This window comes from Oncorhynchus gorbuscha, linkage group LG20, assembly GCF_021184085.1.
Source record: "Oncorhynchus gorbuscha isolate QuinsamMale2020 ecotype Even-year linkage group LG20, OgorEven_v1.0, whole genome shotgun sequence".
NCBI lineage: Eukaryota > Metazoa > Chordata > Actinopteri > Salmoniformes > Salmonidae > Oncorhynchus > Oncorhynchus gorbuscha.
Window position 1 is genome coordinate 27,291,854 of NC_060192.1, and position 70,207 is coordinate 27,362,060.

Consider the following 70,207-nt stretch of genomic DNA (forward strand, 5'->3'; position numbering starts at 1 on the left):
ACGTGGTACCTTCAGCCGTTTGGAAATTTCTCCCAATGATGAACCAGACTTGTGGAGGTCTACACTTTTTTTTCTGAGGGTCTTGGCTAATTTATTTTGATTTTGCCATGATGTCAAGCAAAGAGGCACGGAGTTTGAAGGTAGGCCATGAAATACATCCACAGGTACACCTCCAATTGACTCAAATGATGTCAATTAGCCTATCAGAAGCTTCTAAAGCCATGACATCATTTTCTGGAATTTTCCAAGCTGTTTAAAGGCACAGTCAACTTAGTGTATATAAACTTCTGACCCACTGGAATTGTGACAGTGAATTATAAGTGAAATAATCTGTCAGTAAACAATTGTTTGAAAAAGTACTTGTCATGCACAAAGTAGATGTCCTAACCGACTTGCCAAAACTCTAGTTTGTTAGCAAGACATTTGTGGAGGGGTTGAAAAACACGTTTTAATTACTCCAACCTAAGTGTATGTAAACTTCTGACTTCAACTGTATATATAGCAAAGAAAAATGAAAAATCAACAAAGATAGTCGTCCTCCAATGAGGGGGGTGGTGGAGGGGTTAAAAATAGTAATAATAATAATACATTAAAAAATAAACACACCCAAGCCCCCACCCTGCCACTGATTGGATCCTTTGAACCATCTGTATATATCCTTAAAAACAAATAAAACCTATTCTCTCTCCACACCTCATCTCACGTCCTCACCCCCTCTCTCCTGCCCTCAATCATGTCCACATCTACACTTGGTTTCGGAAACAGCCACGGAGGAAAATTCCCCGGTGCAATTGCTGGCCCTCTCTCTCTCTCCCCCAGTCCATATTCTTGTTAGAGGTGCACACCGTCACCTACTGTACGGGTTGTAAACTACATGCGTATGTATATACAGTGGGACAAAAAAGTATTTAGTCAGCCACCAATTGTTCAAGTTCTCCCACTTAAAAAGATCAGAGAGGCCTATATTTTTCATCATAGGTACACTTCAACTATGACACACATTTAGAAAAAAAAATCCAGAAAATCACATTGTAGGATTTTTAATTTATTTATTTGCAAATTGGTGGAAAATAAGTATTTGGTCACCTACAAACAAGCAAGATTTCTGGCTCTCACAGACCTGTAACTTCTTCTTTAAGAGGCTTCTTTGTCCTCCACTTGTTACCTGTATTAATGGCATCTGTTTGAACTTGTTATCAGTATAAAACACATGTCCACAACCTCAAACAGTCACACTCCAAACTCCACTATGGCCAAGACCAAAGAGCTGTCAAAGGACACCAGAAACAAAATTGTAGACCTGCACCAGGCTGGGAAGACTGAATCTGCAATAGGTAAGCAGCTTGGTTTGAAGAAATCAACTGTGGGAGCAATCATTAGGAAATGGAAGACATACGGAAGACCACTGATAATCTCCATCGATCTGGGGCTCCATGCAAGATCTCACCCCATGGGGTCAAAATGATCACAAGAACGGTGAGCAAAGATCCCAGAACCACACGGGGGGACCTAGTGAATGACCTGCAGAGAACTGGGACCAAAGTAACAAAGCCTACCATCAGCAAGGGCATTGAAGATGAAACGTGGATGGGTCTTTCAACATGACAATGATCCCAAACACACTGCCCGGGCAACGAAGGAGTGGCTTCGTAAGAAGCATTTCAAGGTCCTGGAGTGGCCTAGCCAGTCTACAGATCTCAACCCCATAAAAAATCTATGGAGGGTGTTGAAAGTCCGTTTTGCCCAGGAACAGCACCAGAACATCACTGCTCTAGAGGAGATCTGCATGGAGGAATGGACCAAAATACCAGCAACAGTGTGTGAAAACCTTGTGAAGACTTACAGAAAACGTTTGACCTCTGTCATTGCCAACAAAGGGTATATAACAAAGTATTGAGATAAACTTTTGTTATTGACCAAATACTTATTTTCCACCATAATTTGCAAATAAATTCATTAAAAATCCTACAATGTGATTTTCTGGATTTTCTTCCCTCATTTTGTCTGTCATAGTTGAAGTGTACCTATGATGAAAATTAGAGGCCTCTCTCATCTTTTTAAGTGGGAGAACTTGCAAAATTGGTGGCTGACTAAATACTTTTTTGCCCCACTGTACAGTGCATTCGGGAAGTATTCAGACCCCTTAACTTTTTCCACATTTTGTTACATTACAGCCTTATTCTAAAATTGTTTAAATTGTTTGTTCTTATCAATCTACACACTATACCCCATAATGACAAAGCAAAAACAGTTATTTAGAAATGTTTGCAAATTTATTACAAATACAAAACTGAAATATGACATTTCCAAGTGTTCAGACCCTTTATTCAGTACAACGCTCCCCATCCAACCTGACAGTGCTTGAGAAGACCCGCAGAAAAGAATGGGAGAAACTCCCCAAATACAGATGTGCCAAACTTGTAGCGTCATACCCAAGAAGACTCAAGGCTGTAATCCCTGCCAAAGGTGCTTCCACAAAGTACTGAGTAAAGGGTCTGAATACTTATGTAAGTGTAAATAATATTTCCGTTTTTTATTTTGAATACATTTGCAAAAATATCTACAAACCTATTTTACTTTGTCATTATGGGGTATTGTATGTAGATAGATGATTGGGGGGAAAAAAAACAATTTAATCAATTTTAGAATAAGGCTTTAACATAACAAAATGTGGAAATAGTCAAGGGGCCTGAATACATTTTGAAGGCACTGCATTGACCACAAGAGGTCCCTGTTGGATTATACATTAGTCTTCAATAGACAAGGATGGCAAACTGAGAAAGTTTAATTCAGCAGAGGGAAATTCACAATGATGCTGTACACTCAACAGTACTCATATTGGGTCACCACTCACTGTACTGTTTAGAGCTAGCAAGAAAGACATTTCACTGTACTGTTTGGAGCTAGCAAGAAAGACATTTCACTGTACTGTTTAGAGCTAGCAAGAAAGACATTTCACTGTACTGTTTAGAGCTAGCAAGAAAGACATTTCACTGTACTGTTTAGAGCTAGCAAGAAAGACATTTCACTGTACTGTTTAGAGCTAGCAAGAAAGACATTTCACTGTACTGTTTAGAGCTAGCAAGAAAGACATTTCACTATACTGTTTAGAGCTAGCAAGAAAGACATTTCACTGTACTGTTTAGAGCTAGCAAGAAAGACATTTCACTGTACTGTTTAGAGCTAGCAAGAAAGACATTTCACTGTACTGTTTAGAGCTAGCAAGAAAGACATTTCACTGTACTTGTGTACGTATCATTAAAACTTGAAATTTGATATTGGGTCACTGTACTACTGCACTATTTTGCTTGATTAATATCCTATGTATTTTCAAACATGGAATTCAAACATTACATCTGTGCACTTTCCGATGCTAAAATAGGCTACATTTTGTGATATTTGGTAACTGTTCTGTATCAGGCTACCACAATATGAGTGCTGAAAGGAAAACACTGGCTGAGTAGTACTTGCAAAACTTTTGATATTGATAAGAGTTTATTAAATATCAGGCAACACAATGCAGTAGGTCAGCATGTCGAGTTATTATAGGCAGTGATTGTAGGGTTCTGGAGAGACATGGTTTTGTGTTAGATCGTCACTCAGTGTCAGATCCTGAACATGCCAAGGAAGGTGGAGTGAGGCTTGAGGACAAGCCCAGCAGATTTCCTGGGAATGGAGAGTTCCAGAGTGGATCCTGGCTCCAGGTAATGGACACCTGGGAGAGAAACACCAGTAACTTCAGCACTGGGTGTAGTAGTGCTGTAATTGTGTTCCGTATTCTAAGTAATTAATTTGAATGTCGTTTGTAACACACGCAGGCCGGGGTTGAGTCGACTCACCGGCTGTGTAGCAGGTGTTTTGGGCCACAGTGATGTTGCTGGGCATACTCTGTATGCACTTCATCAAGATGGTCTCAATACCATGTAGACGCTTCTTGATCACATGACCCATAGTCCATGTGGTGTCTTTATACAGCACCTGTACACAAACATAGTGATGGTGTAGAGGGACCTTGGCTTGACCGCCTCTCAAGAGATGACAACGCCTAGTTTTAATAGGCTACCTGACTGTAGATGAAGTAAGTCCCTTCGGTTACCACGGTGACCTTTTCTCCAAACACCTGCAGCCCCTCCCCTAGACGACTCAGTCCTAGAGCCCATTCTACCAGAGTGTAGTCATCTTCAACTGAGACAACATAGTGGTTAAAAACATGGAGTATGTGTATGTTGGAGACAAAATCATGTTTGAGAGTATTGTAGTTAATGCAAAGCGCTGTTTATACCGGGTTCTAACATGCGTCCTTTTTCCAGATGTTGTCCACATTCCAATTGTGCCCACATTTTTTGCCAGGTGTAGACAATTAAAAGACGCATAGTGATCTAATTTTGAAAATATCTTATAAGTTCAAACGGGCATGATCAGGACAAGATAGGGACGCATGTTAGTGGCAGGTATAAACAGGGCTATAGCGTGTGTGTGTGTGTGTGAGAGAGAGAGAGAGAGAGAGAGAGAGAGAGAGAGAGAGAGAGAGAGAGAGAGAGAGAGAGAGAGAGAGAGAGAGAGAGAGAGAGAGAGAGAGAGAGAGAGAGAGAGAGAGAGAGAGAGAGAGAGAGAGAGAGAGAGAGAGGGAGAAAGAAAGAGAATGTACAGTATAGATGTGAATTCATTGCCCATTCGACTCACCATATGAGTGTGATGACAGAGGAACAAGATGAAGAAAGGCACTACTCCCTGCTGGATGACATGGAAATTATAAATGATTAAGTAAATTGTGTGTATGTGTGTGCGCGTCGGAAGGGACTGACCAGTGCGCCGCTGTCTCCGTCTCCCATGTCTTGAAATCTCCCTCTTTCCTCGAATTCCATTCCATTGTGTATGTCTGTGAGAGTCAGATATCTGTGTCAAATGCCAGATGACATCAGATGTGAACCTCATAGCGTGACAAGAATCCGTTGTTTCAGATATGTGGTAAACAATCACGTAATTGTCATCCTTTCCCAGACTTCAACTCCATTGAGAAGTGTGGTGGATAATAAACCTTATTGCTCGAACTCCAAAGCATTAATAACTTAAAAATAGAATATTCATTGATGTCTCATAAATTCTCAAATCATACTTTACACATCAGCTGATAGCGTGATATGAGTCAAATGTTTCAGATATGTAGTAAATAGGGTTGGTGTAGGTTACTTTCTAAATGTAAACTGTTCCAGTTATTAGTTACCTGTCCAAAATTGTAATCAGCAACGTAACTTTAGGGTTACTCAAAATCAGTAACGTAATCAGATTACTTTGTTACTTTTGGATTACTTTCCCCTTATGGGGCATGAGGTGGGGTCCTCCAGTCATCGCGCATGATTGTCACACTTTCTCTCCATCCCTAGAAAACACAGCTGATTAATCAAATTGTATTCTGAACTGAAGATCAGGATTAGATGATTATTGGAGTCAGGTGTGTTAGCTGGACCTGGGGAAAAACTGTGACACCAATCAGGCTCTCGAGGACTGGAATTGCCCACCCCTGCAAGACTAAAAGGAACCATCAAATGCATTTGGTGTGTCATCATAGTGGTCTCTGGCTTGTGGTCAGGCTGAACAAAGTTAAACTTGCAACTATTTTAGATTCTGAATTGAATGTCATTGAGGGAACCGAAATGTATGATCATGTATTTTTTCACAAACATCCTTTCTGGCTTTAAAAGTAATCCAATAAATAATCATCTAGTTTTTCAAAAGCATGTCATCTGATTTAAATATTGTTCCAGGTTATTTTGTAATCACATTACATGTAGCAACTACCCAACCCTGGTGGCAAACAATTAAGTCATTGTCATCATTTTCTAGACTTCAACTCCATTTATAATTGTGGTGAAATATGCCTTATTGTTCTAAACATTAACAAGCATCTTGATTCCTTACTTCAAAATCTGACATCTCCTAGTGGGTAGGCCTAGCCTACGAATATTTATTGACTTCTTATAAATTCTCAAAAACATAGACCTACTTCACACATCAAGCAAAGTTTCACAATAGTGTTTTCTTTTTCGTGTAGCCTATAACCTATTAGTAAATGTATGAACTCACCTACCCCGCAGCGCGAGATATCAGTAGACGATTCCTTTATGTCCCCGCACACCAGACTGGTCCACTGACGCAGCTCCCGCAGTTCGACCTGCATCTCTCTGACCCGGTTGGACTGCAGGACCATCAAGCAGGCCAAGAACAGCGACACAGCGTACAGCAGATATGAGCCATGAAAATGTACTGTATAACGGTTTGTCATTATGTCACACAGGCGATACCAACTGTTACGAGGACGAGGGGATGGCGTCCTTTTTCAATGAAGGCTTTGTCAGGGCCGTAATGATCCTGTTACAATGTGCACTTTCACTTTCTTCATGTCATCATCCCATCATTTGGAAAACGATGACTCATGCAGTCTCGGATTACAAAACTGCTATGAAGACCTGGAGGACGTGTGAAAACAAAGTGATAGGCTACAGTAGGCCTACAGAAGTCTGAAGCTAAAGTTAATGTCTTTATTAAATGTTTGTACTACAATTTGTTTTAAGAAAGGCAGTGACCAAGACAGGCAAGTGGTTCATAAAAATAACTGATTCTAATAACTGAATGAAAAGGGAATCCAGTTCAGTAGGTTTGAAGCACTATAGACTACATTATAATTAATGAATGTATATATGCTTGGCTCTCGAGGGAAAAGGAGTACTTGATAGCCAAAAATGAATACATGTGCTTCTAGTCAGGCCTGTGTGCTTGTCTGGCTATTACAGAACAGGTCAAAGGGTCCTTTGAGAGATGGACTCAGTTGAAGGCGGATGCCACCAGTTTCGCACTCCACTACCTCAAAGACTGCCTCGCCAGAACTTCTGAGAGGAGAGGGATGGGCTCTGTCTGTCAAAACAGGAACAGGCCAGTCAAATCCTTTTTTTTCTCCAATTCATTTCTTCATATAAGGCTCCCCAGTTCAAGACCATACTAGTCACACTGGAATGCAATGTTATGTATTTATTTACTTTTTTTTCATTGCTTGGCTATCCAGTATAAAATTAACTGACCAAATGTTGTACATCATTTTTAAGTAGTAAAATCTGAACAAATGAATTGTAACATTGCAAAACATATCCCTTAAACTCTGAATCTGATCAATATAAACTACGAGCCCTTATACAATGTGAACTCCACAAGTGCTTTGGAGAAATGTAACAAAAATGCAATTATTCCTCTGGAGTGTGCCCAATACCCCAAAATTCATTGTGGGACAAACGAGGGCTTTGCCAACCCCCCTTGGCTTGTCTATCAGCAGTTGCCAGGACAAATGACAGCATCGGATTTCCTCCAGGAGCAAGATGGGATGCTTGTTCAAATCCTCCAAACAGACCCTGCAAAGACATCACAGTCAAATAAGGGATATCCACATTTGCTTCCTCAATTCCAGTTACTCTTAAATATAATATCAGTCAGTGAGAGTTGAGTCCATGCCTCCTTCTGGGTGTAAGGACGAGTGAGGGTTGGACTGAGGTAGTCCGTAGCTTCATCCTGCTTCTCCACTGTGGTGCTGATAGTCATGCTGCTGTCCTCTGCTTGCCTCTGGGAACGGCCCTTTTCTGCCTTACACCTGGGTTTGGAGCCCCACCAACTCCCCTGCTTCAACCTGGGACATGATCGTGTTTGGGTTCATTTGAAGAACTACTGTTCTATATTTAATGCTTATCGTCCAAAGGCAACCAACAATGGTATAAGTAGGAATAATATGAGTTTCTGTTTTATTTAGTCACCTATGATATTCTACTATGACTCAACAGCCTTTCAGAGTTGCCTTTTTAGATTTCTATCCCTGTGTAGCACATGGGGATGTGTGAAACTTAATCCTCAGCCTGAAGTGTCCCCACTTGCACCAGCGAATAGCTACAGTAGCTTTTTGCGTGGAGCTGACTGGTAAGACGGTTCAGGAGGGCGGTCACGTGTCCTAGCAAGGCAGAGTTCCTGCGTTCATGCCAGGTATGGGCCGAATCGGTAAGAAGTGGTATTCGCTAAGCAAGCAGCATGATGTCCTTTACACCTGCACTGAATGTATAACCACATCTCTGCCCCCATGGCATCTAATTAAAATCAGTTTCCCCTCATTCTACCCTGAGAGCACAGTAAAACCAAAAGTAATACCAACGAGCCACAGGCCATCCATCTCCAATGTCCCCTCTGCACTATCTAGCATCAGAAACCTTTCACTTACTGGTCAATAGAGCTCTGTCTCCTGCGGAGGTCCCCAATGTGCTGCAGCACTGCTGCCACCCTGGGTTGCACCACCTGGCTGCTCTGTGCTGCACCCCCTGTCCTCCCCTTCTTCTTCCGGCCCATCAGTTCCACTGGAGAAGGTAGCTTTCCTAGACCCAGCCTTCCCCCTTTTTTAACTCTCTGTCCTGCTGGAGGTGATCCTGCCATGTCCACGCCAACCTGCGTGTAAACGTAATGGCAAAATAAAATCTGAAAACATTTGACCTCAATCGTAGGATGTGCCAATTTAAAAATGACAGCCACAGTGAAACATGTTTGCCAAGTCTTAGGGTACTCACTAGTCCTTCAGGTTTATTTGAAAACATCTGCATCTGAAATGGGCCGTAGGATGGGGTGGGCTCAGGAGACACTTCACTAAGAAACAGCATACAGACCTCTATCAGTAAGAGTGAATTTGACTGCAGAATTTCTAAACCTTGTGTTTATAAAAAAAAAAGTGAGATTGTCGGTGGTGAAAGTGAAGAGGACATCCACCTTGGCTGACATAGAATCCTGTGCCAGAAATGGTCTCTACTCTGAGACAAGGAGCTAGACTGTGGGGGAGGGCTAGGCTCAGTCTCCATCTCTGAACACTGACGCTGCACAACCTTGGACCTCCTGAGGGTGTGAAGAATACAACACAAAGCAAGCCTCATATTACCTGAAATAATGGCTTAACTTTCAAAAATAATACGTTCTGAACTCTTGCAACATAAGCAACTCACTTGGCAAACGAGAGGAACTGATCACCATCTTCTGCCTCTGGTTGTTCTACCGGAGTAAAATGCCCAGCATTATTAACAACTCTGTCTGCTAGGTGCCACATTGTTACCCTGGGAGGGAAGAGCAGCTGAAATACGAATACTAATGTAGAACGTGACCTTTAATCAACTAATAATAGTCTTGAAATAAAACTACTGCCTGGTATCCTAGCCAATACCAGAACGGCCCTACAATAAAAACATATTTTAATAGGCTAACGTTAGCCAGCCGGTTTCCAATCCAGCCTGCATTTAAGGCCAACAAACGATATCAAAGTCCCGCGCAAAACGTGAGCGCGTGCCATAAAGTCAGCAGCACGCGAGGAAAATACACAGCAGATCAACGTAATAGATCTACTCCTTGGCGTCACCTCTTCAAGTCCGTATTGCTTGGCATGCAACATTTCTCGGGGTAGTTTTTGTTAAAAGTCCTACCCATGATGTCTGTCTGCATTCCTCACTATACATTTTGGAAATGGCGTTGTGCTTTAGTCTACTTCCAACTCACTGCAAAGAAGGTGAGATCACCTCTGAAAATGTTATGCCAATTGTCTCTTCCAGTAATCCTTTATAGTCTTGTGTGCAGTTTCACTCAATTTCCAAGAAATAATAGCTAATGCAAAACAGGCCTGAGAGACAGGAACACAAATGTATCTAAGGTTCAGTATTTTTTATTGCATGACAAATCTTAGTTTGCAAAACAAAAATAAATGAGACACATTCACACGGCTTTCCAAAGTCCTAGACTGCACAGGACTAGGTATAGCGCTTAAGTGGATGGACTTGACAGGGGGTGCGTTGTCTGCACAGCAAAGGAATTTCCCCTCTGCTCCTTGTCTAGGCGTTGGAGAATTTGGGCAGCTGGTTCCCCAGAACAACCCGTCTCTCCAGGCCCTCCTCTGTGATGGCTGCCAGACGAGCCACTCCTCCACTAGAACCGTCCCGCTCCATGGCCAGTGCCAAGGCTGTATGGAGAGAGAGAGAGACATTAACAACACCTAGATGTGACCCGACAACCAACATATTACAGATCCAACTATCAAGTATTTTCAGTTCAGTTGTCATGACATATGGTGGAAGAGAGATTAGAAAAGCTACAGCTGCAGATATTTGAAACAGCCTAATGACAGTGTAAAGAGCATAGGTGGGCTACAGGGTCCGCTGTGCTTGTGCAGGCAAATGTTCCTTCCCAACAGATTCAAATCATCTACTTATCAAGGTCTTACATTTTAAACAATGCTATTAGGTATATTTCAATCAGCTTTGTTAGTACAGGGCTCAAAAACCCACCACTGTGCTAGACTGTCAACCTCTGGTCCAACTCACCCTGGGTACAGAAGTGAAGACACTCCTCCTTGGTCATCCCAGGCTTGTAGTTAGAATCCATGAAGCCATATATGTAGGAGCTGCCAGAACCACCTACTGACACTGGCTGCCTCACTATCATACCTCCCATTGGGACTGTGTACACCTGTGTAAGAGGGAAGGGTCACTGGAGAGTCAATCCATGTAATCTCAGCAAGCCATGACACCCACCACCAGGGCTTAAAATGACATTTTTGGTCACCAGCCACTGTGGCAGGTAGATATAAAAAAATACATCTAGCAGCTACTAGGATTTTTTTACCAGCCAAAAAATATGTTTTCACCCTAATTACATCAAAAACACAAAACGGATGACCATGCTTTGTAATGTTTCTAAAACAAGAAATGTATTAGTAAGAAGTAATGTGGTATATTGCTCAATTTCCATTTATTTTTGGTGACCTGAGTCTTTTAATCAAAATATCCGAGACAAAATGTTTGGCTGCCCCTTTAATGATGTGAGTTTACCATGGTAACGACACCACTTGATTCCTGTCACGATTTGAGATCTGACTAGTGTGTGTCTTCACTATCAGTTGAAGCAGAAAATGCAAACTACCATTGAAAAACAACTGAGCTTGAGGGCTAAATGTAAATTGCCAAAAAAAACACAAGGACAAAGTCTTACATAGTAGACTTGAGTAAATTAGACCAACTTTTATGCCTGTGGGCAATGCTTTCAAAAAGGAATCCATCAGATCTTCATTCATTGCACACAGCGGCTCCCCTGTCAGACAGTGTTCCTGTGTGAGGTGGGATATAGTATTCCTATTTCTTTGTGTATTTAATTTCTAATGAATCAAAACAGCTACTTCAGAATTTCTTCTAACCCTAACTCGTACGTGCTCATACTTTACTAATTTTTTTTATTTTGCGAATGTAATGCTCTCACTGTAGAGCCCTGCAAATTGACTAACATGGCTGGTGAAACAGACATTCTTACCCGCCAATACCCAAATCGTCCCACATTTGGCAGGTGCTCATTTTATACCCTGCCCACCACCATCCCAGATTGTTCTGAAATCCTTTCTTTGCTTTTTGCGGTGGAATGACCCTACACATTTCTCTGAGACAGTGGGGGAAAAGTGGTTGGAGTGTATGATCAAAATACAGATGCTGATAACTCACCTGTCCACCCCTTCTTTTGTCCCAGCCAGCCACAATGATGCCAGCCATCAGCTCCTCTCTGTATCTGTAGCATGTCTGTTTGAAGAGATTGGCTGCCGTTTGCACAAGTGGAGGCTCATCCAGCTCAATACTGCAGCAGGCACAGAGGGAGAGATATTTCACAGTGAATAAATATAGAATGACACTCAAGAAAGGCATTTCACTGTGCTTGTACATTACAACTTGAATCAGACACTCAAGACAATATTTTAATAGTTCTCAAGGCACTTATTTTATCCTGGGAGTGGTATGAAGATAGCCACTAACTATATAGCTGTGCTGAAGAGTTTTTGATCTTTGTGTAGAGGTATAGCCGGTGTGTTACCTGTGAAAGCCCAGCTGATAGGTGACTATATCAGCAACAGCCTGTGTGTCAGCTGCAGAACCAGAGCGGCAGCAGAAGATGCGGTCGTGAATGGGAGTCAACTTGTCAGTAACTCGGTTGGCAATGTAAGCACTACAACCAGTTGGGGAAAAAATAACGATTGGGAGTATTAGGCAGGTCTAGCTATAATGTTTTTAAAACACAAAAATTTCAATGGAATAGAGGCCGACTTAACCAGCAAGCTATTTCTATTAGGTCAGGAAGCCGGTAAGACACAGTTGCTTGATTTAAAGTAACTTAACTTACCCTGTTGTTGTTCTGGAGTCCGCGCCAATCACAACCCCTCCATCAAACTCCACTGCCATAATGGTAGTCTGCGATTAGACATGAAGAATCAGAACAACATTTTTGCTTTATTTATGAGAAAATAATCCCAAAGACATTATGTAGAAAGAAACGGTAATGGCTAGCTGGCTACCAACAAAATCAGCTGTAAAATGCTATAGCTAGGTACATACATGGCGAGCGCTTCTGCAGTCTCATTGTTAGCTAGCTAGCTAGCTAGCTAGCTGAAGTGGCATCTAAATGCCTGTGTTCAGTTTGGGCAACGCAATCAAACCTATGTAAAGTGAACGGTGCTATACTACATTTCCTCACCCCAGTGCTAACTTCTTCTTGTGCCCACTCTGGCACCAAATCAACTGTACTAAAAGCATTTTCGGACCGGTTCGCTGACATGTACACAGCAGCCATCTTGACAGTTGATGAAATAATGTTCTTCTTCGCTGGTCTGGTTTAACAAATTATGTTGTGCTGACTATCGCCACCTGTTGGATTGCATGAGAATAACAACTTCAAAAATCAAATCAAATTGTATTTGTCATATGCGCCGACTACAACAGGTGTAGTAGACCTTACAGTGAAATGCTTACAAGCCCTTAACCAACAATGCCGTTTTAAGAAAAATACAAACAAAAATAAGAAATATAAGTAACAAATAATTAAAGAGCAGCTGTAAAACACCAATATCAAGGCTATATACACGCAGTACCGGTATAGAGTCAATGTGCGGGGAACCAGTTAGTCGAGGTAATTGAGGTAATATGTACATGTGGGTAGAGCTATTAAAGTTACTTATACATAGATAATAACAGAGAGTAGCAGTAGCATAAAAGGGCGGGGGGGGGCAATGCAAATAGTCTGAGTAGCCATTTGATTAGATTTTCAGTAGTCTTATGACTTGGGGGTAGAAGTTGTTTGGAAGCCTCTTGTACCTAGACTTGGTGCTCCAATAGCGCTTGCCGTGCGGTAGCAGAGAGAACAGTCTATGACTAGGGTGGCTGGAGTCTTTGACAAGTTTTAGGACCTTCCTCTGACACCGCCTGGTATAGAGGTCCTGGATGGCAGGAAGTTAGGCCCCAGTGATGTACTGGGCCGTACGCACTACCCTCTGTAGTGCCTTGCGTCGGAGGCCGAGCAGTTGCCATACCAGGCAGTGATGCAACCAGTCAGGATGCTCTCAATGGTGCAGCTGTAGAAACTTTTGAGGATCTGAAGACCCATGACAAATATTTTCAGTGTCCTGAGGGGTAATAGGTTTTGTCGTGCCCTCTTCATGATAAAGGTGGGAGTGCCAGTTCTAGATGATAGTCAAATCATGAATTTAGAAAATTCTTGATTTTCAGTATATATGAGCAAGCCTAATGCCAGACTTTCTTTAATTATTATTGTATGCTTTGATAACAGGATATGAAGGGGATTCTCAAATATTCTCAGTAAGATTATTTGTGAAACACTGAACCACTCTCTGGTATTGGATCTGCTACAACTATTTCTTAAGGCGAGATTGAATTTTGCTCCAGGGATTTTGCTATTGATTGAGATGATGGTTAAAACATGTAGTGTGATTCATGGGGAACTGAGGAAAAGCTTTGCAAGAGTACTGTATAGATGGGAGTACTATGAAAGAGCAGAAGATTTGATTTGATTTAGCTGCAGAAGATGGAAGTGACCATTAGTGTTCTGGCCATTCATTCAAACCATTAATTTTTTTTAAAGTAAAAACTTGAATACATTACTTTTACTTTTTTCAGAAAAAAAGAAGGTCTGCACAAGGTTGAATGCAACTCTAAACTACCATTTCTAAAGACTTCTGGTGTGAATGCACTGATTGTGTTACAAGGACTATGACGCAAATCGCCATTTTTAGGAAAAAACACCCGATATTGTAAGCTGTGAGAGAGCCTCAGGATACCCACAGATGTGATGGTGGTGGTACTCTCGCTGCATTGCAGATGTAGTCACCATGTCCTCTGGCTGTTCCTGTGCCCTTCTAGGTCCATCCTGTCTCAAACAATCACATCCGCTTTCTTATTGTGTGTGTGTGTTTCTATTTGCGGGCATCTGTAGGATTATCAAAGTGCCAGGTTCTTACATCTCGATACAGTTATGCCGCAGATAATAATACTAATAACCGGCACTGCAGTGGAGGCTGCTGAGGGGAGGACGGCTCATAATAATGGCTGGAATGGAGTAAATGGGATCGTATCAAACACATGGAAACCACATCTTTGATGTGTTTGACACCATTCCATTGACTCCATTCCAGACATTATTATGAGCCGTCCTTCCCTCGGCAGCTTCCACTGCTGCACTGGATTAGCCTAGATAATTATTTGAGGGCATCAAATTGGGGATGAAGCACACAGACGCACGCTATATGTGCACACTCATTTTGTTTGCAAAAGAAAATGCCTTAATCGTCCAGACTGACCTCTTCTTCTGTGCCTTGAGGCGCAGGTCAATATAGGCAGACGGCGAATAAAATGTGTTTTAGGTCAAACTCGTGTAATGTGAGTATGAAACATAACCTGAAATGTACTCCATTGCAGTCCTGGAGGCACTGAAGGAGAATAAAGGCCAACCCATTATTTCTGTTTAAAACAGCCTAGATCCTAGTAATGCATACACACTGGCTCTCTCCCTCGCTATTAGTAACCATGGTTTCCTAAGCTCTAAGGTGCCTAGTTGTTAGAGAACCTTGGGGTCTGTAATGTTCAACGGGAAAAGAGAGATTGGCCTTAGCCAGCTGCCAGTGTGATTTGAGTCAATCAAAAGAGCGCTTAGAGAAGCTTAATCTCAGATAATCGCCACTGCAGCATTGACCAGGACTAACACAGTATTGAAATAGTCCCTACTGCCATCTCTACCAGGCTAACCGATGGCCCTGCACAAGACAGACATATCAAAAATAGACCTAATGATAAATCCACTCAAACATCAATGAGTTTTGATGGAATCACTGAGTTGTTCTGTAGTAATGCTCACTCATTCATTCATGCATTCAAAAGCTGTCATCAGTCAGACCTCACATTGTATCCAAACAGAGTTCCAGATTCCGTTAGGCGTAATCATATTCTCCTTAGTTTAGAATAGTAACCTATACCTATATCTATCTGTTTCATAAAACATGAGATTTCTATGAGGGCTCAGGGCTATTGATCCACAATGTCTCCCCAAGTGTGTGTGTGTGACAGGTTCATTACTTTCCATCATTACTAAAGCCATGTTTACATTGGCAGTCTGAAGTGACCAAAATTCTATTTATTTGCATATCCAATTCAAAACTGTTATTTTTCATGCAGTCTGAACAGCCAAAAAGCACATGGAATCGGATATTTCAAGACACATTTAAAGTCAGATACAAATCTGATTCCTGGCCATGTGACTTGTGTCTGAATGGTCAAATCTGTTTTATTTGCCCTCAAGTGGTTTTAAGACTGTTATTTTACATATTTTGTTGCTTGATAGCTACTCTCTTGACAGTTTGACAAGAACATGTGGTAGCTAACTAGCTTGTTAATTGTTTACAAACAAATGAGTGAATGTGCTAGAAAGCTAAACAGCTACCAAGCTATCTAGTTGAGTGATGTGGCTAGCTAAACAGCTACCTAGCTATCTAGTTGACTGCTGTGGCTAGCTAAACAGCTACCTAGCTATCTAGTTGACTGCTGTGACTAGCCAAAATGGACTTGTTTTGAAAGTTGGATAATTGTATCCTATGAGGCATTAACAGTGTTTTTACCCAATGGTTTTGAATATTCAAAGCAACTGGGAAAGTCCACCTTACCTTGCTACATAACTTCTGAGTGATAGGAAGCACAATCACCACCACCAATCAACCTACATCACTGCACATACACCTGTCATTACTATGACAACTAGCATGGCCTTGTCTGCTGTCTGAATACACACAAATCCATTTAGTCACTTGTAACTTGCTGTTTGGACAGTCAGTTGTCCAAAACGGATTTGAAAAACAAAGTTGATTTGAGCATTAAGGCCTGCAGTTAAACAGGACATAACAGTCTGGTTTCTCAGAAACAAATTTGGTTGAGGCATTATTCTTAGGCCACATGTGTCTTGCTCTAAATGTTCATGAGGGCAACATGCCTCTCTCACTCTTTATACTTCATTCCATCTGCTCTTTCTTGTATCTTCTTCCTCTTTTCTCTCACTTGCTTCCCCAACAGTCTCTGGGAGATGGACTGACAGAGGAGCCCACTGCATTACATAGCAGATGCACCCAGATGATCCTGTCCTGTACTGTCCTACATAATCAGTGAGAGATGGAATGGTGGCTTTTCTCCGATGAGGAGAGGAGATGTTCTCTCATTAAGTACTGGGGCTCAGCCAGAACACCAGCCCAGCACCTGCCAATTACACTCACCGCTGGCCAGATGCCTGTGCCAGCTGCCGGCTGGACGCCACCCTCTCACTTTAGTAGCCAATGGAAACTGGCGAACATGAGCTTCAGTTGTTACATCCAAATCCATTATTCACGAGGAAGATAATATCTGAATAGATTTTTGGATCAGTAAGATTGTTTTTTTTCCAATAATGAAAGAGTATGGGGTTGTAAGTGCCCCAGGAAAACGTCAGAGAACAGATCTTTGGACATCTTCACTGAGCTGGTGTTACGTGCCTCCTTGAAGGAGGGAGGTGCACAAATCAGGAGCAGGAGAGCAAGGAAATCCCAGTGGCACAATAGTTTATTTAGAAGTCCCAACTCAACAACAACATGGAGGGGAATAAGCCCAAACGAGGTCGCCACACAGGGAAATAAACGTCGCACATGGAGGAGAAACCTCTACTCCTAAACACATATCAAACTGGTACAACTGCCGTGTGAAAGAAAACCCTGTGGTGCAGACACGCACCCCTAACAAAGCGACCACAGCGAACAATCCAAAAAGACTAGCAGGCAGCGGAGGTAAATAAACCCACCGAAATCAACTAATAGGACACAGGTGTAAACAATACAGACAGACACAAACGAAAAGGAAAAATGGATCGGTGGCAGCTAGTAAGCCGGGCCATGAAGGCCGACGAGCACCACCCAAACAGGAAGAGGAGCCACCTTCGGTGGAAGTCGGGACAGCTGGCTCCTATTGGCATGGCTATAATCCCCGTGGAGTGGGAGATAAAGACCATTAGGGGGGTTCAATGTGGTGTGGACCCGCATAATGTTTAGCTGGTGGATAGGTTTGGTCTCACTGTCTTCTGTTCCTATCTTATTTTTCTTTCATCTAGGCCTCGTGCTAATCTGGGTAAATGTAAACTGGTAGGGCTTCAACATAAACCCCCCTCTGTCCCTCATCTCAGAGGGACATAAAGAGAGAGAGAGATGCAGATTGTTGTTTCTGTCCATCTTCAGTAAAAGAAGCAATGCTCATAAATCCATCCCCGTGTTTGAATGTTGTTGTCACTTTAGGATTGATTTAGATTCATTCTGGATTAAGACATCAGAAAAGAGCAATCAAGACTTGTTGACGTTTAACAGGTGTTTTGAATCAGTGGGACCAGTGAAGAGTTTTTTCTGCTTTCAAGATGGATTTTTTAACTCTTCATCTCAGCCATATCCTACCTGCATAAACATGTAGATCTGTAACAGTGATACTGGTTTGCATAACATTTTTGGTGGGCATATTTTTTGCTACTTTTTGGTCACATAAATGCAAAAGAAAGAGGACTTGTAGGCAACAAGTAAGAGCAGAGGAGTGAGTCAGAGCTGGCCTCCCAAATCCTGGAGGCCACCCACAGGCTGGTGGTGTCAGGATTTGGCCAGGGTTGTTTCGGTTTTTGGTCACTAGATGCCCCCATTGTGCCTTTTGACCTTTTGTTTTCCCTTGATCCCCATTATTATTTGCACCTGTGCCTCGTTTCCCCTGATTGTATTTAAATCCTTTGTTTTCCTCTGTTCTTTGCTCTTTGTTTGTATGTTAGCACCCAGCCCTAGTACTCTGAGAACTCTTGTTGATCCCGGTGGACGCTCTTGTGGAATTCTGTTTTTTGTTCTTGTTTGTTTGTTTTTTGAGTATCTTTTGAGGCTTTTTGTGCTTTACCTTCCACCTTGTGGATTTACCTTTTTTTGTCTTGGAGGATTACCTTTGTTCTGGTAGGATTCCTTTTGAGGTTGTGGAGTTACATGTTTTCCTGAAGAACTTCACTTTTTACTTCATTAAATACACTGTCTCAAGTACTGCTGTGTCTGCCTCATCTTCTGGGTTCTGCCGACTATTCGTGGCTCAGTTGGTTAAGTGACTGTTTCTCACTCCGGAGACCCGGGTTCGTAACCGGGCCCTGACAGGTGGAGAAACGCAGACTGATGCTGTACCTCAGAGAATGTGCAATCTCCCTGACTGACTATGAGGCTGAATGCACTTCCATGATAGACAGGTGAGAGAGAGAGGTAGATGGAGAGCACTGCCATGATATTCAGGTAGGAGAGAGGTAGACGGAGACCACTGCCATAACATACAGGTAGGAAAGAGGTAGACGGAGAGCTCTGCCATGATATACAGGTAGGAAAGAGGTAGACTGAGAGCACTGCCATGATATACAGGCAGAAGAGAGGTAGACAGAAAGCACTGCCATTAATATACAGGTAGGAGAGTGAGGTAGACTGAGAGCCCTGCCATGATATACAGGTAGGAGAGAGGTAGACAGAGAAAAAATGACATTAATATACAGGTAGGAGAGAGGTAGACGGAGGACACTGCCATGATATACAGGTAGGAGAGGTAGACAGAGAGCACTGCCATGTTATACAGGTAGGAGAGAGGTAGACTGAGAGCACTGCCATGTTATACAGGTAGGAGAGAGGTAGACTGAGAGCACTGCCATGATAACAGGTAGGAGAGGTAGACTGAGAGCACTGCCATGTTATACAGGTAGGAGAGGTATACGGAGAGCACTGCCATGTTATACAGGTAGGAGAGGTAGACAGAGAGCACTGCCATGTTATACAGGTAGGAGAGAGGTAGACAGAGGGCACTGCCATAATATACAGGTAGGAGAGGTAGACAGAGAGCACTGCCATGATAACAGGTAGGACAGGTAGACGGAGAGCACTGCCATGATAACAGGTAGGAGAAGTAGACAGAGAGCACTGCCATGATAACAGGTAGGAGAGAGGTAGATGGAGAACACTGCCATGATATACAGTTGAGAGAGAGGGAGACAGAGAGCACTGCCATGATAACAGGTAGGAGAGGTAGACAGAGAGCACTGCCATGATAACAGGTAGGAGAGGTAGACAGAGAGCACTGCCATGTTATACAGGTAGGAGAGGTAGACTGAGAGCACTGCCATGATAACAGGTAGGAGAGGTAGACAGAGAGCACTGCCATGATATACAGGTAGGAGAGGTAGACAGAGAGCACTGCCATGATAACAGGTAGGAGAGGTAGACAGAGAGCACTGCCATGTTATACAGGTAGGAGAGAGGTAGACAGAGAGCACTGCCATGTTATACAGGTAGGAGAGGTAGACTGAGAGCACTGCCATGTTATACAGGTAGGAGAGGTAGACTGAGAGCACTGCCATGTTATACAGGTAGGAGAGGTAGACTGAGAGCACTGCCATGTTATACAGGTAGGAGAGGTAGACAGAGAGCACTGCCATGTTATACAGGTAGGAGAGGTAGACTGAGAGCACTGCCATGTTATACAGGTAGGAGAGGTAGACTGAGAGCACTGCCATGTTATACAGGTAGGAGAGGTAGACAGAGAGCACTGCCATGTTATACAGGTAGGAGAGGTAGACAGAGAGACAGAGAGAGTGAAGATAAAGATGAAAGAGAGAGTGTAGCCCCACTCTCTCTAAAAATTAGTGATACATAGTATTCAAATGTTTAATGGTAAAAAACATAATCATCTCCTTTTAACACCTTGTATGTCCTGTCCTATTATCAGTGGTAGTACACTCTTTAAAAAAAAGTGCCATCTAGAATCTAAAACGGATCTTTGGCTGTCCCTATAGGAGAACCCTTTGAAGAACCCTTTTTGGTTCGGGGTATAACCCTTTTGGTTCTGGATAGAACGCTTTTGAGTTACATGTAAAAACCCTTTCCACAGAGAGTTCTACCTGGAACCACAAAAGGGTCCTCCTATGGGTACAGCCAAAGAACCCCTTTGGAACCTTTTTTTCTAAGATTGTAGCCTAAAAGAGGAATGTATGTTCTCATCACTTTCACATTGATTCCATCAATCTGTAAATGATAATAGGTTTATATTCCAATGTGTTTTAAATCGGATTTCCTAGTGTAGTGGAGGTAAGCCTCCTGATTTCACACACACACACAGAATCAAATGAATTCTGAGAAAGAGAGAGAGGATGGGATTATGTTCCTATAAGAGGAAGGGAGGGAGGGCGTAGGGTGTGGGTTGTGACAAATCAAACATCAGTCTTTGGCAGAGCAACAGACAGGGGCACAGCCTGCTCTCATTACTTCTGCTATCTGTGGCTAATACACTGGCAAACTGTTTTAAAAATACATTTTTGGTATGGAGTTGTCACTTTGAATGGCCTGTTGTTGGTGTGTGTGTTGTTTTCTACTCCAGAACCCAGGTGAAAGCCCCTGGCTTGTTTATCATCACTAAGAGATGATGGTGATATGACCTAAAAGAAAGTGACAGATGTGCATGCTGCTTGGGAAAAATGTTCACCTTGCAGTTATACATTTCCCCCACTAGAGACCAACAGAATGCCAGTGTGTCCCTATAGCCCAGCACCGGATAACAGGATTTCAACACACAGATGGTGTAAAATATGGTTGTGTGAACCATTTTTCTGACTAATCATGTCAGTGTTAGTAGGATGTGAGCCGCTTGTCACACTCTTACCCTCAGTTTGACAGGGTTATGGTTAAGGTTAAAGGTCAATGTTAGATACATGATTTTACAGCAGAAGGTTAAGGTTTGGACTAATGCTAGGTTTAGGGGTCAAAGGTTGTGGTTGAGGTCAGGATTATGTATTTTCAGTATCATCAGTTGGATAGGGACCTGGCCATGGTTCTGCAATTATTCCAGGTATGATTTCCCAGTTTAGGCCCAATGTAGTCAAAATGCTTTTAAAAATATCTGTGTTTTATATCATATGGTACCACAGCTGATGAAACTGACACCTTAAAAGTGTGAAAACATTTGATCAGTGTTATTTCCTGATAGTTGCTGGTTGAAAATACAATCTACACAGGACCTTCTAATCAGCAGGTTTTCACGGGCGGGAGTTTTGGCTTTCCATGGTGTAAACCATGCTGTAAATTGGTTAATAGACCAAACCTCTCTGTCTGTAACAGCTATACTGAACAAAAATTGAATTGCAACATGCAACAATTTCAAAGATTTTACTGAGTTACAGTTCATATGAGGAAATCATTCAATTGAAATAAATTCATTAGGCCCTAATCTATGGAATTCACATGACTGGGAATACAGATATGCATCTGTTGGTCAAAGATTCCTCCCCAAAAATGGTTCTCACAATAGGCCTCAGGATCTTGTCGCGGTATTTCTGTGCATTCAAATTGCCATTCATAAAATGCAATTGTGTGTTATGCCTGCCCATACCATAACCCCACCTCCACCATGGGGCACTCTGTTCACAACGTTGAAATCAGCAAACCGCTTGCCCACACGCTATATATATGGTCTGTGGTTATGAGGCCGGTTGGATGTACTGACTCTCTAAAACAACGTTGGAAGCGGCTTATGGTAGATAAATTAACATTAAATTAACATTAAATTATCTGGCAACAGCTCTGGAGGACATTCCTGCAGTCAGCTAAGCTAATTGCACACTCCCGCAAAACTTGAGACGCCTCTCGAATGGCGCGGCAGTTTGGCGCGGCAGTTTAAGGCACTGCATCGCTAGCTGCGTCACTACAGATCCTGATTTGATACCAGGCTGTGTCACAAACAGCCACGACTGGGAGACCCATGCGGCGGCGAACAATTGGCCCAGCGTCGTTCGGGTTTAGGGGAGCGTTTGGCCAGCTGGGTTGTTCTTGTCCCATCGCACTCTAGCGACTCCTCTGGTGGGCCAGGCGCAATGCACACTGACACGGTCGCCAGGTGTCCTTTGTTTCCTCCGATACATTGGTGCGACTGGCTTCCGGGTTAAGCGACCATTGTGTCAAGAAGCAGTGCGGCTTGGCTGGGTCGCCTCTCCCGAGGCTGTATGGGAGTTGCAGAGATGGGACCAGACTGTAACTACCAATTGAATATCATGAAATTGGGGAGAAAAAGGGAAAAAAAATTTTTTATTAAACTTTGAGACATCCGTGGTATTGTGATGTGTGACAAAACTGCACATTTTAGAGTGGCCTTTTATTGTCCCCAGCACAAGGTGCACCTGTGTAATGATCATGTTCTTTTATCAGCCTCTTGATATGCCACACCTGTCAAAGGATAAATGTCCACTAACAGGGATGTAAACAAATTTGTGCACAAAATATGAGAGAAATCAGCTTTTTGTGCGTATGAAACATTTCTGGTATCTTTTATTTCAGCTCATCAAACATGGGACCAACGCTTTCAGCTCATGGAACATGGGACCAACGCTTTCAGCTCATGGAACATGGGTCCAATGTTCTGTTTATTATTTTTTGTTCAGTGTAGTTTTCCCCTACCCACTTATTTTTGTTGCTAAAAATCTATTTACGCCAATTTTAATGGAAATCTTTTACAGTAAGGGATTTGATATTGATATAAACATGTCTGCATTGGGTCTTTAACCCTCACATCATCACTGGTGCTGAAATAGCAAATACATACATCAGAAACTCTGCACGCCAATGAAAAAGCAAGTGTATTCGTATTTCACACAGCTGAAATGATCTTATCTACTGTATATGAATGTCCGTTTTACATGGGATATTATGATGACACATTTGATTTAATCATAAGGTAAATGTCAGTAAATGTTACAGGTAAACAGGTAACTGTAGATGTATCGTTTTGACATAGACATTTATTAATATAGTCTGTGTATGTAATCCTAGTTGGATGAGTTTGTTGGGCACTCAGATTCCCAACAAAAAGATCAATGCTTAGTTTTGCTTTTAGGATCATTGATTTGTTTTGGTCTCACTCAGTACACTAGCCAACCATCTGGCACCAATACTGTAGACTGCCTGATAACTTATGTCATGGTTCCCTCAAAAGCCAATTGAATAAGAGCTGTCTCAACCATTGTCTCCTATCCACATGTATCCCTGTCCCCACCATTCACTCTGAACTGCCAACAGTACTAGGCTGTATAATACTAACACTACCTCACAGACTGTAGAGTTAATCAAGCGATTGATCAACTGTATGCCTGTGTTTCAATACAGGGGGAGAGCGAGGGTGACAGAGACAGAGACAGAGAGATGGAATGAAACATAGGGGGAGGGGGAATCATCATCCATATGCTTGAGTATTTATTGAAAAGGGAGTGGTCATTAAGGGTTTATTGAAAAAAGTGAGGTTGCTTTTAACAGACATGCGTCTGCGTGTCTACAATGTATTGCATTTAAGGCTGGCAGTGCAGTCCCGGTTTATCGATGTGTATGCCTGTGCACCAGTGAAAGGGAAGAATGAGATTCTTTATTTGTGAAATGTCAGACTGGTCTTATATACTAGACGTAACATAGTACATGTAAATCCGGGCCACTGAAGTTAGTTTAATATGTTATGTTTGGTATGGTTACATAAGATAGAAGGTTACGTAAGGCAAACATGAAAGGAAGGTCGTTGGGTAGGCGTGTAAACGAGAACTTCTAGCAACCCGAAGATTCTATGTTCAGATCTCATCAAGAACAGCATAGTATTTGAGCTAATTAGCAACTTAGCATGTAAGCTAACCCTAACCTTAACCCTTTAAACTAACTCCTAAATGTAATCCTAACCCCTAACCCCTAGAGCTAGCTAACTAGTGGTGCAGCGGTTTAAGGCACTGTATTGCAGTGCTAGAGGCGTCACTACAGAGCCTGGTTCCATCCCGGGCTGTAATCACAACCGGCAGTGATCAGGAGTCCCATAGAGGTGCGCACAATTGGTCCAGCGTCGTCCTGGTTAGGGTTTGGCCAGTGTCGGCCGTCATTGTAAATAACAATTTGTTCTTAACTGCCGAATTAAAGTAAAGGTGAAAAAAAATTGCCACAATAAATTGGAATTCGTATCATATCATACGAATTGGTAGCGGATGATAGACGATGATGATGGACGTCCACAAATTGACACATACCATACAAAATGTAACATATCATACTTCGAGTGTCTCTGATTTGCTTACAGAATAATATGAAATGCCCTAAAACCACGTTGGAATTGTGTTATTAGAATAGATTGTTATTTTCTGTTAGAAAGCACCCGTTTTGTTTAATTTGTACAGAGTGTGTGTGAGAGAGAGGAGGGGGGGGGTCGCCTTTCGCAATCATCGACTTTGAATGTTTCGTGATTAACACGTTGGGACCCGCTGCAAGGAGAACCAGGGATTGGAATGATACCTCCGAAGAGAATTGCCACCATCATCAGCATCTCAAATGAAACAGATGGGACACAGGGTAACTGTGGCATCGATTTATGCATTTGATTAAATCATCACATTTTTGCCGATCATGCCAATTATGCTGTGAAATGGTTACTGTGTGCCAGGATCCTTTTTGATTGGGGAAATGTATAGCCTGACTGATATCCGAAATAGATTATTACAGCAGTTATGCTATTGACAATATTCAACAAAGTGGATACAATTACCACACGATTTGGCGCTGCTGATGCTGCCTTTTGCATCAGTTCGATGTTGCATGAGTTTGGGCACTGTGCCAGATAGGGGAAATACACTGGATGTGTGCATTAGAAGACTATGGTGTTTTAGCGCGTGTTGAATTCTGTTAGCATATACATTTAAGGGAATGTGCGAAAAAATGTCTGAAGCTCATCTACAGTGTGGTTGCGAAGTACTCCGGGGCTCAAGCTGGGCTCGACACTGATAGACTAACCTACGTTTGTAGCTGAAGAGGAGACAAGCAAGCTGATTAATGCTTTACCACCCTGCCTATCAATCAAGCTGTATCAAAAACATATAGCAAGCGTCTTCCTCGCCACCACGATCTTTCCGGATGTCTCTGCAAGACTAGGCAAGTCAGTCAAGTGAGGAATCTGTTGCGCTCGCCGTCCGTGGAGAGCGCGGTTCGAGAGGTAGCCTACCCGAGCCCGTGGAGCTGCGCCCCTTGATCAGCCTACGAGGACGACACTATGTACCAGCTCCCCGCTGATGATGATGGGAGGAATCAATGTTCTCGCTAGAAACCTCTTGAGACTAAGCGAACTCTGAGGAGCTCTGCCTGGGCTGCAACAGGACCAGACAGGAGAGAAGAGATCGAGACAGAGCAGACGCTGACTGCGTGCGCCAGGTTGGGCCTGGGTTCTTGCCTGCGCCTGTGGCTCTGGACAGATAAGACAAACCTTCCCTCTTTGGGCATTTGTCTGGACAGGTACATCTTAGCTCTATCCCATCTACACTCTACCAAAGCAACTTTAAGTTGTAGCATCAATTTAGCAGACCATAGTATTTTGGGGTCTGACCCTAAGCCACATCCCAAAGAGCCTCTCCAGGGGCCAGTTTTGTTTACCAGACTAGGCAGTGGTCACCATGCAGGTCTCTTTTGCCTGCACGGAGCACAACCTGAAGAGCCGCAGTGAGGACCGGCTTTGTGGTCTTCGCACTGCGCCACCCCCTGGGGGAAGCAGTGGGGAAGTGGTGGAGGGAGCAGCCAAGGGGGTAATGGCAACTACAACACCCAGGGCTCAGCCAAGTCCAGGGAGCAGTCAGGGTCCCGCCCGGTCCCCCAGGGCCATGCCCACATGAAGGAGGCAATAGGGCGCCACAGCAGTATGAAATACAGGTGAGCGGGGGGAGGGAGGGATACGGAGAGAAGTGCTGATTATTTGGGGTGGAGAGTCAAAGGGCATGCCAACAGAGTTGGCACAAACAGGTTGGGAGTGTATCTGATTCAATTAGTGTTTTTTTTAATGTTGTTCCTGAAGAGTAATGAAGGCTCATGAACCTCTACCTAAACGATGGATGATTATGATGAAGGACTCAGACACTGCCCTCTCTCTCCCTGGAACATGATGGCAGCTCAGGTTACCCCAGAGCACTTCCACTTACCATGAAGGGCCTCTCAGACAGCACCGGCTGCCAGGGGTAACTTCATTGTATTTCAGTTAACACCTGAGTTGTTGTGGACAGTGAGCAGCTGCATGAGGATGACATCATTTATGGGGCTGGGAGTTTTGGTGTTTGTGTCTCTCATGTCTGTTCTTGCATGTATGTGTAAGCTTCGGTGAAAATCACAACAGCTTCGTCATATTTAGATGGTTTCCCGAGCATTTATAATTCATCCAGCTGTGAACGTTATAGTGGGAAGTACAGTACGTACTATGAGCTCCTTTGATAGAATTAGCATCACCAGATAAAAACAATAATGGTCTGTTTCTATTGCCCATATTGTGATATTGAAATACAGCAGACAGACAACTCTAATCCCTTTTATTCATTCCAGAATCAGATGGAATGTGATAGAATTGAACAGTCTTTATCAGATTGAAAGCTGCCTATACCAGATGATGTCGGAAGGCAGCTATATTCTGGATGGGTAAAGGAAAATGCCCCTTAGCTCAATCCTGACACCATTCTCTTCACTCAATTATGTTTTCATTTAAGAGGCAGTTTAAGTAGGGAATGAGGCTCAGGAGAAAATGCCAGGACATAGTGGTTTATGTCATTTATGCATATATTGATTTAATTGGATGGGGAGTACTTCCCCTAAAGGGGTGACAGGTAGCCTCGCGGTTAAGTGCGTTGGGCCGATAATCAAAGGTCACTGGTTTGAATCCCTGTGCTGACTAGGTGAAAGATCTGTCAATGTGCCCTTGAACAAGGCACTTAACCCTAATTGCTTCTGTAAGTCGCTCTGGATAAGAGCGTCTGCTAAAATGTAAATGGTTCTGTCATAGTTCTTTTGTTGTTTTTATGAGGTTGCAGCCAATAGGTGGTGGAATAGTGACAGCCGCTCCAGTTGCCAACGGTAACACCCCTGTGGTGCCTAGTGCCCACAGTTTGTGTTATTTCCAAAAGCAGAAGACTTATTAGTCTGCCTCTACTGGAGCACTCATTTCAAAATGCACCCTGCTGCCACCACCAGGGAACAGTGTCACTAAGCCCCATGTGCAAGGACGATTATCAGAGAGCACTTTATATACATTTATATAATTATTATTAATCTGAAACATTCTTTTGACCCAAACATTTTGGACACGTTACACCAAAATGTTATGCATGAGAATCAGTTTGAAAATGATCATAGAATATGAAGTCCTTTTCCCACGCTAACTTAAATGGCCAGCGAAGACTAGGCCTTCTCTCCTAAAACAAGCTTAATCAGCATCACTATCACTGTCCCCACCATCATAAAGTGACTTTACCTCACACACGTATCTACTATAAGACATGCTCATTTCACTTCTCGTAAGGAGAACAGCAGACAGTGATGATACTGATTGTAGTGAGCCCCGCTGTGTTGACTGTGTGAGTCTTCTCCTTCTGAGGGAAACTGAGAAAACTGAGAAAGAGGAGGAGAGGTGGAGGTTGGGGAACTCACAACCTCTCTCCGCCTCCCTTTTCTCTAATTGTTCCTTAACTGCATATTTGAACTCATTAGCCAGAGTATTCATCAGAGCTGAGAGGGACTCCTCTTTGGCAGGTTGCAAAATAGAGGAGAAAAACACATGTACAAGTGTGTATATTATACACGGGTGGAAATGTTTATTTATTTTTAATGATCTATTTCAAACATGCACATAATACACACTTGTACATGTGTAAAACAGGACAAATTTAAGCTCCCACCCGTTCGTCTGTCTGTCTGTCTGTCTGTCTGTCTGTCTGTCTGTCTGTCTGTCTGTCTGTCTGTCTGTCTGTCTGTCTGTCTGTCTGTCTGTCTGTCTGTCTGTCTGTCTGTCTGTCTGTCTGTCTGTCTGTCTGTCTGTCTGTCTGTCTGTCTGTCTGTCTGTCTGTCTGTCTGCCTGCCTGCCTGCCTGCCTGCCTGCCTGCCTGCCTGCCTGCCTGCCTGCCTGCCTGCCTGCCTGTCTGCCTGCCTACCTACCTGCCTGCCTGCCTGCCTCTATATTGTTGTCTCTCTCTCTCACTCCTGTCTCCTTTCTAATTCTCTAAATGTTCTCTCTCCCTGTAATCTCTCTTCACCATTCTACCCCTCTCTCTTTTTCCCTGTTACACTCCCTTCCTCTCCTCTTCTCAGTCAACACTTGCGGTGCATTGCAGCATTCTCTGCACGGTAGTCTTGAGAATCTGTTGTGTGTATGTGTGTGTCTTTGTATAAATGTGTGTGTTTTATATTAGTTTTCATATAGAACGTCAGTAGGTATAGATGTTGTATGAGAGTATGCAGGCATTAGTATGTATGAACATAAGGGCTTGTTTGTAGTGTGTGTGTGTGTGTGTGTGTGTGTGTGTGTGTGTGTGTGTGTGTGTGTGTGTGTGTGTGTGTGTGTGTGTGTGTGTGTGTGTGTGTGTGTGTGTGTGTGTGTGTGTGTGTGTGTGTGTGTGTGTGTGTGTGTGTGTGTGTGTGTGTGTGTGTGTGTGTGCGACACATCTTCATGTGTTAAACCACTCCTTTGGGTGATGTTTAATCAATGCAGTGTACATGTATATTTGCATACTCTGCCTATCCAGTTTGAGATGAAACTCCCCTGTCTTGTTGCATGTTCTAGTTCTCTGAGTCTTGGTGTGAGTTGGAGCAAAATGGTTCTTCGGCTGTCACCATAGGAGAACCGTTTTTGATTCCAGGTAGAACCATTTTGGTTCCAGGTAGAACCCTCTGTGGAAAGTGTTCTACATGGAACCCAAAAGGGTTCTAACTGGAACCAAAAGGGTTCTACCTTGAACCAAAAAGGGTTCTGCAAAGGGTCCTCCTATGGGGACAGCTGAAGAACCCTTTTAGGTTTTAGATAGCTCCTTTTTTTCGGGGTGTAATTTGAGGGAAGCCTCCAGGACCTGGTTTCCCCATAGCGATGGAACTGAGGCTTACTAGTGTCTTTAACAATGCATCTTACTAGTGTCTTTAACAATGCATCTTACTAGTGTCTTTAAAAATGCATCTTACCAGTGTCTTTAACCATGCATCTTACCAGTGTCTTTAACAATAGTCTTTAACAATGCATCCCAAAACACCACACAGAGAGAACAGTGTGTCGTTGGAGCATGTGTCGATACTGATAGGATCAGAAGAAAGACAGCGCTGTTCTCGGATCAGCTTTCTCAATTTAAATCTTACCTTGACATTAGAATTATTTCACAATACTGAAGACGAATCAGCAAGAGATGTTACCACATATGGCTTCAACAATTGAGGCAGCTTTTTCTAATAAATTCTTACCCAATTAAAATGCACTAAATCACAGATTGGGCGCGTCATTGTGCATGTTAGGCTACACATCATGAAATATATTGAGACAAATTACAGACGTTAGCCCACAAGTAGCAAAATAGAATTGATTGAACATTCCATTTATTTCAATATGAATGAAATGGGCCTATAGCTTTTACTGTAGACTATATTTTGAATCATCTCGGTTTTCATTTGAACCGCCTTTTTATATGTGGCTTGTTTGTATCAATTGCAAAGACAATGGCAACTTTGTTCTGAAGTTATTGGTGGTCACAGAGAGACAGATAAACCATATGATTCTATGTTTAGCGGAGATCTTCTGTGTATAAAGTGACGCGGGAGGGCATAAATGCATCTAACGAAGCACTTAGCTGTTCTACGAGTGGTCTGAGGCAGGCTGCTGAATGTTTTCAAGAGCAACGTTAATAATGATGGTTTCAGCTCGGAGAGTTAACAATGCTCCTACAAAGGTTCTAAGAAGTGCTAAGCATTAAGATGCTTTCAGGAAACCGGGCCCAGGATTAGAAGAACAAGGTCAGGGTAGGGTTGTTAGGAGAAGGTTGTGTGGAGACCAGCTCACAGTCCAGCTCACAGACCAGCTCACAGACCAACACACAGACCAACACACAGACCAGCTCACAGACCAACACACAGAGCAGCTCACAGACCAGCTCACAGACCAACGCACAGACCAGCTCACAGACAAGCTCACAGACCAGCCCACAGACAAGCTCACAGAACAACACACAGACCAGCTCACAACCATCTCAGACCAGCTCACAGACAAACACACAGACCAGCTCAGTCACGAGCTCACAGACCAACACACAGACCAGCTCACAGACCAGCTCACAGACCAACACAAAGACCAGCTCAGACACCAGCTCACATACCAGCTCACAGTCCAGCTCACAGACCAACACACAGACCAGCTCACAGACCAACATACAGACCAGCCCACAGATAAGCTCACAGAACAACACACAGACCAGCTCAGACACCAGCTCAGACCAGCTCACAGACCAGCACAGACACCAGCTCATAGAACAACATACAGACCAGCTCAGAGACCAGCCCACAGACCAGCCCACAGACCAGCCCACAGACCAGCTCAGAGACCAACACACAGACCAGCTCAGAGACCAGCTCACAGACCAACACACAGACCAACAAACAGACCAACACACAGACCAACACACCGACCAGCTCACAGACCAACACACAGACCAGCTCACAGACCAACACACAGACCAGCTCACAGACCAGCTCACAGACCAGCCCACAGACAAGCTCACAGAACAACACACAGACCAGCTCACAGACCATCTCAGACCAGCTCACAGACCTGCTCACAGACCAACACACAGACCAGCTCAGACACCAGCTCACAGACCAGCTCACAGTCCAGCTCACAGACCAACACACAGACCAGCTCACAGACAAGCTCACAGAACAACACACAGACCAGCTCAGACACCAGCTCAGACCAGCTCACAGACCAGCTCACAGACCAGCTCAGACACCAGCTCACAGACCAACACACAGACCAGCTCAGAGACCAGCTCACAGACCAGCTCACAGACCAACACGCAGACCAGCTCACAGACCAGCTCACAGCATATGTACTGTAGTATGTACTGTATGCTATATACTGTAGTGTATACTGTAGTATGTGCTGTAGTATGTACTGTAGGGTATATACTGTAGTATGTACTGTAGGCTATATACTGTAGTGTATACTGTAGTATGTGCTGTAGTATGTACTGTAGGGTATATACTGTAGTATGTACTGTAGGCTATATACTGTAGTGTATACTGTAGTATGTGCTGTAGTATGTACTGTAGGGTATATACTGTAGTATGTACTGTAGGCTATATACTGTATTATATACTGTAGGCTATATACTGTAGTATATACTGTAGGCTATATACTGTAGTATGTTCTGTAGGCTATATACTGTAGTATGTACTGTAGGCTATATACTGTAGTATGTACTGTAGGGTATATACTGTAGTATGTACTGTAGGCTATATACTGTAGGCTATACTGTAGGCTATACACTGTAGTATGTTCTGCTGTACGTACTGCAGGCTATGTGCGTTTATGTGTGTACTGTATGTTTATTTGTGTATGTTTTGTTTCTCCTTATGCTTTTTTCTTTGTGTGTGTGTGTGTATGTGTGTGTCTATAGTCCTCCACAGACTGACAGACAGCAGCTTTGTGGATCACAACACTGCAGAGGGAGGGGGGGGGTAGTTGTCACACGTACTGACAATGACAGTGACACTCCATCACCCTGAACCCAATATAATAATAAGAATAATATTAATAATATGAATATGAACAATGTATATGAATATTGATAATAAGTGTGTTTTGCATATCTAGCAGTGGCAGCTCTAATTCATACATGCCCCTCTGTTTGTGTGTTTGTCTCTCTGACTGTCTCAGGGCCAGATATTAACTTGATTTCAACTCTCAAAGTGACATTGATGCATGATATACGCTAAAGGCTCCAGCATCAGTTTGGGTTCTCCAAAGAAATTTGAGGATATAATTAAGCAAGCATATCAATCTCCTTGTACCACGCCTTGAGCTACACTTTTTGAAAAAAAGGTGCTTTCTATAGCCTAAAAGGGTTCTTCGGCTGTCCCCATAGGAGAACCCTTTGAAGAACCCTTTTGGGTTCCATTTAGAACCCTTTCCACGGAGGATTCTACTGTACATGAAACCCAAAAGGGTTCAACCTGGAATCCAAAAGGGTTCTCCTATGAGGACAGCGGAATTACACTTTTTTCTAAGAGTGTAGGTACATGGGAGCTGTAAAAACATAAGCTTTCAGGAAAGGCTTGAGATTTTGTGTAGATATCAGCTAAATTGTAATATATCTGTGTTGATGTGGTCAGTATGTTGTGATTTGAATCCCTGTCAGCGTTGAAAGTGAGAGCTAGACTGTTGCCCAGAGGCTGGATTCTTTTTGGGAAATAGAATGACTAATGTAATTTACAAAAAAGTACTCCATCCTCTCCTTGCAGATACATCTACATTGGATCAATTACACATGCGTTATTTCTTGAGAGTACATGTGACAGGCACACAAACACACAACATGCCTATATGTACACACACAAGGGCACACAAAAGAACAATTCTAAAAATAGCTGGCCAGGCAAATAACAATAGAGCAGGGGAAATAAAGCAGCTCTCGTCTGCCTCGATCTAAACGCTCTGACAGTCTGTCTCTTTCAATAGAGCTATTTGTAGCGGACGCAGACAGACAGACAGACAGACAGACAGACAGACAGACAGACAGACAGACAGACAGACAGACAGACAGACAGACAGACAGACAGACAGACAGACAGACAGACAGACAGACAGACAGACAGACAGACAGACAGGCAGGCAGGCAGGCAGGCAGATAGACAGGTGTACAGACAGGCAGACAGGCATGGAGGTAGACAGGTATACAGGCAGACAGACAGGCAGGCGGGCTGGCAGATAGACAGGCAGATAGATAGACAGGCAGATTGGTAGACAGGCAGGTAGACAGACAGGCAGGCAGGTAGACAGACAGACAGACAGACAGTTTGACAGGCAGGTAGATAGGCAGGCAGATAGACAGACAGACAGCAAAGTAGACAGGCAGGTAGACAGGCAAACAGGCAGGTAAACAGAAAGACAGGCAGATAGCCAGGCAGGTAGACAGGCAGACAGGTAGACAGACAGTCAGATAGAGAGGCAGGTAAACAGGCAGGTAAACAGGCAGGTATACAGGCAGGCAGGTATACAGGCAGACAGGTAGACAGACAGTCAGATAGAGAGGCAGGTAAACAGGCAGGCAAACAGGCAGGTAGACAGGCAGGCAGGTATACAGGCAGACAGGTAGACAGACAGTCAGATAGAGAGGCAGGTATACAGGCAGACAGGTATACAGGCAGACAGGTAGACAGACAGTCAGATAGAGAGGCAGGTAAACAGGCAGGTATACAGGCAGACAGGTATACAGGCAGACAGGTAGACAGACAGTCAGATAGAGAGGCAGGTAAACAGGCAGGTAAACAGGCAGACAGGTATACAGGCAGACAGGTAAACAGGCAGGTATACAGGCAGACAGGTATACAGGCAGGTATACAGGCAGACAGGTAAACAGGCAGGTATACAGGCAGACAGGTATACAGGCAGACAGGTATACAGGCAGACAGGTAGACAGACAGTCAGATAGAGAGGCATGTAAACAGGCAGGTATACAGGCAGACAGGTATACAGGCAGGCAGACAGGTATACAGGCAGACAGGTAAACAGGCAGGTATACAGGCAGACAGGTAAACAGGCAGACAGGTAAACAGGCAGGTATACAGGCAGACAGGTATACAGGCAGACAGGTATACAGGCAGACAGGTAGACAGACAGTCAGATAGAGAGGCAGGTAAACAGGCAGGTAGGCAGGCAGGCAGGTATACAGGCAGACAGGTAGACAGACAGTCAGATAGAGAGGCAGGTAAACAGGCAGGTAGACAGGCAGGCAGGTATACAGGCAGACAGGTAGACAGACAGTCAGATAGAGAGGCAGGTAGACAGGCAGGCAGGTATACAGGCAGACAGGTAGACAGACAGTCAGATAGAGAGGCAGGTAAACAGGCAGGTATACAGGCAGACAGGTATACAGGCAGACAGGTAGACAGGCAGGTAGACAGGCAGACAGGTAGACAGGCAGACAGGTAGACAGGCAGGTATACATGCAGACAGGTATACAGGCAGACAGGTAGACAGGCAGACAGGTAGACAGGCAGGTATACAGGCAGACAGGTATACAGGCAAACAGGTAGACAGGCAGGTATACAGGCAGACAGGCAGACAGGTAGAGAGGCAGGTAAACAGGCAGACGGGTAGAGAGGCAGACAGGTATACAGGCAGACAGGTATACAGGCAGACAGGTATACAGGCAGACAGGTAGACAGACAGTCAGATAGAGAGGCAGGTAAACAGGCAGGTATACAGGCAGGCAGGTATACAGGCAGACAGGTAGAGAGGCGAGGCGCTGGAGATGAAGACAGTGAGCAGCATTGAGTTCTGCTGCCGTCCCAGCTGGCTCCTCGGCTAATTAGAATGGAGGAGAGCGCCAGCAAAGGAGGGGAGTGGGAGGAGGAGGGCAGGGATGAAGCCCGCAGAATTTCAGTGGCACATGCTTGCATGACCAGGGCTCACTGCAGCTCTCTGATTCCAGTTCTATCCTTCCCTTCAACAATCAGCTTTCTGGTAATCAGATGTGGCATGCCCAGCACTGGACTCCAGCCATATAAACAATTTCAGTCAACCCATCTGGAAAGGAGAATGTTATTATGGATATACAAGTATATACTGTACAACTTTATCCGGTGTAGGGGTTAAACCACCCAGTGCTCTATTGTTATAGCCAAGTACACTATATTACACTGAACTGTTGACGTGAGAAGAGTAGAGGTCACCTGTTCAACAGGGGCCGTCTGGGTACTCAGGCGATAATCACTGCCAGAAATACACTCACTTATCCAGATTGATAAAGCAGTGTTATTCAGAATGCGTATCTGCAGATTGTGTTGTAAAATTTAGTTGAGATGTGTAGGCGTTGAACCTAGTTATTTAGGAACCTCATTCTGTGACTGTGCGTACTATGCTAGAAAGCACAAGAAGTGCAAACGTAGGTAGATTTTGGGGTAATGGTATACTGTACATCTTTGTCATGTCCCTAAGAAAGTGTCCATAACTCTCATTGTCATCGGGGAGGGAACTGTGGATCTGTCTCCGTTCAGTCGTACGTTAGTCACACGCGATATCTCACAAAGCACTGGGATGATTTTGATGAAACTTGATGGTGAATGATGCGTCTTGCCATAGAGATCGGGCATTTACAAAGTTACACTGATTACACACGCGATATCTGAATTGGCCCATGGGGGGGAGGGGGGCTGCATCATTTGTGGGGGACGACATGTTTACTGTTGCCTTGTTTTCTCTTCCCTGACCCCTGTCTTTCTCTTCCCTGACCCCTGTCTTTCTCTTCCCTGACCCCTTGTTTTCTCTTCCCTGACCCCTGTCTTTCTCTTCCCTGACCCCTTGTTTTCTCTTCCCTGACCCCTGTCTTTCTCAGGAACCTGGGGAAGTCTGGTCTGCGTGTGTCCTGCTTAGGGCTGGGTGGGTACAAAATAAATGGACCAGAAAAATATGCATTAGAGACTCCCTGAGCAATGTAACAGAACTGATAACAATATGCATTAGACTCCCTGAGCAATGTAACAGAACTGATAACAATATGCATTAGACTCCCTGAGCAATGTAACAGAACTGTCTCTCACCATCTGTCTACCTGTCTGTCTGTCTGTCTGTCTGTCTGACGTAGGCACCTGGGTGACATTTGGATCACAGATATCTGACGAGGTGAGTTTTGTAACAATGTTTTGGGACACCATGTTTAATTACTGCAGTGTGCTAAACCAGTGTCACACAGAGTGTTTCTTGGTAGTCTTAAACAAATCTACTTTGAAACAAAAGTACACACCTCACACACATGGTTATGGGCTTAACAAAAAGAGGACACCTCTACCATGTCAGATATTTTGAGTTTGCATCCCAATATTACACTTTATATACATTACTGAAATATAACAAAACTGTTTGACTTTGTTTTTTTCTAATAATCTTTATGAATTATGTAATTATAAAAAATACTAATAACATTCCACCCATGAGGCCAAAGAGAGCGTGTTTGGTCATTGACTGCAGGAAAGGACGACCCCATTCTGAGGCTGCACCTTTTTGACCTCTCAGTCTCTCTATCACAATGTTAGTGTCTATGTCTGTCTCACTCTGTCTCTCTCTCAGTCCGTCTCTCTCTCTGTCTCTCTCTGTCCACTGTCTGTCCCTCAGTCTCTCTATCACAATGTTAGTGTCTATGTCTGTCTCACTCTGTCTCTCTCTCAGTCCGTCTCTCTCTCTGTCTCTCTCTGTCCACTGTCTGTCCCTCAGTCTCTCTATCACAATGTTAGTGTCTATGTCAGTCTCACTCTGTCTCTCTCTCAGTCCGTCTCTCTCTCTCTGTCTCTCTCTGTCCACTGTCTGTCCCTCAGTCTCTCTATCACAATGTTAGTGTCTATGTCTGTCTCACTCTGTCTCTCTCTCAGTCCGTCTCTCTCTCTCTGTCTCTCTCTGTCCACTGTCTGTCCCTCAGTCTCTCTATCACAATGTTAGTGTCTATGTCTGTCTCACTCTGTCTCTCTCTCAGTCCGTCTCTCTCTCTGTCTCTCTCTGTCCACTGTCTGTCCCTCAGTCTCTCTATCACAATGTTAGTGTCTATGTCTGTCTCACTCTGTCTCTCTCTCAGTCCGTCTCTCTCTCTGTCGACTGTCTGTCCCTCAGTCTCTCTATCACAATGTTAGTGTCTATGTCTGTCTCACTCTGTCTCTCGCTCAGTCCGTCTCTCTCTCTGTCCACTGTCTGTCCCTCAGTCTCTCTATCACAATGTTAGTGTCTATGTCTGTCTCACTCTGTCTCTCTCTCAGTCCGTCTCTCTCTCTGTCTCTCTCTGTCGACTGTCTGTCCCTCAGTCTCTCTATCACAATGTTAATGCCTATGTCTGTCTCACTCTGTCTCTCTCTCAGTCCCAGTCTCTCTCTGTCCACTGTCTGTCCCTCAGTCTCTCTATCACAATGTTAGTGTCTATGTCCGTCTCTCTCCGTCTCTCTCTCAGTCCGTCTCTCTCTCTGTCTCTCTCTGTCTCTCTCAGTCCCACTCTCTCTCTGTCCACTGTCTGTCCCTCAGTCTCTCTATCACAATGTTAGTGTCTATGTCTTGTCTCACTCTGTCTCTTTCTCTCTCTCTCAGGCCGTCTCTCTCTCTTTCTCTCTCAGTCTCTCTCAGTCCCAGTCTCTCTCTCACTCTCTCTCTCTCTCAGTCCATCTCTCTCTCTTTCTCTCTCAGTCTCTCTCAGTCCCAGTCTCTCTCTGTCCACTGTCTGTCCCTCAGTTTCTCTCTCTCAGTGTCTGTCTCTTTGTCCCCTCAGATGGCTGAGAACCTGATGACCATTGCCTATGAGGCCGGGGTGAACCTCTTTGACACAGCAGAGGTGTATGCCTCCGGCAGGTCAGCTTTTCACACCTCCTTTCACTGCTCTCTTCTATTCCTTCTCTTTGTCTGTATACACTTCCTGCCTCTGTCTATCACTCCATCTCTTTCTGTCAATCTTTCTGTCTCCCCACTGATTTTTATTCCATCACGTCTTCTCTCCACAGGGCTGAAATCACCCTAGGGAACATCGTCAAGAAGAAAAGATGGAGGTGATATTACTCATATTTCTAATGTGACTCATGTGGATATTAATAGCTGTCTGTCTAACTATATTACATCATAAATATTTTTCTGTGAACTTTGCTTTTCACATTTATTAAGAACAGACAGACCTTTTTTTAAATATGATAGATTGTTTGAATAAATAGATTGTTTATTTTCATACTTGTTTTATTATTGCTGGCACTTTTTCAAATGCTTTTAGTTTCTCTGTGGTTGACATCAAATTACTATGTGATGAAAAGATTTAGTCTATTTCCTTGTCCCCTCTAACCTCTCCTCCCATTTCTTTGGCAGGCGTTCTAGTTATGTTGTGACAACCAAGATCTATTGGGGAGGGCAGTAAGTATCCTGGGAAAAAGATGCCAGATATAACAGTCATAAGTTCTTCATTGTTCTGACAAAGTGACTCTGTATTGTTGCTGTCACTCAGGGCAGAGACAGAAAGGGGACTCTCCAGAAAGCACATCATTGAAGGTAGAGTCAAATGGACTTATAATAGGATACAGTGGCAATAGTGATTATGAAGATGATGACGATAATGATGAAGATGATGTGAATGATAAGGATGATGACCATACTGATGAAGAAGATGATGTGAATGATGATGAAGATGATGATGATGCCCATTACGTTGCAGGTTTGAGAGGATCCCTGTCCAGACTCCAGTTAGATTATGTGGACATTGTCTTTGCCAACCGGAATGATGTCAACAGCCCTATGGAAGGTCAGTCATAGTCACACCAGTCCTTCGACTTTATTGTCCATCTGTTACAACGGAAATGTGTCTTCTGCTCTGCTCACAAGCCTTTGTAGCGTTTATTACTGAATGCACTCGTTAAAAAGTGTCTTAATGTTTAAATTCTAAGCATGCAATATCTTTGTTGCAGTATGTTTATTCCCCCCATGTAACAAATTGGTTCATGTTATTTGCAGAGATTGTCCGGGCCATGACCTTTGTAATAAATCAGGGCATGGCAATGTACTGGGGCACCTCTCGCTGGAGTGCCATGGAGATCATGGTTAGTCCCCTGTTATTGCTCCCTGTTACCTAATACATGCCAGTCAACCTGCTCGTGTCAGTCAATGACGTAAGGCCATGGGTTCTCTGTGGTGATGGTGTTATTCTGTTTCCCTGCCACCAGGAGGCGTACTCAGTGGCGCGTCAGTTCAACCTGATCCCACCTGTATGTGAGCAGGCTGAGTATCACTACTTCCAGAGGGACAAGGTGGAGGTGCAGCTCCCTGAACTCTACCACAAGATAGGTCAGTCATCCACACTCACACAGCCCAGCGAACAGCACCGGATGTCCTCTCAACAGGATCTCTCTCTCTCCCTCTCTTGTCTAGGTGTAGGGGCAATGACCTGGTCCCCCCTTGCATGTGGACTGATCACAGGGAAGTACAGTGAGGGTGTACCTGACATCTCCAGGGCTAATATGAAAGTGAGTTCTCCAGACAAAATAAACATGTTTTTAATTAGTGGATGTGTGTTTTCTATTTAATTGGAGTTCTGTAGGTGCTCCCCGACTGTGTGTCTATTAGGCCTACAACCGTGCATGACTCCGTTAAATATTTCCGGGTTTGTTCCGTCTAATATTGGTGCAGGGTTACCAGTGGCTGAAGGAGCGTGTCAACAGTGAGGAGGGACACAACCAGCTGGCCAAGATTAAAGAGCTCCACCTAATGGCCGACAGACTGGGCTGCACCGCCGCACAGCTAGCCATCGGTATGGTGTGTGTTTGTGTATGCGTGTGTGTGTGTATGTGACTCTGTGTGTGTGTGTGTGTGTGTGTGTGTGTGTGTGTGTGTGTGTGTGTGTGTGTGTGTGTGTGTGTGTGTGTGTGTGTGTGTGTGTGTGTGTGTGTGTGTGTGTGTGTGTGTGTGTGTGTGTGTGTGTGTGTGTGTGTGTGTGTGTGTGTGTGTGTGTGTTAATTGTTTTGTCCATCTCTGTTATCTTATGACTGTCTGACACTCAGAGGCTGTGTTTAAACAGGCAGACGAATTCTGATATTTTTTTAACTTAATGGTCTTTTGACCAATCAGATCAGCTCTGAAAAAGATCTGATGTGAAAGAAAATATCAGAATTGGGATAAACGTAGCCTAACATACTGTTTAGAATTGTTTTAATTAATTAAAAAGGATGTGTCAATCTGCCACATCCACACAGCCTCCATCTCTAAGCCCTCTCTGTGTTCTCTCCCTCTTTTCTGTCCTCTCAGCCTGGTGTCTACGCAGTGAGGGAGTGAGCTCAGTGCTGATGGGTGTCTCCAACACTGACCAGCTGGTGGAAAACCTGGGTGCCCTTAGGGTAACCACCCTCCCCTCAACATCACACCATCTTGATGTTACACTGCAATGCACACTCAATCAGAGCTCATCAAACTAATGACATTGTTGTGATATAAGCACACCTACATATACATTAAGATACAGTGGGGAGAACAGGTATTTGATACACTGCCGATTTTGCAGGTTTTCCCACTTACAAAGCATGTAGAGGTCTGTAATTTTTATCATAGGTACACTTCAACTGTGAAAGACGGAATCTAAAACAAAAATCCAGAAAATCACATTGTATGATTTTTAAGTAATGAATTTGCATTTTATTGCATGACATCAGTATTTGATACATCAGAAAAGTAGAACTTAATATTTGGTACAGAAACCTTTGTTTGCAATTACAGAGATCATACGTTTCCTGTAGTTCGTGACCAGGTTTGCACACACTGCAGCAGGGATTTCGGCCCACTCCTCCATACAGACCTTCTCCAGATCCTTCAGGTTTCGGGGCTGTCGCTGGGCAATACGGACTTTCAGCTCCCTCTAAAGACTTTCTATTGAGTTCAGGTCTTGAGACTGGCTTGGCCACTCCAGGACCTTGAGATGCTTCTTACAGAGCCACTCCTTAGTTGCCCTGGCTGTCATGTTTGTCATTTATTATCATGTCTTGTCCCTGTGCTCCCCATGCTATTCGTTTCCCTCTGCTGGTCTTATTTGGTTCTTTCCCTCCTTCTATCCCTCTCTCTCCCCCTCCCTCTCTCACTCTCTCGCTCTCTCTTCTCTCTATCGTTCCGTTCCTGCTCCCAGCTGTTCCTATTCCCCTAATCATCATTTAGTCTTCCCACACCTGTTCCCGATCCTTTCCCCTGATTAGAGTCCCTATTTATTCCTTTGTGATCCGTTCCTGTCCCGTCGGTTCCTTGTATTGTATTCACCATGCTGTGATTGCGTTTCGCCCTGTCCTGTCGTGTTTTTGCTGTGATTGTGTATCGCCCTGTCCTGTCGTGTTTTTTGCCTTCATCAGATGCTGCGTGTGAGCAGGTGTCTCTGTCGACTACGGCCTGCGCCTACCCGAAGCGACCTGCAGTCTGTGGCCGCTTCTCCAGTTATTTCCCCTCTACAAGTCTAGAGGATTTCTGTTATTCCCTGTTTGGACTTAAATAAACTCTGTTTCTGTTAAGTCGCTTTTGGGTCCTCTTTCACCTGCATGACAGAAGGAACCGACCAAGGAATGGACCCAGCGACTTCAGACGCTCGTTACACTGCCGTCAAGATCCAAGGAGCTATGCTCGGCAGACACGAGCAGGAATTGTCTGCTGCTCGCCATGCCGTGGAGAACCTGGCCGCTCAGGTTTCCGACCTCTCTGGACAGTTCCAGAGTCTACGTCTCGTGCCACCTGTTACTTCCTGGCCTGCCGAGTCTCCAGAACCTAGGGTTAATAACCCACCTTGCTACTCCGGGCAGCCCACTGAGTGCCGCTCCTTTCTCACGCAGTGTGAGATTGTGTTCTCTCTCCAACCCAACACATACTCTAGAGAGAGAGCTCGGGTTGCTTACGTCATTTCACTCCTTACTGGCCGGGCTCGAGAATGGGGCACAGCTATCTGGGAGGCAAGGGCTGATTGCTCTAACAAGTTCCAGAACTTTAAAGAGGAGATGATTCGGGTTTTTGACCGTTCAGTTTTTGGTAGGGAGGCTTCTAGGGCCCTGGCTTCATTATGCCAAGGTGAACGGTCCATAACGGATTATTCTATTGAGTTTCGCACTCTTGCTGCCTCTAGTGAGTGGAACGAGCCGGCGCTGCTCGCTCGTTTTCTGGAGGGACTCCACGCAGTGGTTAAGGATGAGATTCTCTCCCGGGAGGTTCCTTCAGATGTGGACTCTTTGATTGCTCTCGCCATCCGCATAGAACGACGGGTAGATCTTCGTCACCGGGCTCGTGGAAGAGAGCTCGCATCAACGGTGTTTCCCTGCTCCGCATCACAACCATCTCCCTCCTCTGGCTTTGAGACTGAGCCCATGCAGCTGGGAGGGATTCGCATCTCGACTAAGGAGAGGGAACGGAGGATCACCAACCGCCTGTGCCTCTATTGCGGAGTTGCTGGACATTTTGTTAATTCATGTCCAGTAAGAGGCCAGAGCCCATCAGTAAGCGGAGGGCTACTGGTGAGCGCTACTACTCAGGTCTCTTCATCTAGATCTTGTACTACTATGTCGGTCCATCTACGCTGGACCGGTTCGGGTGCTACATGCAGTGCCTTGATTGACTCTGGGGCTGAGGGTTGTTTCATGGACGAAGCATGGGTTCGGAAACATAACATTCCTTTCAGACCGTTAGACAAGCCTACGCCCATGTTTGCCTTAGATGGTAGTCATCTTCCCAGTATCAAATTTGAGACACTACCTTTAACCCTCACAGTATCTGGTAACCACAGTGAGACTATTTCTTTTTTGATCTTCCGTTCACCGTTTACACCTGTTGTTTTGGGTCATCCCTGGCTAGTATGTCATAATCCTTCTATTAATTGGTCTAGTAATTCTATCCTATCCTGGAACGTTTCTTGTCATGTGAAGTGTTTAATGTCTGCCATCCCTCCCGTTTCTTCTGTCCCTACTTCTCAGGAGGAACCTGGCGATTTGACAGGAGTGCCGGAGGAATATCATGATCTGCGCACGGTCTTCAGTCGGTCCCGAGCCAACTCCCTTCCTCCTCACCGGTCGTATGATTGTAGTATTGATCTCCTTCCGGGGACCACTCCTCCTCGAGGTAGACTATACTCTCTGTCGGCTCCCGAACGTAAGGCTCTCGAGGATTATTTGTCTGTGTCTCTTGACGCCGGTACCATAGTGCCTTCTTCTTCTCCGGCCGGGGCGGGGTTCTTTTTGTTAAGAAGAAGGACGGTACTCTGCGCCCCTGCGTGGATTATCGAGGGCTGAATGACATAACGGTTAAGAATCGTTATCCGCTTCCCCTTATGTCATCAGCCTTCGAGATTCTGCAGGGAGCCAGGTGCTTTACTAAGTTGGACCTTCGTAACGCTTACCATCTCGTGCGCATCAGAGAGGGGGACGAGTGGAAAACGGCGTTTAACACTCCGTTAGGGCATTTTGAGTACCGGGTTCTGCCGTTCGGTCTCGCCAATGCGCCAGCTGTTTTTCAGGCATTAGTTAATGATGTTCTGAGAGACATGCTGAACATTTTTGTTTTTGTCTATCTTGACGATATCCTGATTTTTTCTCCGTCACTCGAGATTCATGTTCAGCACGTTCGACGTGTTCTACAGCGCCTTTTAGAGAATTGTCTCTACGTAAAGGCTGAGAAGTGCTCTTTTCATGTCTCCTCCGTTACTTTTCTCGGTTCCGTTATTTCCGCTGAAGGCATTCAGATGGATTCCGCTAAGGTCCAAGCTGTCAGTGATTGGCCCGTTCCAAGGTCACGTGTCGAGTTGCAGCGCTTTTTAGGTTTCGCTAATTTCTATCGGCGTTTCATTCGTAATTTCGGTCAAGTTGCTGCCCTCTCACAGCTCTTACTTCTGTCAAGACGTGTTTTAAGTGGTCCGGTTCCGCCCAGGGAGCTTTTGATCTTCTAAAAGAACGTTTTACGTCCGCTCCTATCCTCGTTACTCCTGACGTCACTAGACAATTCATTGTCGAGGTTGACGCTTCAGAGGTAGGCGTGGGAGCCATTCTATCCCAGAGCTTCCAGTCTGACGATAAGGTTCATCCTTGCGCTTATTTTTCTCATCGCCTGTCGCCATCTGAGCGCAACTATGATGTGGGTAACCGTGAACTGCTCGCCATCCGCTTAGCCCTAGGCGAATGGCGACAGTGGTTGGAGGGGGCGACCGTTCCTTTTGTCGTTTGGACAGACCATAAGAACCTTGAGTACATCCGTTCTGCCAAACGACTTAATGCCCGTCAAGCTCGTTGGGCGTTGTTTTTCGCTCGTTTCGAGTTTGTGATTTCTTACCGTCCGGGTAGCAAGAACACCAAGCCTGATGCCTTATCCCGTCTGTTTAGTTCTTCTGTGGCTTCTACTGATCTCGAGGGGATTCTTCCTTATGGGCGTGTTGTCGGGTTGACAGTCTGGGGAATTGAAAGACAGGTTAAGCAAGCACTCACGCACACTGCGTCGCCGCGCGCTTGTCCTAGTAACCTCCTTTTCGTTCCTGTTTCCACTCGTCTGGCTGTTCTTCAGTGGGCTCACTCTGCCAAGTTAGCTGGTCATCCCGGTGTTCGAGGCACTCTTGCGTCTATTCGCCAGCGCTTTTGGTGGCCGACTCAGGAGCGTGACACGCGCCGTTTCGTGGCTGCGTGTTCAGACTGCGCGCAGAAGAAGTCTGGTAATTTTTTTTCTGCTTCTGCTCCTGGTCTTGCTGGGTCTCAGTCTGTTCCCTGCCATCGCATCTCTCCTGTTCTTGTCCCTGCCCTTGCTGTGTCTCAGTCTGTCCCTAGTTCTCATTTTTTTTTTAGAGTAGTACCCTAGTTTCCCTTTTTATCGTTTTTCGTTACGGTCCTGAGGAGAGGAGTTGGGTTCCGTCTCGGGACGTGCTGGACCGTTCACTCATCGATGATTTCCTCCGTTGCCGCCAGGATTCCTCCTCGAGTGCGCCAGGAGGCGCTCGGTGAGTGGGGGGGTACTGTCATGTTTGTCATTTATTATCATGTCTTGTCCCTGTGCTCCCCATGCTATTCGTTTCCCTCTGCTGGTCTTATTTGGTTCTTTCCCTCCTTCTATCCCTCTCTCTCCCCCTCCCTCTCTCACTCTCTCGCTCTCTCTTCTCTCTATCGTTCCGTTCCTGCTCCCAGCTGTTCCTATTCCCCTAATCATCATTTAGTCTTCCCACACCTGTTCCCGATCCTTTCCCCTGATTAGAGTCCCTATTTATTCCTTTGTGATCCGTTCCTGTCCCGTCGGTTCCTTGTATTGTATTCACCATGCTGTGATTGCGTTTCGCCCTGTCCTGTCGTGTTTTTGCTGTGATTGTGTATCGCCCTGTCCTGTCGTGTTTTTTTGCCTTCATCAGATGCTGCGTGTGAGCAGGTGTCTCTGTCGACTACGGCCTGCGCCTACCCGAAGCGACCTGCAGTCTGTGGCCGCTTCTCCAGTTATTTCCCCTCTACAAGTCTAGAGGATTTCTGTTATTCCCTGTTTGGACTTAAATAAACTCTGTTTCTGTTAAGTCGCTTTTGGGTCCTCTTTCACCTGCATGACACTGGCTGTGTGTTTCAGGTCGTTGTTATGCTGGAAGACCCAGCCACAGCCCATCTTCAATGCACTTACTGAGGGAAGGAGGTTGTTGGCCAAGATCTCGTGATTCATGGCCCCATCCATCCTCCCCTCAATACGGTGCAGTCGTCCTGTCCCCTTTGCAGAAAAGCATCCCCAAAGTGTCAGGATTTGGCCAGGGTTGTTCCGGTTTTGGTCACTAGATGCCCCCATTGTGCTTTTTGACCCTTATGTTTTCCCTTGTTCCCCGTTATTATTTGCACCTGTGCCTCATTTCCCCTGATTGTATTTAAACCCTTAGTTTTCCTCAGTTCTTTGCTCTGTGTTTGTATGTTAGCACCCAGCCATGCTGTGAACTTTTGTTGCTCCCGTTGGACACTCTTGTGGAATTCGGTTTTTGTTCTTGTTTATAAATTTTTGAGTATCTTTTGAGGCTTTTTCATGCTATACCTACCACCTTGTGGATTTACCTTTTTGTCTTGGAGGATTACCTTTGTTCTCGTGGAATTCCTTTTGACGTTGTGGAGTTACATGTTTTCCTGAAGGACTTCACTTTTTACTTCATTAAATACACCGTCTCAAGTACTGCTGTGTCTGCCTCATCTTCTGGGTTCTATCCGTGGTTCAGTTGGTTAAGTGACTGTTTCTCACTCCGGAGACCCGGGTTTGTAACCGGGTCCTGACATAAAGAATGATGTTTCCACCTCAATGCTTCACTGTTGGGATGGTGTTCTTCAGGTTGAACTCATCCTTCTTCTTCCTCCAAACATGCCGCGTGGAGTTTAGACCAAAAAACTCTATTTTTGTCTCATCAGACCACATGACCTTCTCCCATTCCTCCTCTGGATCATCCAGATGGTCATTGGCAAACTTCAGACGGGCCTGGACAAGCGCTGGCTTGAGCAGGGGGACCTTGCGTGCGCTGCAGGATTTTAATCCATGACGGCGTAGTGTGTTACTAATGGTTTTCTTTGAGACTGTGGTACCAGCTCTCTTCAGGTCATTGACCAGGTCCTGCCGTGTAGTTCTGGGCTGATCCCTCACCTTCCTCATGATCATTGATGGCCCACGAGGTGAGATCTTGCATGGAGCCCCAGACCAAGAGTGATAGACCGTCATCTTGAACTTCTTCCATTTTCTAATAATTGTGCCAACAGTTGTTGCCTTCTCACCAAGCTGCTTGCCTATTGTCCTGTAGCCCATCCCAGCCTTGTGCAGGTCTACAATTTTATCCCTGATGTCCTTACACAGCTCTCTGGTATTGGCAATTGTGGAGAGGTTGGAGTCTGTTTGAGTGTGTGGACAGGTGTCTTTTATACAGGTAACAAGTTCAAACAGGTACAGTTAATACAGGTAATGAGTGGAAAACAGGAGGGATTCTTAAAGAAAAACTAACAGGTCTGTGAGAGCCAGAATTCTTATTGGTAGGTAGGTGATCAAATACTTATGTCATGCAATAAAATGCAAATTAATTACTTAAAAATCATACAATGTGATTTTCTGGATTTTTGTTTTAGAGTCTCTCACAGTTGAAGTGTACCTATGATAAAAAATTACAGACCTCTACATGCTTTGTAAGTAGGAAAACCTGCAAAATCGGCAGTGTATCAAATACTTGTTCTCCCCACTGTATATATATTTTTGATTAAAATTCTTATTAATGTCACTTAAAATTCCATTATAGATTGCGCAAACAAGCAAGCAATCACCAAATCATTATGTCCTAGTCCTAAACTGACATGCCATGTTATGCCTGCAGCTTATTTCACAGATGACTCCTCAGACCGTGGCTGAGATTGACTCACTCTTGGGAAACAAGCCCCACTCTAAGAAAGAGTCGCGAGCATGAAGAGGCAACGATGGAGCCAAAGACAATCAGAGAAAAATGAACAGCCGAGGAACATCGCTCTTTCACCATCCAGTATAATCAACAACTTGCATGTCCTCAGTAAAATTTTGCTTCAAGAATTTGCGCATATCCATTTTGCGCATTGCATTGTACCATGTATGAAAAAAAGGAAATATTTTAATGTGCAAAAACAAAGATTATAAACTGGGTGGTTTGAACCCTGAATGCGGGTTGTCTGAAAGCCGTGGTATATCAGAATGTATACATCAGGTATGACAAAACATTTATTTTTACTGCTCTAATTATGTTGGTAACCAGTTTATAATAGCAGTAAGGCACCTCGGGGGGTTGGGGTATATGGCAAATATACCACGGCTAAGAGCTGTGTCCAGGCAATCCGTGTTGTGTTGTGCATAAGAACAGCCCATAGCATTTGTATATTGGCCATATACCACACCCCCTCTGTGCCTTATTGCTTAATTAGATCACATATATTACAGATCCCTCACTGACTGATCATGTCCACAAACAGAGGGTGAGGCCAAAGCATGGAGCATTAGGTTTCTGTCTTCCAGAGAGGCCAATGAGGGCAAAGTTGGAGATGGAGAGAGATGGTGGTTGAATGAAGGAGGCGCTGCACTCTACTTTATTAAACATGATGGTGTTATCAATGAAAGGAGAACTCTTTGATGCCATGAAGCAACATGAGGCTCAGCTCTCTCACTGAATATGTGTGACCAGCGCTACCATAGGACACTCTTTCTCTGCAGCTGCCTCTGAGTCCGCAGAATGCCTAGTACCCAGCAGAAAGCCAAAGGTTAGCATCACCTCGTCATCTCCGTATGTGACTGGCCTGTCACTCTATGTCCTTGAACAGCAGATTCTTCCTTTTTATCTTCTCTGTGTGTAAACTGTGCACATGTCCCTTTAAGAGAGACCAGCCCAAGCAGGGTGTAAATGTGGCATGGCTTTAGTTATTTGTGCAGATTTTCAGTGCCCCTGTAAGCAGTCTTTTTGCACTAGCAGGTGGGATGGGCTGATCCAGGCTCTGCACTGGCAGGCACATCGTGGAGCTTCGCTTTATTCACTGTTTGCAGCCCGCTGACATGGTCTGTGTCCATGTGCTGTGTATTGTCCTCCATATCAAACCATTTCTGCGTCAATGACAATTAAAACCAAGGCTTTCCCTGCTTGTTTGGAAGAACCTCTTTGCTCCTTCATTAAAGACTGGAGCGTGGACCCCATAATGAGAGGCACAGTAGATCATTCCTACTCAGCCTGAGACACACGGTAGAAGAACCCACTGTGGTAAACTAGCAGTCTTTTAATGTGTTTATGATGCTTTGTTTTAGCAACAAAAACATTTAAATGAGGCCAGATAACATGCAAATCATAACCTTTACATCAAGAATTCCGCTGTCCTCAAAGTGCAATGTTCACCCCATAATATTGTCTGTGTTCAGTCTCACTGAGACTGAGTCAGACAGAGAGATTAGTAGCAGAGTGATGTTAAGTCCCACTGGGCAAAAACTGGTTGAATCAACGTTGTAATTTCCAAAATAATCAATGTGATGATGTTGAATCAATGTGAAATACTGATTGGATTTGTAAAAAGTCATCAATGTCGGGGAATGTCGTCTTTTTTTCACCCAACCTTTAACCTCAATCCAATGACAGGGTGCCATTGTTGTTGATGATTTAAACTTGAATTCACACTATTTGACAACTCAACCAAATGCAACTCAAAACTAGACGTTGAACTGACGTCTGTGCCCAGTGGAGTGTTTGAATTGATGAGACTATCATTTTAGACATAGGAAGTTAGGAACTCTTTTAGCAGTGGACAAATGATGGGTGAGCACACTGACATACAACAAAACAGAAACACATGTACACACTCGCTTACACTGTCATCAGCCTGTGAAAAAATATTTCTATATGTTGCAAAAGATGCAAATAAATGCACAGGACCTAAGGTCGATCAGGATTTAGACTGGTGGGAGGTGTTATATTTTGGGGGCAGGGACATAAATGATGATTCTGTGTCACGGCCGTTGAAAGAACTGGACCAAAGTGCAGTGTGGTGAGCGTACATATTATTTTTATTAGAAAAGACGCCGAACAAAACAATAAACACTACACCACAAACCATGCCACTAAAGGCTATGTGCCATAAACAAGGTCAACTTCCCACAAAGACAGGTGGGGAAAAGGGCTACCTAAGTATGGTTCTCAATCAGAGACAATGATTGAGAACCCTACCCGGCCAAACATAGAAATACAAATAATAGAACATAGAATACCCACCCCAAATCACACCCTGACCAAACCAAATAGAGACATAAAAAGGGTCTCTAAGGTCAGGGAGTGACATTCTGACTGATTGAGATTTAGACTGTTGTTTTGGAAGCATATTAATATTGTGTATTTTATTGGACAGCTTGGACACACAGCTGCTTAGCATATTTCTGTAGCTCATTGTAGTTTTTCTTTCAAACCAAATATAAATATTGTCGAATCTCTCCCAATTTTATTATATATTTCTGTCAATTTTTCGTCACTATTTAACATCTGTTAATTACATTTAGATATTACCCCCAGTATCAGGATTTACTCCTGCTATGTGAACCTGTCATGTAAACCCTTGGTTTGTGATAAGGCTCAGGAAATACTCCAGGGCACTAGTGAATTTGGAATGAGAGAGATTTGTTCCACCATTGTTATCCCCCTGTCATTACTGATGAGTGTTCCCGGTGCTTTTTGATAATTGTCTGTTTATGTTTTAATCCCTGGTGTATGTAAATACTTCACTGTTATTAATTGGAATATGTTGAATTGATGTGAAGATTCTGAAGTGAGCAAATGACAGATCCAACCAGCTTGACATGTGGTTTTGTTCTGTGTTTCTGTACCGTTATTAACCGAATCGAAGTTGAACTGAAAATCAACTCCCCAATGAACATAAATGCCTAGACTGTAACTTGCCTGCATAACTTATATTTTACTGTCTTGAAACAAAGAAAAGTAAACAAAAAAAGAGAGAAAGAACCCCTGTTTTGAATGTATTATGCTCGCCCTTAAAATATCAGAGAAAATGATATCTCATATAACTCCTATGTCTATTGTAGGTGGCCATGCAAACAGATATACTGGCGGCTTGGCAGGGCCACACACACACACGTCACACACACAGTTGATTTCATGGTCTGTCTGCCTTCCGACTATTGTGAAAATTAAGATAAATATTTTTCATTTATTTTAAATAATATCAAGCTTCCGTAATGTATATTCATGTTCCCACAATAACCATTAAATGGCTAAAGTGTTTTACAATATTACATTTTTTAACAGGGAAGAGCAGTATTTCAATTACAGGTAATGTTGATAGTTATTTCATGCCACAAACAGGTTATAGAAAATATTCTAGTGGCTTTCTATTAATGCATCCCTTATACTGTATGCATCAAATCTGATGTTATTTACATACTCATCGCACACAGTCACTCATTGAGCGATCTGGTTATCAATTTGTGTGTGAGCAGAAAGATAACAAGGTGGTTTACATTTAGCAGACAGCCTTGTGTAAGGGGAACGTCAAGAGAATCATTACCCTGGCAGCAGTGGACAGGGCTATTTTGGAGATGAGATGACAAGACATTCATCATCACCACCTTGTGCCTGTGTGATTAGATGGACTGGTCACCACCTGCTGTGCTCACCATCCCTAATGGATCCACACCAGTTCCTAGTGTATTTTACAGGCTCTTCTCAACCATGTGGAATGTATTTTTCACAGGACACAGACACTATGTGAGTGAATAATAGCCAGCCAGAGTACAGAAGTGTCCCGGTGAGTCTGCTTGCACTCTCACTGCTGCATGTCACATCTTCCCCCTCCAGTCTGCTCTCTGTCACTAGTCTGTCATCACTACTTCCTTGACTCTCTCCTTCTGCCTCACTTTCTGTGTTGAAGTAAACCCTCGAGACAACTGGAGGTCTGACCTTTGCAGAGTGAGAAGTGGGGAGTGGGGAGAGACATCAAGGTTACTTGTTGTGTTGCCAATACTGACCGCTTCTGTGGTATGCACTGCACATACTGGAAAACCAGAATTGATGTCAGATTACATCGTTGAAACACCATCATTTTGCTGGAAAAGGTATGCAAGTGCTACAAGTTCTACTTGCTGCTCCTTCCATTTGTGTGTGAATGAAAGAGCTGATTCATACCTCATCTTAAGATCAACAAGATTCTTCACCTCTTGACAGAGAGAAATCACATTGACTGATACAATGCCAATGAAGTTCAATGTCGCATACGTATACACACTGCATGGTTTACTGTTTACGGAGGTCCTCTTTTCATACATTTAGTGTGACTTTAACTGTAAGATATAATCCTCCCTTCATCTGATCAATCGCTAGTTGTATTTTTTCATGAAAAGGGATATTAATGCTTTATATTTAATGTTTTACATTTTAGCAGACACTCTTATCCTGAGCAATTTACAGGAGCAATTAGGGTTGATCACTAGGCTCAAGGGAACATAGACAGATTGTTCACCTAAACTCCTTGGCTCAGGGATTCGAACCATCAACCTCTCGGTTACTGGCCCAATGCTCCTAACCGCTAACGCTGGGCTACCTGCTATTTATTTCATGAAGAAAATGTTCTATCATTGATTAGAGCTATTATAAAAAATGTATAAACATATATTGCAAATTGCAATACATTGAAAAAACGTGTTTTTTATTTACATTTTTCTGTGTACTGTAACATACACAGACAATTTACAGACAACAAAAAAAGGCACCGTAATTAAACTCAAGAAACAAAAAAATATATATTATTTCAGTACATTCACTAATACAACCCACCATTTGTCAATAGAAGGCTATAATAAATAGCCTGTTATTCTAATATTATTTGTTGATATGCGCATGCGTATTCCCTCCCCACGAATGATTTTAAACATCATGCTTCCGGTAGTGATCATTCAGTCCAAAATGGCGGACCTCCTGGGCTCAATTTTGAGTTCGATGGAAAAACCTCCCACAGTCGGAGACAAGGAGAGCCGACGAAAGGCCCGAGGTATATTCAGTATTACTCTACAGTTATTTATTTCCAATTCGTGTGTATTATTCGATTGTAAAGATAAAAGTATTTCGTAAATTTAGCTGTTTACAGGATCCCTTCCGTGGAGTTCTCAACCTCCTTATCGTCTGTACAGAAAAGTATCCAGTCACGAACGAGTATTTGCCCTTGTAGTGAATTACGTTTTTGTATAAGATACATCCTATTGGTCAAAGTCAGTCCTTCTAGTGCTCTCATTGGCCAAATGAGCCATCATTCATTTTTTGTTTGGGCACGCAAAGCAGCACAAACTGGTTGAATCAATGTTGTTTCAATGTAATTTGTCAACGTATTGTGACGTTGAATCTACGTAAAAAATATTTGATTTGAAAAAAAAATCATAAACTTAAACTACATGATTATGTCCGCATGGTTACCAAATATTAAAACAGACAAACCTTGTATAAAATGTTGAATGTATGCCTATTAAAATAATAGACTTTCAACATCTGCTATCAGAAAACAAAATAGTCTGGGCAGCACCTCCTACTGGAGAACTATCTATCTGCCCTTTGGGCTCCGTTTTAACCAAGCCCAGCTATGTTTGACACTGACTATTACCCATGCACTATCGTGAGAATGATTTGTTGAGAGATCTGCACTTAACTTCACTGTTGCTTTCGAAGTCAAGGAATACCTAGGATAGGTTAAGTAATCCCTCTCACCCCACCCCCCCCTAAGTTTTAGATGCACTATTGTTAAGTGACTGTCCCACTGGATGTCATAAGGTGAATGCACCAATTTGTAAGTCGCTCTGGATAAGAGCGTCTGCTAAATGACTTAAATGTAAATGTAAATGTAATTCCAAAGAGTAGGTTTAAGAGAGCAAATGAAATGTGACCTTTGTCAATCACCAACTATGTTTTTTTAGGCCTACAGTGCATATGGAAAATGTATTCAGACCCCTTGACTTTTTCAACATTTTGTCACGTTAGAGCTTTAATCTAAAATGTATTTTTGTCCCAATCCTCCACAATGAAAAAGCAAAAACTGGTTTTAAACATTTTTGAAAATGTATTACAAATAAATAAAATGAAATATCACACATGCATAAGACCCTTTACACAGTACTTTGTTGAAGGACGTTTGGCAGCGCTTACAGCCTTGAGTCTTCTTGGGTATGAGTCTCAAATCGCTGGAAGACTGAAACAGGTTTCCCTCAAGAATTTCCCTGTTTTAGCGGCATCCATCATTCCTTCAATTCTGACCAGTTTCCCCGTCCCTGCCGATGGAAAAACATCCCCACAGCGTGATGCTGTGCTTCACTGTGGGGATGATGTTCTCGGGATGATGAGAGGTGTTGGGTTTGCACCAGACAGTGTTTTCCTTGATGGACAAAAAGCTCAATTTTAGTCTCATCTGACCAGAGTACCTTCTTTCATATGTTTGGGGAGTCTCCCACGCGCCTTCTGGAGAGCACCAAATGTGTTCGCTTGGTTTTTTTCTCTTTAAGCAAAGGCTTTTTTCTGGCCACTCTTCCGTAAAGCCCAGGTCTGTGGAGTGGACGGCTTAAAGTGGTCCTATACTCCAATCTCTGCTGTGGAGCTTTGCAGATCCTTCAGGGTTGTCTTTGGTCTCTTTGTTGCCTCTCTGATTAATTCCCTCCTTGCCTGGTCTGTGTGTGTTAGTGGGCAGCCCCATCTTGGTAGGTTTGTTGTGGTGCCAAATTCTTTCCAATTTATAATAATGGATTTAATGGCGCTCCGTGGGATGTTCAAAGTTTCAGATATATATTTTTTTATAACTCAACCCTGATCTGTACTTCTCCACAACTTTGTCCCTGAGCTCCTTGGTCTTCATGGTGCCGCTTGGTGGTGCCCCTTGCTTAGTGGTGTTGCAGGCTTATGGGCCTTTCAGAACAGGTTTGTGTGTGTGTAGTGATCTATATATATCTCTCTGAGATCATGTGACACTTAGATTGCACACAGGTGGACTTTATTGAAGTAATTATGTTACTTCTGAAGGTGAGCTTCATAGCAAAGGGGGGTGAATACATATGCACACACTTTTCTGTGTTTTTGGGGGGGGGGGTCGAAAAACAATGTCAACATGTTTTTTTTTCACTTAACCAATTTGGATAATTTTGTATGTCCATTACATGAAATCCAAATAAATAAATAAATCATTTAAATTACAGGTTGTAATGCAACAAAATAGGAAAACTGCCAAGGGGGATGAATAGTTTTGCAAGGCACTGTAACCTTTATTTAACTTTTAAATGGGTGAAAGTGCTGTAATTGGCATTTGGGTGAAAATTAAACAAAAAACAGACATTGTTTTTCCATTGGAATTTGGTTGTGCTTTTAGATAACCTATAAGTTAGTTGAATTTCTAATGTGTTATCTTATTGAACAACATTTTAACCAAATATTATCCACATTGAAATGACGCAGTGTGCCCAGTGGGTGCGTTATTTGGTAATAATGAACATCATACTGAACACTTGTTATGCAAGTCACATGTGCTATGTCAGTAGTCCCTCATCCAAAAATGATGTGAATTACACTTAAGCAGCTATAGCATAGGATCTTGTTGCTCTATGGATTCATTTGCTCAGATGACACTAAATCCAGAGTTTACCAACATAATTAAAGTGACGTCCAGGTCATTTAAAGTATGGTATAGGAAATATATGCTATTCAGACAATCTGTTATAACATCTCATGGGAATTAATAGGCCTATATTTTCAGTATGAAAACAATTGAAATAACCTTGTTTTCTATCCCTCAACAGAACAGGCAGCAAGAATGAAGAAGATGCAGGAGGATGAGAAGAAAAAGAAAGCCGAGTTCAGGAAAAGGGTGAGAGGCTCTGCCTGCAGGCGGAGGATCATATTCTGTCTCCTTTGTGGGGTCATTCTCTGCTCATCCAGCTGAATGTCCAGTCAGTAACTTGGACAAACCAAATCCCAAGAAACAAATCCAAGAATTGTTTCCAATTCTTCGTTGACTGATCTTTGGTGGGTAAAGAACAATCCAGTTTATACTGCCTTCATCTCTTTTTCAGATGGAGAAAGAGGTGTCCGAATTCATTCAAGACACTAAGCAACAGAAGAGGAAGTACAATCCCATGGGAAAGATTGAAAGGAGCATATTGTAAGTGAAAAATTATAAATATATCCTTGAATCTATAAATGGAGAGCATTATGTAATAAGTTTATTTTATGAGAAGACTACAAACATAATATTTAACAGTTTGCATGTAAACTTTTACTGACATCCTGGCTTGTTAAAGGCATGATGTAGCAGAAGTTGCTGGTCTGGCATCGTTCTCTTTCGGAGAGGATGAGGAAAGCAGATACGTCATGATTTTTAAGAAGGTCAGACCTCTTTTGGATGTTCTTTATTGCTGCGTTCACAAATATCACCAGATTTACATGCCCTTCCCAGGAGTTGCACTATTATTTTAGTGGTGGCATTTTATTATGTTTGTATATGTGTTATTCTTCCTGATGCGTAACTGAATGTATGTATTCAAAATGACTGTGGCAGGAGTTTGCTCCATCAGACGACGAGCTGGAGGCTTATCGGAAAGGAGAGGAGTGGGACCCCCAAAAAGCTGAATACCGCCGCAGACTTAAAGTACGACTGGAGACTCAGTCACACTCACCGAGGAACTGAATAGAAACACATACTCTAGTATACAGGTCCATAACTGTATATCATTTGGCAGAATACATTCATTTACACAGTGAAATCCGATTTCAAGTAATGTAAACTTGTTATAACATTGCAAGTACTGATGGTTCACACTTTCTGCACCTTAATATGTTGCTGTCTTTTGTTCACTCAGCGTAATATCTACGGAGTATAGGTTGGGTTCCGAGCTATTGCTCAAAGAAAGTGTTTGATAATTAAACCTGTCCACTGCTCTTCAGGAGCAGGCTGCGTTAGAAGAGGAGACCACCGGTAAGACACAGAAGAGGGCAGCGTCTCCCAGCTCCAATTACCGTGACAAGTACAGCCATCTGATCGGCACCTCTTCTGCTAAGGATGCAGCCCATACGCTAGAGGCCAACCAGGCATATGGCATGGGTCAGTGTGAAGAGGCTCAGTATGGATTTCTCCTCCTCAGTGAATCACATCTCCTCATGGGGTGTGCTGTGTACTTTGCCTAACAAAATGTATTTGTCTCTCCTCCCTCAGTACCTGTGGCCAACAAAAGGGACACCCGCTCCATAGAGCAGGCCATGAATGAGATTCGGGCCAAGAAACGTCAGAAGACAGGAGATGAAGACACCGGGGCAGGGAGCACCTCCACCTCTTGAGAGGGCTTGTGTGTGTGTGTGTGTGTGTGTGTGTGTGTGTGCGTGTGTGTGTGTGTGTAAAAGAGAGAAAACGTATGAGGGGCACAGAGGGAGTACCTCAAATCTGTATTAACCTAATGGAGGCCTACTACATTGAAAGAGCCTACATGTTTCCCAGGACATATACAGTAGGTGAAGCTTGTAGGTATGTAAGGAAGGTTCTTGAATTATGTTTCTCCTCTGTCCTTGACTCGGGTTGACTGTTTTTATGTTCCAACCAAATTGGTCGTGTGAAAGTCTGATTTAAGAGCATTTTGTCTATTGGCTTTCTTTCTGTTTACCCCAAAGTCCTGTAATTTCTCCCACACAAATGAATCATTTTTCTCCGTGAACGCAAAGAGGAGAGTAGCACAACCATGAGGGCCAACAGTAGGTTGCCGGTAGTTTAGCATTTGTCTGTTTTCACCTTTACGAGGAAAATAATTCCTATTGTGACATATCGTGGCAGTTAGGAGTTACAGGATATGTTTTTATTATGTTTGTTTTTAGCTACATTATGGGCTCTATTCAGTCTCGTCGCTGAAGCGTTACAGATGACCTGACAGAAAGGACCTGACATTTCAGATTGAGCTGACACATGCAGTGTTTACTGTGAATGCAGTCTCCGCTAAATGTCAGTCACACTGTACCCACTTGGACACACACTGGTTGAACCAATGTCTTTTCCACGTCATTTCAATGAAATGACGTTGAACCAATGGGGAATAGATGTTGAATTGACGGCTGTGCCCAGAGGGTAACACTGAACTTCTGCGGTACGGCTTGAATAGAGCCCTAAGTCTTTGTTCTCAGGCCCATATAGTGTTTCGATCCCACAAATGAAAAGTGAATGGAGGCTGAAGATTTAATTTGAGAATGAAACCACTGCAGTTTGTAGGCCTACATGGTAGATATACTAGCAAACATCAAGTTGATGATGATTACATTTCTGGGGTCATATTCATGGGGAAGTGTCTCATTTAGAGACGCAAAGCACTGTTTGAATCTCACTGTCTATAAAATCATTGTTACCTTCAGCAAATGTAATACAGCTCTGCTCCGTTGTGTAGTCTGGTCAAATTGAATCAGTCACATTTTTAAATGAGGATTGAAATACGTGTCCTATGCTATGTGGACAATGCTGTGTTGTCAATGTTTTATTCTATGCGCTCTCTCACTTGCTCAGTGTGTAAAGATGTTGGCATGATGGCATCTAGCTGTAACCATTTTAATCCCTTTGTTTCCTGTATGTTTTAATAAATTGGGAGAAATGTTGATTTAATAGGCCTTTTATGTTGTGTCCCATAACATTGCAGTGTGTTGGTAGCACTTGTAGCCCCTTTCACCATTTTTAGGAGGGTAGCTAGATGTCTAGCGAACAAAAACAGTAGGCCTAAAAGTATCTTTACAAATGTTTTAATCCTTTGAGGCCTCAAGCTGCACTTTAATTTCTAATCTCCAACACGAAGTACCACGCGTCGGCCCTTCAGTCCTCGTCTCACATCTGCGAATGATCTTGACTGTGGAAGCAAGCTTAATCGTTTTCGTGGCCATCTCCATTTCTCAACCATCGGACCCACTTGACATCGGGGGCGTCGACTCCGAGGCCTCTCTCTCTGAGGTCTGTCATGACGGGGCCTCTGACTTTGTGGCCCTCCACGGCGACCCAGATGCTGGTCGTTGCGTTGAGCAAGCAGCGCCACTTGCGCACGGGTCCTAACCATTGTGCTCCAGTAGGAATGTGGTTCTCCGTATTGAAAGGTCTTAACTGCCTTAGAATCTTTGACAAATTAGTGGCAGGCTTTTGACCTCAAGGAGGTCATGTCATTTAAATTATGACATCATAGGCTCCCATTTTTATTATGACATCACAGGCTCCCATCCCACTTTCATTAGCGGGTGTGTTCAATCTGGAGTGTCAGAGTGAGCTCTGGGTGTTCGTAAATTGAGTGTTCTAGCCGAGGAGTAGGGTTGATCGAGCGTTCTGACCTCACAACGGCAGTCAAGCACCCAAGCTAACATTGGCTAGTTTGCTCTACTTCCAGACACAAATGAGAGAATCTCATTCTGACCATTTTACTCGCACTAGCAGAGTTGGTTAGGGTGTTATGTTGTCCAGAGCGTTGGTGACTAACTGCTGTTGACAATTTAATTGTTTTTTTTGCCGACGTTTACTGACACCGGCTATATTCAACGGGGTTTAAGTGTTTGTAAATTAATCAGTTATTCTGCGCTCTGGCACACAGACGAGAGTGCTCTGAAATCGGAGTAGATAGCCAGTGTGAATTTGCTAGACACTGACATATCTAGCAGGGTGTTATACTGTATGTTAGGGCTACTGTGCATTTGAGAGACATTAATATGTTCTGCCTCCAATAAGTTATTTGGCAATATCTATAGGCTTTATTCCTACTATAGGCCTACTTGACAAACAACAAACTTAGACTTATTCATTCCATTTTCTTTGACATCACATCATTCACTTCACCCAGTTTATAAATTGGCGTATTCTTCCTGTAGGAGGCGCCTTCGATGAAAACCAAGAATAAATTCGTGATTTTATGGGGAGTTTCACACTGTCCTGGGGTTTGCTGTCGCAGTTGCTGCTATTTCATTTCATATTGACAAGGATTTATCCCCCAACATGAAGCATATATTCTTATTAATTAGCATCTGTTTGTTCGTTGGTTGTGCTTCGGATGTTATAAGAGCAAGAAAAGGTAGGACAGACTTTCTCTGCAAATCTAAAGTTAAACCGTTATCCACAATTGATGAAATGCGCCTGTAGCTCAAATCAAACGAAGAGTTTTACTATAGGTATACACTACAACTACTCACAACTGGAGTTTAAACATTATGTTATGGGTTTATGTTATTCTTTTCCTTTTCTGGATTTCATCATTGTTCCAACCAACTTTAAAAAAATATATATTTGGCAAGTTTATGCGGCGTGTATTTCTAGCCTGTCTATAAGGTCAGTGTCGTATTAAACTGTATTAGTATTAAACTGTATTTAGTATTCAATTGTGCTAATTCCGGTTGAAATGTATTAATTATATAACCACAACATTAATTATATAACCACATAACATCAATTATGATGGTATACTGATTTAATCCACGTGTTTTTTTTGCCAGAAAATATTAGCAGTTATTACTCTGACAGGTTTGTGAGCCATGGAAGATCATTTTGTATTAGATTAGTCTCTTTCGTTTTCTGTTTATGAAAATTCCAGCTTTGCTTCATATTAAAGTGCTTCTACGGCTAAAATAACTTTCCATCTTACCTTCCATCTTTACTTTCCATTTTTTTTCACCCAGTGTCCGCAGTGTTCTGTTCTTTCAAGGAGAAAACATACAGTCCTGGAGACAGCTGGCATCCTTATCTGGAACCCTTTGGTTTCATGTTTTGTATGCGGTGTTCCTGCACTGAGGTACTGTACCCATAGAATTAGAGTACATCATTAGTCAGTTTTGTCACATCTGTCACCTAATATGAAGCCATGTACAAGTGTACCAAAAGAAGCCCAACACTGCCCTATACTCTACTGTATCAAACTGTCAAAATCTGAGTATTGGATTGTAGGCTACTGTGTGCAAATAGGATTTAGGCTACTGGCTATACATCCTATTGGCAGTTGCTTTAAAGGGTTCTGGTGGGTGGGATTTCAAGGTATGCCCGTAAACCATGTAACGTTTCCCTCATAGACAGGCCATGTGAAATGTAACACAATTAAGTGTCCTACTCTGCGGTGTGACAACCCAGTGACTGACTCTCAGCAGTGCTGCCCTCGCTGTACAGGTAGGATCAAGCATTATCATACAATAAGCACACACAGGCAGTACAATAAAGTTATTTAATCATTTCTATGACACCATTTGGTAAAGTAGTACCTGTGTGCTTTTATGCCATGTCTAGTCACAGGACTTCAATTGCATACACCAGTTCTATCCTTGAGGGAAAAAAGGCTAGAGGTGTGTAAAACAAAAACATCCTGCTTTGGCATTCACTCATTCATCTTGTGCTTACCATTCATTATCTGCTCAGATGAGCCTAGGATCCCAGCAGGCTTGAGAGCCCCAGTGAAGTCCTGCAGGTATAATGGAACTTTCTACCAACCAGGGGAGACCTTTGCCAACCATGACCTCTTCCCATCTCGACAAACCAACCAGTGTGTCATGTGCACATGTTCAGTACGTCACACTCTCTCTCTTCCTCTAGTTTATGGTGTAAACCTCATCACTCTGAGAGCATAACTGGAGGTTTTTCCTCATGTGTCAGCCATAATACTGGCAGTAAGCGACTTTCTTTTTATTTTTAGGAACTCAGTTTGGTCTCAACTTATTGTTGAGAGTTAGAATAGTAGAATACACAAGGTGCAATTTTGAAATTTGGTTGTTCATCAGCAGTTTTCTTCTTGTTATTTCAGTCACTGACAATCACTCAATTAGCCCATGTCAGCAAAACATTTTCAGATTGGTATGTTAGTCTAGCCAACTATCTAAACTTGTAGTAATCATGGTTGAATTATCAACCGGGCAAGAAAGGGTATGTGCCCACATTTCTATCCATTGGTTTTGTTAGTCACTCTCACTCAGATATCATATTAACATGGCAAAGTATGTAGAACTGCAAGAAATTAGCTTTAAAACGGCAAAAATGTATTGGCTTTAAAACTGCACATTTCTATCTCCGCACCATGGCAAAATGTGTAGAATTCGCAGGAAATTAACTTGTAAAATAAATGATCTCTCTGCCGTCAAGAGGGAAGCCACTAAAATGTTTTGCTCGCGAGTTGGGGGCCCCGAAACAACATTTAGCTTAGGGCACCCAAAAAGCTAGGGCTGGCAATGTCTACAATCACTTCTGTTCTTCCTTCACCTTTGGCTTTCTTCCACATTTGCTTTTAGAATGGAAATATTTTCTGTGCTCTGAAAACTTGCCAGCCGCTGACCTGCTCCTCACCAGTCTCATTCCCAGATACCTGCTGTCCGGTGTGCAAAGGTGATCACATATGTTTCTTACCACAGCAGATTTTCACCCTACTTTCTATTGTTATCAAAGTCAATGTATTTCCTCTTCATTTGTCTTTGATTAGATGGTGGCATTAATGGGTACTCATCAGTGGAGGATGTAGGCCAACAGCTGAACCGAGGCGTTGTAGGTGGCTTTCTGTTAATTCATTGATGGGTTTAGTCTTGTAGATTTGTCAAACCGTAACATCCAAAACACCACACATTTGCAGAGAAGACAACAACTAATACTGAATCTTCATTTGTGGGGCATGTAAATCAAGTTTACCTGGAGTAGGAGGGGTTCCAACTCACTGGCATCGGAGCTGCACATACATCCAAAATAACCCCATAATAACTGTGTCTATTTGTCTCTGTGAATACACAAGAGGCATTCAGTGGACCAGTGTGCTGGAGAGCAGTTCCGAGGGCGGTCTGTCCGCTCTACTCCATCCACTGTCAGGGGTACTCCCAGAGGCCTGAGCCTGCCCAAGCTCCACTTCAAAGGTGCTGCAGAGACCACTGTGAATTTCCTGCTGCAGAAAAAGCACCAGAAGGGTGAGAGTTAAATGATAGCCCTACAATAATTAATAATATTAATGAATGCTATTCATCTTCTTCTTCTTCTTCTTCTTATCCTATTAATAGTAGTACTATTTTCACGGCCTACAATAGGGAGTCACTTACCTGGTCATTGAGCAGTCAATGTATTCTAACTCTTACAGCTCTGTGATTGTAATAATATGTAGTACTAGAGCATATATGGTGATCCTATTTCTCTCAGCATGTCAGTACAGCGGCAACACCTACTCTCATGGTGATGTGTGGCACCCGGTCCTGGGGAAGGTCCTGGAGTGCATTTTGTGCACCTGTAAGGATGGCATACAGGACTGCAAACGCCTCTCATGTCCCAGCCAGTATCCATGCCAACATCCCGTTAAAACCGTGGGGAAATGCTGCAAGATTTGTCCAGGTACTGTAGCTCAGCAGAATTTACAATGCACTTCCGAAAATTAGTTTAACCATAGGTTTTGAATAATATACATTTTTAATCTCTCTGATTTCTGCCCCTAGAACATAATGCTGAGAGCAACAGGACTGACTGTTACATGAATCTTGGACATGACAATAACAACCTCTTGGTGTACAAAGTTAAGCCATCGTCAAAGGTTCACACAGAGGACACAGTTAGGATAATTGCTATTGAAAGACAAGGGACTGCTGAAGTTGAAGTGCAAGTATGGAAGACAGTAGGAGGTAATAGGAGGGGGGAAGTATTAGAGGGCACTAGCATGGCAGTGTTAATAACAAAGCTACAGCTGTGGATTACCTAACTATTCAGAATGTCACCCAATATGTATTTTCACTTTTCCCAGAAGTTTTACAATTAATGGAAACTGGGGAAGTTCTGAAGAAAGATCTTCTAGATAATCCAGATAACTACACTTTACTGGCGACATTGGATGAAGGTGAGTTTATCCATGTTTTTTGTGTGTTTTTTGTTGTTTTTGTATGCATACCTTTATTTTCCGGTAATTTAAAAGTTCTCTAGGTATAAATCTTGTAATACTTTAGTTTCTTTTAAGTAAAGCTTTTCCATTGTTTTGACAATCTGAATTGTTAGGCAATATAGCTCAATCCATTTCTAGACATATGGTCATAGACCAACCAGACATATTGTAGACCAAAGGAAATTTCATTTCATTTCAACTGATTAAAAAATGGCTGCTTCCTCTTGTCAGTGACCATCTTGTTTCCTGCTGAGGGAAAAAAAGTTATGGATTTGTACGCATTTTGTCTGCTGTTGGATGGCAACATGTCAATTCTTTGTTCTTTTTACACAGAGACCTGGAAAAGATTCAAGGATGAAGAAGACAACCAGAAGGAATTTCCCAAGACCAGGACCTGTGAGGATGGTATCAGGGAGGTAGTGAAGTTCTTGTACCCAGACCAGCTAGAAAGCCTGTGCTCTTCTTAACTCTCATCCCCTGACTTTGACATCAATGGAAAATGCACAGCATTCATATGCATTTCATTAAACATGAAACATAGCACTGCTTATTGGTTATAGAATAACAAGCTTTTGTTTATTTTTTAAATGTCATCATAACTCATTGCAATGTGATGTTCCATATTCTCAGTAACAATTAGTCAGCAGAATTGTCAACATTGTTGGTAGCATTTGGTAGTAGAAGGAACCAAAATGGAAAAAATACTTTAAATGAATTACAGTTGTATCTCATTTTTGTTTTCTGGCATACTGGAATACAGTAAAAACAGTATTATCTAAAAAATACAGGTGTACATGTATATAATAGAAAAATACACTGGGCAAATTAGACAGCCATCTGGCAATAACACCTTTATAGAGTAGACCATATTTACAATCACTTTACTGTTCTGCTAAATACTGCTGTTTGAAATTGTATGCCTTTTCAGAATGTACCGAGAAATATTCATTAACATATTTATTGTAAATACAAATATGCTAACAGATGTCATTTTGAGGCAGAGCGTACAACATTGGTTTGTTTGACATGTTTGTTTGTACATTCTGTAGACATTTGAGTGTGTACTGGAAGGTCCTTGCCTGAGACGCCATGGCTTCAGTTCATTGGGCTGTACAGCCCTACCAAGCAAAAAGGCAGTAACTGCTCATTTGGTTGAAAATGAGTTAATGTCATTTTTCTACATGAAATACATGCTTAAACATGTGGACAAGTATCCTGCCTCAATTGTATTGTGTTTTAGAGAAAATGGGGGTCATGTTAGCAGTTACTGCATAAAGTTACTGTGAAACCAAGGTAAATAAAAAACATTTTTTCTCAGTTCCACACTATGAGCAGTTACTGCCTTTTTGCTTGTAGGGCAGTGTACATATAAGGCTTTCCTCAGAAAATGTGGGTTTGATATCTGGGCATCGGTATTTCCCTGCAACAGCAGTTGTATCTATTCTTTCATAAGAGTGGCTACATTGGTTTGCTGGATCTACTTTCTATTATGTTCTCTGAGGTGTTTATCATTATGTTTGGCCAGTTTTCTACAGACTAAGTTTCCATAGGATTATGTGTGATTTCAGTACTTGATGCATCTTTCTTCCCTTTGCACAGTGGCAAGGCATTCTTGCACGTGATTGACAAGGCTAAAAGTTGGAGCCAACCAAAAATATGATATAGTTGAGCTCTACCTGAGGCAAGAATTCCTGCACAAATCAGGCTGTTGTTATTCCTTGGACTACCCTCCAGTGAACCCAGTCGGACCAGGGGAATTTCTCCTTTATGAATTGTGCCTGTAATTTGGATTTGTGCTCCAGTGCTATAGTTTGTTTTCTCAAGGGTTGTAATGGCCTAACAGGATGAGCACAACAATAGAGCTCTGTTAATTTGATATAAATGTAGGTCATGAGTTGGAAGGACACCAACATTTTCCAATACAGAGAACTGAAGAAGAAGAGAGGGCTCAGGGAGGAATACTGTTGATGGAGGACCCAGTCTTTAAAAAAAGGTATAGAGCATGGTTTCCCAAACTCAGTGTTGCCCCTCAGGTACACATTTCGGTTTTTGCCCTAGTACTACACAGTTGATTCAAATAACAAACTCATCATCAATGATGATTTGAATCAGCTGTGTAGTGCTAGGGCAAAAAACTAAACGTACACCCAGGGGGGGCCCAAGGACCAGGTTTGGAACACACTGGGATAGAGCACAACAGTAACATGCTTGTCAAATAGTTAGACACAATTAGATGATTTGCCGTATGTATAATACACCAAACCCAAGAAAAATAAATCCTTGGTCTTTAAAAATGTAGGATATCATTGGAGTGTTCTTCTATTACATCAAATAACTATTATGAAACGTTATTGAGATAGCATGTCATTACTGTTCTACACACATTGAGATAGCCTGTCAATACTGTTCTACACACAATGAGATAGCATGTCATTACTGTTCTACACACAATGAGATAGCATGTCATTACTGTTCTACACACATTGAGATAGCATGTCATTACTGTTCTACACACAATGAGATAGCATGTCATTACTGTTCTACACACAATGAGATAGCATGTCATTACTGTTCTACACACACTGAGATAGCATGTCATTACTGTTCTACACACAATGAGATAGCATGTCATTACTGTTCCACACACAATGAGATAGCATGTCATTACTGTTCTACACACAATGAGATAGCATGTCATTACTGTTCTACACACAATGAGATAGCATGTCATTACTGTTCTACACACAATGATATAGCATGTCATTACTGTTCTACACACAATGAGATAGCATGTCATTACTGTTCTACACACAATGAGATAGCATGTCATTACTGTTCTACACACAATGAGATAGCATGTCATTACTGTTCTACACACATTGAGATAGCATGTCATTACTGTTCTACACACAATGAGATAGCATGTCACTACTGTTCTACACACATTGAGATAGCATGTCATTACTGTTCTACACACATTGAGATAGCATGTCATTACTGTTCTACACACAATGAGATAGCATGTCATTACTGTTCTACACACAATGAGATAGCATGTCATTACTGTTCTACACACAATGAGATAGCATGTCATTACTGTTCTACACACATTGAGATAGCATGTCATTACTGTTCCACACACAATGAGATAGCATGTCATTACTGTTCTACACACAATGAGATAGCATGTCATTACTGTTCTACACACATTGAGAAGCTGGCTTATGATCACATCATCTGAAATCCATGTTCGCCTTTGAGTTGAGCTGCCCTGTGAACAGCTTGTCAAAAGGCTTGTTTAGGTCAACAGGTGTAAGATAAGCCCATTTGTCCCTGTGCCATTTTCATTGCAGTAAACAAGAGCCATACACCGAGTCCTGTCGATATGGGAACGGTGCACAGACTTGTGACTAATATCCCTCATCTGTGAACCCCAACAGTCCACTCTCTCCCTTCACAGCTACAATGACTCATTGTGTTGGCTTCACACATTGCGCCAGACATTGCTGCCCATCTCTCACTAAAGGCCTGACAAAATATTTTGAAACAGAAGCCCCTCAGTTGTAGACCTTAATAGTTTTACAATGAAGCTGTGACTTATTTCTACAGGCTGTTGGACTTGACAGTTCCTGGCAATATCTTCTTTTGAGAGGTTCAAGGTGGTCCTCTTCCATAAAGGAGGTAGATGTGCCTCTTTCCATTTCTCCATAAAAAAACACATATTATTTATCTTCCAAATTGATGAATGAGAAAGTATTTGCTATATGCCAGAATGCAGTGTTATATTTAGAGGAAGTAACTTGATCCCGGATAATAACGCAATGTACAGACTCCCTTATTGTGGCAGGCCAGGTAGTGAACAGGGGTGGTGGGGCTGAAAGGTTTTGTCACATTGACATTTTTATACCTCAAAGTTCTATATTTTATTGCTGGTGGAACATCTTGAAACTTTTCAGCATTTATATGGTCTGTTAATTTTTTGGAGGGGAACGTTTCAAATTCCCTCTAAGTAGCATTTGGCCAATTCAGCTATGCATGCTTAGTCTTGGCTCAGGCAATAGTAACAGCTGGGGGCAGTCAGTGGGTATAAATCAGGTAGTGGGGTCAGCTCTCTGTAGGAGCATGTCTACTCAACCCTGCTGCTGCCCATTGTTAGAGAATATGTCAGACCAGGGAATTCTCCCAGAATTTAAGAAACCTCACCATTTCAAGTACATTAAGGGTTAGAATCGGAGTAAGAATATTTACTACAATACTGTAATTACATCTGTAGTGTTATTGAAAAGTGTCTCAACGTGTGAGTAGCAACAATATATTATTGTATGCTACAAGATAGCTACAGTCTATGGGCCTACTGTACAACTTATTATCCAAAATGTAGCCATTTCCTGTGGATAACGGGCTACAGCGAGCCGTTAGTTGCAGTAGATGGAGGCAGGTGAGGTGAGCAAACTAAATAAATATTAGAAATATCTGTCCCTAAGCTTCTACACCATAATTATGGTGCCTCACAGAAACAGTGTTTGTGAGGAACTGAAGCATTGAAAATCAATCAAGCAGTCTTTTGATTCAAAGGGAGCCAAATTGTGTTAAGTTAATTAAGTCTGATAGATGTGTTTGCTTTCATAGCTGATTAAGGTGTTCAAGAGAACCCCTGAGTTTTTGCTTCATCAAAATACTTCCGAAATCTATTAAGGGCACTGTTTTTTACACCCTACCCCTTTCCTTAATTAAGTTGGCCCTGATCATTTCAGCTGATGATCTGGGCAGTGCCAAGAAAATATGGACAATACTGGGATTCATGTCATAAACACTTCAGTCATTACACCCTCTTTCCTGAACCCCACTGTTAGAGGTTCACATTTTTAAACACATGCTTGTGATGGAGGCATGATTGATAAACCAAGACCACGTTTCACAGGAATATTTTTGTTCGTCGCTGAAATTATTATTGTTCAAGAGAAAAACTGACTACAAATGTACAATTATGGACCATTCAATCACTCTCCCTATGATTTCATGTTAAGTGTGTGCTACAGTTTCTAAGTATACTTGTGCATCAAAAAGACTATGATGAATGGGGCCAATCTTGAATAAACTCATTTGGCACATTGATTAATGAGGAGTGTTGGTGAGGTAATCAGCTGCTTGGCCTCAGAGCCAAATGAACTGTTTCAGCCTCCCCACACAGTAGTATTCTCCTACTGTTAGGCCTCAATTTATGATCCAAAACAACAGTTGTATCTAAACATCTCTCAGGCTTGATTGCAACGATTAAGACAGATGTGGAGATACTGGTGCACCCAGATACACTGAAATTGACCCGAGGATATAAATTCCTGAAGATCCTCAGACTCCTCATTGCCTTTCCCAGCTATGTCTGCCTATGTTTTCTTTTGGACAGAGAGCAGAGCCAGGTTCTATTACATCACCAAGTCCTAAGAGCATGTGTAAAAACCTGTTTTCAATTAATCATTTTCTTTTGAAGAGTTTTTCAAGAAGAGAAAGAAAGGGATTATAAAAGTAAATTACAAGTGAATGTTTATTTGCCTTTAAAGTTGTTTGTTGATATTAATCTGGACAAGAACAAAAACTTTTTTTCTCTCAAACTGTTTTTCTCAAACGCAATTCACAACCACATGTTTCTCTAACATCTAGAATCAGAGAGAGAGAGAGATCTGTTCGATAAGGATTACTGGCAATAGGTGCCTTTACAATTTAGTCAATTGTATCAAGAGGTTGAGCAGTGGCTGTACCAGTAGTCAAATGTGTGCTGTATTTGTATAGTGGAGTATGTCTTCACATTGTAGATGTAGACCTATTACAGCATGCTTTACCTTGAGATAACTGCATACTGATGGTTTTCTGCGGACCTAAAATAAACATAAATATAACCGCAAACATTATTTTATACATAAAAACAAACAGGATGGCAATGAACCGTCTAACAAACTCCAGATGTACTCGGTAAATCATAGGATTTCATGTGATGATGACAGATAGTATTTAAACGCAACTCAACAATATTTATTATTTCTATGCATGAAATCAGTCATAGATGTTTTTCTACAGGCAAGTGTTTTTTAATAACACTTCTAACTAAAATGTGCAGGTAATTTACCATGCCATATTATCTTCTGATTTCAACATGTATTTCTGCTTGTTAGAATATGAATGTAATGTATGTTAGTTGTTTTATGTGATTATTGACAGAGAATTAAGACTGCAGAAGGAATGTGCATGGCCTGCGCATGCTTACCACAGACCACACCATATCTAATGTATTCAGAGACTGGGAAGAAACCCAGTGCTGGAGGTCTGTTTGAATATAGTAATGTGGAATCACTTGATATATTTTTTTAAATGCCCACTGATTTATTCCACCTGGGTTTTAAAGTGCATTCCACATCTGCCTAGCTGGAATATAATTGAAATCGTACGGTGGGCAAGACCATGCAATCAAGGAGAAGGACAGAACAAGGGATGGACAGAGAAACCAATATGTGGAAAGAACAAGGGATGGACAGAGAAACCAATATGTGGGATGGGCAGTGATCAAGAGATGGGCAGTGATCAAGGGATGGACAGTGATCAAGGGATGGGCAGTGATCAAGAGATGGGCATTGATCAAGAGATGGGCAGTGATCAAGGGATGGGCAGTGATCAAGGGATGGGCAGTGATCAAGAGATGGGCAGTGATCAAGAGATGGGCAGTGATCAAGGGATGGGCAGTGATCAAGGGATGGGCAGTGATCAAGAGATGGGCAGTGATCAAGAGATGGGCAGTGATCAAGGGATGGGCAGTGATCAAGGGATGGGCAGTGATCAAGAGATGGGCAGTGATCAAGAGATGGGCAGTGATCAAGAGATGG

General features: G+C 42.9%; 7 protein-coding genes across 11 annotated transcripts in view; 4 read left to right on the forward strand and 3 right to left on the reverse strand.

The window, feature by feature from the left end:
• Positions 1–2,728: 2,728 nt before the first annotated feature.
• On the reverse strand, positions 2,729–6,373 carry tnfsf13 (TNF superfamily member 13). Of its 5 annotated transcripts, none has more exons than XM_046317856.1 (6): positions 6,089–6,373; positions 4,806–4,896; positions 4,684–4,731; positions 4,064–4,185; positions 3,840–3,978; positions 2,729–3,715 (listed from the first exon to the last, which is right to left on the reverse strand). In XM_046317856.1, exons 1-6 carry the CDS (start codon positions 6,281–6,283, stop codon positions 3,606–3,608), a joined length of 705 nt encoding a protein of 234 aa, XP_046173812.1. In that variant the 5' UTR covers positions 6,284–6,373; the 3' UTR covers positions 2,729–3,605. The 5 variants fall into 5 exon arrangements, with proteins under 5 accessions (XP_046173812.1, XP_046173811.1, XP_046173816.1 ...); XM_046317855.1 differs by having other exon boundaries at positions 4,684–4,734; XM_046317860.1 differs by lacking the exon at positions 4,064–4,185 and having other exon boundaries at positions 4,806–4,879; positions 6,085–6,373.
• A 555-nt stretch (positions 6,374–6,928) lies between these two features.
• LOC124006705 lies at positions 6,929–9,309 on the reverse strand. The gene is made up of 6 exons (XM_046316797.1): positions 9,018–9,309; positions 8,788–8,910; positions 8,592–8,667; positions 8,252–8,472; positions 7,501–7,672; positions 6,929–7,400 (listed from the first exon to the last, which is right to left on the reverse strand). Exons 1-6 carry the CDS (start codon positions 9,116–9,118, stop codon positions 7,236–7,238), a joined length of 858 nt encoding a protein of 285 aa, XP_046172753.1. The 5' UTR covers positions 9,119–9,309; the 3' UTR covers positions 6,929–7,235.
• A 399-nt stretch (positions 9,310–9,708) lies between these two features.
• LOC124007115 (proteasome subunit beta type-6-like) lies at positions 9,709–12,689 on the reverse strand. Its single transcript, XM_046317434.1, has 6 exons — positions 12,568–12,689; positions 12,217–12,284; positions 11,911–12,042; positions 11,547–11,676; positions 10,380–10,524; positions 9,709–10,018 (listed from the first exon to the last, which is right to left on the reverse strand). Exons 1-6 carry the CDS (start codon positions 12,661–12,663, stop codon positions 9,891–9,893), a joined length of 699 nt encoding a protein of 232 aa, XP_046173390.1. The 5' UTR covers positions 12,664–12,689; the 3' UTR covers positions 9,709–9,890.
• Positions 12,690–24,713: 12,024 nt separating this feature from the next.
• On the forward strand, positions 24,714–49,585 carry LOC124007090 (voltage-gated potassium channel subunit beta-3-like). The gene is given in 15 exon segments (XM_046317380.1): positions 24,714–25,989; positions 25,992–26,143; positions 35,839–35,882; positions 36,088–36,125; positions 37,747–37,826; positions 37,976–38,020; positions 38,328–38,372; positions 38,464–38,507; positions 38,671–38,757; positions 38,967–39,052; positions 39,176–39,296; positions 39,381–39,475; positions 39,639–39,759; positions 40,254–40,342; positions 47,305–49,585. Coding segments are annotated over 15 exon segments (1,236 nt in total). The 5' UTR covers positions 24,714–25,890; the 3' UTR covers positions 47,395–49,585.
• A 2,779-nt stretch (positions 49,586–52,364) lies between these two features.
• On the forward strand, positions 52,365–58,093 carry spag7 (sperm associated antigen 7). The gene is made up of 7 exons (XM_046317257.1): positions 52,365–52,483; positions 55,260–55,327; positions 55,533–55,621; positions 55,761–55,845; positions 56,018–56,107; positions 56,404–56,560; positions 56,672–58,093. The coding sequence occupies exons 1-7, from the start codon at positions 52,369–52,371 to the stop codon at positions 56,791–56,793; spliced, it is 726 nt and encodes a 241-aa protein (XP_046173213.1). The 5' UTR covers positions 52,365–52,368; the 3' UTR covers positions 56,794–58,093.
• Positions 58,094–59,352: 1,259 nt separating this feature from the next.
• LOC124007075 (chordin-like protein 2) lies at positions 59,353–65,257 on the forward strand. The gene is made up of 11 exons (XM_046317357.1): positions 59,353–59,531; positions 60,133–60,245; positions 60,520–60,613; positions 60,860–61,005; positions 61,723–61,816; positions 61,911–61,972; positions 62,214–62,382; positions 62,609–62,797; positions 62,899–63,081; positions 63,201–63,293; positions 63,669–65,257. Exons 1-11 carry the CDS (start codon positions 59,456–59,458, stop codon positions 63,800–63,802), a joined length of 1,353 nt encoding a protein of 450 aa, XP_046173313.1. The 5' UTR covers positions 59,353–59,455; the 3' UTR covers positions 63,803–65,257.
• Positions 65,258–69,879: 4,622 nt separating this feature from the next.
• The window catches only part of LOC124006881 (variant surface antigen B-like), a 486-nt gene continuing 158 nt past the window's right edge, over positions 69,880–70,207 (forward strand). The window contains exon 1 of the mRNA XM_046317073.1: positions 69,880–70,207. This exon is cut by the window's right edge and continues 158 nt beyond it. Coding sequence (XP_046173029.1) covers positions 69,880–70,207 — 328 coding nt within the window.

Bases quoted from the DNA above. Each gene is read 5' to 3' on its own strand.
- tnfsf13 (XM_046317855.1), bottom strand. From the start codon at position 6,283: ATGACAAACCGTTATACAGTACATTTTCATGGCTCATATCTGCTGTAC. The intron at 4,735-4,805 runs GTCAGTCCCTTC...CATGTCATCCAG, and splicing joins ACGGAGACAGCGGCGCACTG to CAGGGAGTAGTGCCTTTCTT. The intron at 3,716-3,839 runs GTGAGTCGACTC...TTTCTCTCCCAG, and splicing joins AAACACCTGCTACACAGCCG to GTGTCCATTACCTGGAGCCA.
- LOC124006705 (XM_046316797.1), bottom strand. From the start codon at position 9,118: ATGTGGCACCTAGCAGACAGAGTTGTTAATAATGCTGGGCATTTTACT. The intron at 8,668-8,787 runs GTGGATGTCCTC...GCTGTTTCTTAG, and splicing joins AGGATTCTATGTCAGCCAAG to TGAAGTGTCTCCTGAGCCCA. The intron at 8,473-8,591 runs GTGAGTACCCTA...GTTTACACGCAG, and splicing joins CAAATAAACCTGAAGGACTA to GTTGGCGTGGACATGGCAGG.
- LOC124007115 (XM_046317434.1), bottom strand. From the start codon at position 12,663: ATGGCTGCTGTGTACATGTCAGCGAACCGGTCCGAAAATGCTTTTAGT. The intron at 10,525-11,546 runs GTGAGTTATCAG...CCTCTTACACAG, and splicing joins ACAAAAGAAGGGGTGGACAG to GTGTACACAGTCCCAATGGG. The intron at 10,019-10,379 runs GTGAGTTGGACC...CTCTCCATACAG, and splicing joins TCTTCACTTCTGTACCCAGG to CCTTGGCACTGGCCATGGAG.
- spag7 (XM_046317257.1), top strand. From the start codon at position 52,369: ATGCTTCCGGTAGTGATCATTCAGTCCAAAATGGCGGACCTCCTGGGC. The intron at 55,328-55,532 runs GTGAGAGGCTCT...TCTCTTTTTCAG, and splicing joins AAGCCGAGTTCAGGAAAAGG to ATGGAGAAAGAGGTGTCCGA. The intron at 55,846-56,017 runs GTCAGACCTCTT...TGACTGTGGCAG, and splicing joins ACGTCATGATTTTTAAGAAG to GAGTTTGCTCCATCAGACGA.
- LOC124007075 (XM_046317357.1), top strand. From the start codon at position 59,456: ATGAAGCATATATTCTTATTAATTAGCATCTGTTTGTTCGTTGGTTGT. The intron at 60,614-60,859 runs GTAGGATCAAGC...TTATCTGCTCAG, and splicing joins GTGCTGCCCTCGCTGTACAG to ATGAGCCTAGGATCCCAGCA. The intron at 61,973-62,213 runs GTAGGTGGCTTT...TGAATACACAAG, and splicing joins AACAGCTGAACCGAGGCGTT to AGGCATTCAGTGGACCAGTG.